Consider the following 72,089-nt stretch of genomic DNA (forward strand, 5'->3'; position numbering starts at 1 on the left):
TCTGCGCTTCACCTTACACAAGGATGTAGGGGAGTGCCCAATAAAAAAAAAAAAAATAAAAAAAAATATACACTGTACGTTATACAGACTTGAGCTTATTGTTTCCATTGTCTGTAATTTACATAAAGTATCGCTCATGTTACTGTAATAATGTTTATGCAGGTCAGTGGTCAAATAAGCTTTGTTTCTAATTACGCTTGACTTTGCGCACTTCAACAGGCGTTTGTTACAGAGGTAAAGTTGACGTGTTGGTAAAACAATGGCGTCTGACGCAAGTCGTGTAAAAAAATTAAATAACGTAACGTTCTTGTCACCATGAATGTTGACTTTCTTACAGATTTATTTATTTTACCACACGGTGAAAGTAAAACCCAAATAGTAATTTCTGTTACACAATCTTCAAATGTCGTGTTTTATCACAAAGCAGGCACGGGTTTCAAATAAATCAGTCAAGAGGTTAACTCATCCTACTAGTCAAGGGGTTAAATCATCGTAGTCAAGGTGGCGCGTGAGGTACTGTAGGTAACGGGGATGAATGAAGGCGAGGTGGAGGAGGTCAGGTGCCAGGAGGGACTGGAGGTAAGGTGGAGGCAGGACCTGATGGAGGATAGACACGTGACGAGGCTCCCACAAGTCATGGGGTTCTCTCTGGCTCTCCTGGGATATCACCTGACGTACAGTACTGTATCTCATGAAGAAACAGAAAATATCCACATGTCAGCAAACCTTAAATCATATTACACCATGGCCATAACGTTAACCCAAGGCCAGCTATGTTACACCACACAGCTGTGCTTAATCCCTATATTCTCACAAAGAACTGTAAATATTGCGTCATTTTCATACGTGATGAACATCAAGCAACTGAGCTTCTTTATGACTGGACGGTGAGATACGTCAGCGTGCACTGTTCCAAGAAGAGTCCCGGCCAAGACTTAAGGGCCTGTCAGAGCATTGTTCTTTATACTAAGGATTGGAAAAGGATCTTGTTTCTCAATACTGTCGAATGGATCAATAACTGTTGGTGAACTTTGCTTTTCCTACATAACATGAAACGGGAGTTTTATACTGTAACCTGGACACGCAGACAGTACAGTGCTTAACTTTAATACGCTGGATAGCTTCAAACATAGGTTGGATGGATATATGAGCAATAGGGGTTGGGTGTAAATGGGACTGCCCAGTATGGGCCAATAGGCCCGCTGCAGTTTCCTCCATTCTTATGTTCTTGCTGCCCTTATCCTGTTTTCTTCTTTCCTTGTGGTTATCAGCATATACCTAGATCACGCGCACCTACAGTGATTTACTTGCATATAAATATAAATATAAATATATATATATATATATATATATATATATATATATATATATATATATATATATATATATACTAAAGTGTAAATACTTCACCTACTGTACAGTAGATGATATTAACGGCATGTCAGCATGACTCATGACTCAAGGTAGAACATTACAACTATAATCAAAACTCAGGCAGTGACCCAACTGAGTCCGGACGCCCTTGAGCCAAGCCGACGGCAGCCATGCCAACACGGCGGACACACCACCGTCATCTCACCATAACCTCAACACCGTCCGTCCTACAGTTCCGGGCATTCCTTTATTTCTCCAAAAACTGTAACATCTTTGCTATGTATAACTACCCAACAATTTTGCCTTTCTACCATGTTTGTCAGCCAGCTCCAGACCTTCCTCGGCAACAGTTGGTACACCTGCTAAGCATGATGGCTGCCAATTGTTACTCATTGATCTGTTTGCCTACGTTTCTAGTTCAAAACATAAGTAAATTACTTGAACAATTTGTTTCAAGGAACGACTAAACTTATGGGATGTTTGTAAACATGTGTTCAGTAACTCTAGTTTTATGTGAGGAAGCCGTGCAGGATGATAGGTGGCACAACCATCACAGTCGTCAAAGAGCATCTCACTTTACATTTCAGTACACAGTGAACACTAACACACAGAGTCTGCCACCATAATACATCATCAAGTGTCCGGAATGACAAAGGCTCCAACAATTAATAATCCTCGTAACTCAGATGTAGAATGTTACTTACTCTTTAACCACAACACAAAACAGTACAGAAATAGCATCATGATTACTCCGAGACTTTACCTTAACTATAAACGTCCAGTCAGCATCTGTTAGAAACTAAAATCAGAGTAGAGAATGTTTTCCTAAAGACTCCATCTTAATATCTGCTTTGTGAATCTGGACCCGTTTGGTGACCCGCTTCACTTCAACAAAGGTTGGCAAACAGATCCCCTCTCTCTCCCCTTGTTGATATACTGCTTGGAACCTAACAGTATTCAACTGCTGATAAAATAATTGAAAACTGTGAATCAACAAGAATTACCGCCTGCCTATTTGTACTGATATCAATAGTACAGCAACACAACTCTGTGATTATAAAAAAAAATCACACGTTATCTCCCCCCCCCCCCCCGCCTGGAGGTGTGAAGAGCTCTTCGCTGTCTCAATCAAGGTAACGTACTTAGTAGTGTCCAAGGTAGCATCGAAATTACAGAGGCTATATCGTAGTCCGAGATACACCCTCACTCAGCCAGGACCAGAAGAGAGAGTGGCAGGAGGTGCAAAGCCTCTCAAAGAGGATAATCGTTTTATTTCACACCTAAGATGTGGCTCAGGTAGTGTGTCACATGAGGAGTAGAGCAGAGGTGTGTGGAGGCTGCAGGGAACACCTTATAGAGCAGTGCACCTGTGGCACCGTTTGCTACTGTGACATAAGAACATAAGAAAATAAGGAGTCTGCAATAGGCCGGTTGGCTTGTACATGGCAGCTCCTGTCGAGAGTTACTACCACTATCTATCGTCGATGAATCTATCTAGCCTCCTTTTAAAACTTTCCAGCGTTCCAGCACTTACTACAAAGTTGCTAAGCTTGTCCCACTCGTCCACCACCCTGTTTGTGAACCAGTTCCTTCCTATCTCCCTCCTAAACCTAAACTTATCCAACTTAAATCCGTTGCTACGAGTCCTATCCTGCTCGGATATTATAAGAACTTTCTCTATATCTCCTTTATTGATTCCTTTCACCCCCTTGAATACTTCTATCATATCTCCCCGCACTCTTCGTCTTTCTAGGGAATGCAAGTTTAGTTTCTTTAATCTATCTTGATGGGGAAGGTTTCCAAGTCCCGGAATAATTTTCATTCTTCGCTGCACCGAGTCCAGTGATTTGATATCCAGTCATCAGGGGCTAGCGGGCCTCTCTCTATTCCTGTACCCGAGTCCAAATTCATCAAAGGTTCTACTCGTTGGTGTTTCTCCCGCGACGGTGTATAATATTAAATACTTACAGAAGAGTTTCAGCGTAATTTCGATGCCATTTTTGTCAATAAGTTTGCATTGCAGCTTCAAAGAGTCAGTTGCTAGCGTCCTCACAGCTTCGATTTGGAGAAAAAAATAAAAACTGTGAGAACCTGGACCCTCCAGACAGGAAACCTGAAAAAAATTCACCCCCACCTGCAGGGTTGACTCAGGTAACACGTTTGTTACCTCACGCTGGCCAGAGTCTCACCTTCCCTCTCCTAATACAGCACATTTGTTAAATTAATCAAGTAAATATAAAAAATTCCGTTTTTCGTACAATGGAAAAACACAAACAGACGCTATAATCGAGAAAATGTTAAATAAACATAACAATCATGCCGAAAATATAACATCGGAAATAATTATTCCGAAACTACAGACGAAAGACAAACATTTTCGAAGAAAAAAAAACAGGAACAAACTGCACCTACTGGAGACCCATAATTAATACTCTACAACTCAGACTGTGACTCTGCCCAGCACCAGGTGTGATGACCACTCCCTCACCTATACGCTGATGCTGAGGGCTGGCGAGGTAGAGAGCTGCAGTAGGTATCAAAAGTAAGTTCACCAGAAGATTAAGGACCCCAGCTTATTTTGCCTGAATATTAACCACTGTAACGCTCAACTAATTTAACCTACCCTAATCTGACCTAATCTCTCTAAGTAACGTTAGGGTGGTCAATCTTCTGGAGAAATAAGCGAGGATGGCGAATGTTCGGGTGATCTCAACAGTCAGGGTCAAAGGCACCCCAAAAAGTGTCACTAACTTCTAGCTTCCATAAACAAGAAATAATCTTTATGAAACTGTCAAGAGCTGAACGTGACCTCCTGCCTTCGCCTCCTTCGGGAACACCATTGACCGCCAGCAACGCAGACCTGCCACGTTTTGCCATAAACAGGTGAATTGTACTGGGAATTCCCCACACACTCATTACCCTGTCACTTTATGTAACCTGCTGACAAAACCCATGACCCTTCAGGCTTTTACGCCCTTAATGCATGAGTCATAAAGGCAAGCATGAAATTGAACTATGCATGCTTCCCAGATAGGCGCTGTAAACGCTTCTGCTCTTCACCTTGCACAGGATGTAAGGGGGTGCCCAATAAACTAGCCCCCTCAGGGGCAATCTAAAAAAAATCTCTAACTGAATGAGTCACGGCAACACAGGATAGACACAGACACAATATTCAATTATAACTAAACCTAACTCTCGCCATCATCATTATCATCAAGGCTATTACTGATATTGAATCACCAGAAAATTAACTCCCCCATCTTATTTCAACTTAAGATTAACCAAACCTAACCCGCCAGATAACGTTCGGATATTTAATCATGGGGTGAAATAAGTTGGGGGGGATAATCTTCAAGTGATCCCTAAATATTTGTCATTATTATCATTATCGCTGCTCTTACTATAAGCATAATTGTCGTTCCACCAGTTGCGCCTCAGTGCTGCCTTTGATCGAAGCAACTGCGCACTTTAGCTTACAGCGATTTCTTGTACTAGACCAATTGCCTAGTGGTAAAATCCACGAAATCAGAGATGGCAAAAAACTGACGTCACGGAGTAGGAAAGACGAATGGCGTCATAGAGTGGGAAGATCCCGGGGGTTCATTTTTTTCCTGGGATGAACAAGGACACGGCCACCACCACCAACAGCCGCCTCAAACACACAAGGGTAAACTTAAGTTAACTTGGGTGAGTTTACAGGCTGCTTGCCTGTCAGTGGAAATCTCTTGAATGTCAAATGGGTTTCAGTCCTAATAGATCCCAAATTAACCTAACCATTAAGATTAGAACCCATTTCAAATGTGGCCTATTAAGACTAGACCCCAATCCTAAAATGGTCTGGTTATATTAGGTTGGGGGTCAATTAAGAGACCCTCAGGACAGGAACCTAATCTTAAGGACTATAGGTTAGACTGAGGGGCCCACATAACCAATCACAACCCCCCTCCCCTTCCTCAACTCTCCCAGAACACCCCGCGACTGATGACTGATCCTCCCCCACCGCCAGCCACCTTCTGCCTCCCCCCCCTCAAGAACCTCAGATTGTTTCCTTGTTCTATACTGTTGATTCATCATTACTGTCAATCTCTCCAGTCAAACATTCCAGCCTATTTCCCTTGTTCATTACAGTAATCATATAACCATCTGATATACAGGACATATTTGTATATATATATATTCTGGTTACAGTTTGTTGATTAGTTTTGGTCACTGTTGTAAGGAAATATTTAACAAGTTAATTGAAGTAGGACACTAGGATAAAATGGGGGGTAAGAAAGTAATGGTAAGGGGGCAGCAAACAACACTACAGTAATCTCAATAAATATAACAAATTATAAGTATTTTACCCAAACAGTTTTAGTTGTTTGCGTTGTTATAAAATTGGTAGAACAGTACAGACTGAACCCCGTGTTGTTCATCCTGGGAAATACAGCAAGTTATCTCTCTCCGCGACACGGAAACTGGTTCATGAGGCAGCCGCGTGGAGGGGAATTACACACACACACACACACACACACACGGAAAAGTTTGAAACACATATCATAGCTTCTGTTGATTAACTTTTATGATAACAGCAACAGTAAAAACACCATCACTACTAATAAGACTAATTCATCTACTACTACTAATAATAATAACAAAATAAAAGTAATAAAACAAATAGAAAAGAAAAAAGTAATAATAATAATAATAATAAAACACGGCTGAAGAAACGAAGCGAACAAGCGCAACACAACTCAGGTGAAAGGTGAAAGCAGTTTAGTTATATCCTCGCCCAGAGATCTAACACGTGACAGTTGCGCCATCATTATTTACTTACACCTATGACCTTGACTGTACCGGTGACCTTGGCCACAGGAATTCAGGGAATGACGTGTACAGTATGTTTCTCTGCAACACATCCCTGTAAGGCAGATAATAATAATAATAATAATAATAATAATAATAATAATAATAATAATCCAATACGGTTAGAATATGGTGTCAGGGGTACAAGGGTAGTGTACTGAACATGAGACAGCAACATCTCACAAGGCTGAGCGTGACCACCACCCATTGAGGTATTCATATAAGCTCACGGCCTATAAGAATTCCTGTACGTAGGCCTATGAGGGATCCTGACAAGCTTTGATTCAGAGTTGACTAATCAAATATTCCCCATCAGTTGGTCAAGGTTGATATATGCTTATAGACGTTTCTTGGGTAAAAAAAAATCCAAGGTATTTTGGGATGTTGCTTTTGTGTAATTTTAATGTAACCATCGAGAGACAACAGGGCAAACTTTGGGAGCATCCATATGTGTGTGTGATTAGTGCCCTAGATATGAAGAAATAAAAACTGGCCTTTGTACCAGGAAAACCAGGACATGACATGACAGACGGCGGTACGTTACCTCCGGGGTGAGTAAATTCCTGGTACCATGTTACAAAACGACAGTGATGCAGATACAGGTGTCAGCAGGGAACACCTGTGTATAGCGGCCGTAAGCCAACAAAACTCCCATACTAGATTCTGTCAGTCGTTCAAATTTCCTAACAAATTCTATAGGAGTGAGAATTGAGAAATATCAGGTGAGGATGTAACTGAACTGCTGATAAGACGCCCATGGAGAGTAGAGGTCGGCTGACATGACGTCACGGATCACACCAGTATCTCGGCTAGCTAGAAATTGATTTCATATGGATAGATCACGCGGCTATGAGTGTATGTCAGGCCCTGTACGACGCCATTTTCTCAGGCCTGCTATAATAGAGTCCACATGCATCGATCACCAGGCTATGACCAAGGCGTCAACTGATCCAAGGCGTCACATGACTATGAGGCGTCTCAAGGCGTCGCGAACCCTAGACGCGATCTGTAAGAATAAGAGTAGAGTAATATAATTAGTCTATCACTGGCCGAGACTCAGTACACACATCTAGCCCCAGCAGCAGGCAAGATCCTTCGTCTCGGCACACTCTGTACACATTTATCACCGCTCGTACTGTGATCCTCTTCCCTCGTGTGGGGTCGTCTCCACTACCCTGTTTACCTCAACTCCTGTTATCATCACCCCACCACCACAAACTTCTCCATTAGGTGCGGACCGGACACACACACGCACACACATTCGCAAATGTGTGAGGGCTTAACCACTTTGTTGACCACCAATCACCATACCTATTTCGTCACGTCACTAGTTTAGGTCATGTTACAACCACTGACACTCACTGTTTATATCTCGCGGTGATGATAGTACTTATCAGTGTTTGTTTTGTGGTTCAATACACTTCCTCTACCATTGTCCACTATCAGGGTTACACGAGAATCAACGTGAACTGTGGTTGACGACTGTAATAAGCGTACTGTTCATTAAATACGAGGTCGTGTCTGTGAATATACAGTAGACAGACATACAGACAGACAGATAAATAGACAAATAGACAGACTGATAAATAGATAGGTAGAAATATAGACAAATAGATAGCCATTTCCCTATGAATTCTCTTCAAACACAAACCACAAATTCGACATCCAAACGCGACATACACAGAAAACATATTTATTCAGTAAAAATATCATACACGTTCACATTGGTTCAACATGTTCATTATCAGTGTCGGTATACAAACAATGGTAAATAGTAAGTCAATTTAACCAAGGATTGTCCAAGAAAGCTGTTAAAAGCTTATTTCCAGAGATGTAGATGGCTTCTCAACTGCGGCCAAGTCTATGTGTGTTGGTGACAAGTTGTTCGTATACAGATACTCGATTTATGTTCAGGTGATTCGTTGATCAATAAATTAATCGATTCGAAGGTTAGATTAGATCAGACTAGGCTTGATTAGGTTAGAATAAGCTAGGCATGGTTAGGCTGGGCTAGACTATGTTAGGTTGATTAGATGATCTCAATTTAGACTTGGCTATTAGGCTGAGTAAGCTAGGACTAGTTACGCTACCAAATAAACCCAGCATATGAAGTGTGTGTGATACCTCTTGGATGATGGAGCCATAATCAGCCAGTTATATCTAGTTTGAGTGACAGGGGGTATTGAGTTGCTGACTGTCTCCTCGCTCTAAGTGGTACTGGTTATGTTTATTATCTACTGGCACCAGAGGGCACCACTAATTATCTCTTGCCAATCGATGGGAACTTGGGAATATGTAGACATCACAGTGACAATTTTCGCTTATCTGGCAACACTCCAAATACACCCACTGAGTAAGGATGCAAATCATACTGGTTATTGTCTAAAAAAAAGAAGATAATATTAGCAACTAGTGTTTCAGTTGACCAGCCCTTGTGGTCCTTTTCTGCTTGCTGTTATGTCATATCCGCGGCTAAAAAGGAAATCCACACACATGCGGGTATGACATAATGTGAGTGGGTGGCCCTCGCCAGCGACTCTCCATGCTTAGGTTAGGTTAGGTTAAGATTACGTTATACTTAGTTTTATAAGGTTAGGCTAGTCAGGTTAGTCGGCGAGGTTAGGCTAGTCAGGTTAGTCGGCGAGGTTAGGCTAGTCAGGTTAGTCGGCGAGGTTAGGCTAGTCAGGTTAGTCGGCGAGGTTAGGCTCTGGTAACATCAGATATCAGAGTATGTTGGATTAGGTTCAGGTTACATTAGCCAGTTATTCCAGGTTCAGGGAATAGAATAGGTTTAGATTACGTAACAATAGGTTAGGTCAGTTTAAAGTTACGTAATATTCGGCCAGGAGAGGTATGGTTTAAGTGAAAGCAAGTTAGGTCAACTTTAGACCTTGAATTGGGCAGCAGTGTAACCCGGTCCTGACTGTGCGACTAAGAGGCCCTTTCCAGGACCCACTCTGCTCACCCCACATGGGAAGGAGGGTAGAAAAGGTGCCATAAACATAGCCTATCTAAAAAAAAAAAAACCTCACTGAGCAACAGCACCCAGTTAGGTCATCCTAATGAGGTCAAAACAACAACAGATTAAAGCAAAAATAAACTATATAACCTCTAATGGTCGCTGCGTGGATACTGGCACAAATGACGGTCCTGAAAGAAGAACCGCCCTTGTGGCAAAAAAACTGTCTAGATGCAATACCGACATTGCAGCCATTAGTGAGTCCAGGTCGACTCAGAGAACAAGAGTCCCGCTATACCTTCTTCTGGAAGGGTGAGTCTGCTGGGCAGGAGAAACCGCATTTATGGAGTTAACTTTGCCATTCGCCAATCTATCCTGAATAGACTAAATGAAATGCCTGTTGGGGTCAACGAGCACCCCATGACACTCCGAGCCCCACTGAATTATTCACGTCTTGCCTTTATCATCAGTGCATACGCCCCAACACTTGATGCAGAGGATGACGTCAAGGAGACCTTTAACGCCGACCTCGACAGAGTGCTAACCTCTATCCCTAGAGAAGATAAGGTTGTGCTCTTTGGTGACTTCAATGCCACAGTTGGCAGAGATGCTGACTTATGGCAATGAATCATAGGGAGAAATGGACTAGGCAAGTGTAATCCCAGCAGCCAACTCCTCAACAAGTGTGTTGCACACAACCTCACTATCACCAGCACCCTGTTTCGGGAGGCCAACAAGTTCAAGGGTTCTTGGCAGCACCCACGATCCAAACATTGATATCTCATTAACTACATCACTGTCAGTGAAAGAGATGAGTGGCTCAGACCACTGTGACACAGATCATCGGCTCGTCAGAGTCAAATTCTTCTTTCCAGTCGCCTTGGTGAAGCTACCTGCCCGTTTCATAGCTGGGATGATGTGTATTAAAATAATAATTTTAATGAAATAGTTGCTGAATGGAAAAATGTAGTTAAAAAATCTTTGTATTCTTATCTATTGTCTTTAAACTGTCCAGATGAGCTGAGGAACCTTCTTCAGACTTAAGCTTATTACACTCTTGCAGCAGATAAACGTCACATTAAGCTTTGATGAAATCGTATGATGTTTGATGAATTCATTTTACCTGCATAAAAAAAATAAGAAAAAAAAGATGATTAAGTATAATTCCTAAGAACCTCATTATATATTTATATCTTATCGGGGTCAAGAACAGGTCACTATAAGCCCAGATGAAAACAAAATAGTTGTGTGGCGGGGGAATGAACATTGAATAAAAAATAATAATGTGGATATAATTACAAATATAAATCTAAGAGAATTTGTTCCCGAAAAAATTATCATACCTGGACTCCGCTGCTGTGAATGAACTCAGGAAGTTTCCTCATTGATAACCATAGTTGAGGTAGTAAGAAAAATGTGAACGGTCACTTATTCTCTACTATTACCAGTGTGTGTGTGCATGTGTGTGTGTTAGAGAACACCCCTACATGAAAAGAGCAACCGCCAGCTGACTCACCGTGGCAGGTAAGAAGGTTGTAGAAGGGGGAGAAGCGGCGACGCCTTACCTATAGTCAAGGGAGAGGACAAGCTCGCCTGTATTTTAAGTACATGACTCAGGAGTGATGAGGGCAAGGTAAGACCTGTAGGCTGCTGGTACTAGGAAGACTTAAATAAATTAATCTAACCAAGAACTAGGAAGACTTGTTTGTTCTTGTGTCAGTTATAAGAATATTACTTTTACGGCACAGAAACTGCACTCTGACAGCAGTGATGGTGCGTACGGATTGTCGTTTCGTAGTGATGTAAGTATGTTAAATAGAAAATTTTCGAATTTTAATATTGCTTGACTATCATGTTCCCTGGGACGGCTGGCATGACACAAAAGAAATAAATACTAATATTAACACATGGGTTTAAGGATAAAAGTTCCCCGATTTTCAAGAACATAAAAAAGTGAAAGGTTGACAAGATTTGGCGAGAGATGCAGAGAGGAAATAAGGAAAAAGGGGACTACTGAATTCAAGATAGTTTCGGTTTGTCTAAATGAAATTTTATAAAATTCTAATGAAAACTTAAACAGTGGTATGATTTCTGGGAACTGCACTGTAGAGAGAGCAAAGTGGATATCTTTGCACCAGAACATACTATATGTTATAACTTATGTGATGCTGTGTGCCGGAGGTTGGTGGAGCCGGAGAGGTGATAGCTGACGCGCCATCAGACACCTCCGTGGGGAGCAAGACAAGAAGATAGATATTAAGAACGAAGTACAATCTCTATGTATTTCCGTCAAGATTGGCCTGGTGGGTGTGTCATTGTATCAGTTATTTAATCGCTACATTACTACTGATTTAATTATAGTCTTTGGTGTTTCAACTCACAGGATTATTATGCAATATTCACTAATACTAAGAAAACATTTGGGAATTTAGTAAATATTATTTACTTAAGATTTTACCTTTTATCAAGTTCATTTACTAAATTTATTTAAAATTCTTAATATTTGAATTACAATACTGACTTAATATTAAAAAAAATATGTATTTGTTTTATAAATCTCCAAATTCTGAGTCACAACAATAGTCAAATTTGAAAAACTACGCCCGAACAGGGACTCGAACCCTGGACCCTTAGGTTAAAAGCCTAATGCTCTACCGACTGAGCTATCCGGGCTAGGGAAACAGTTGACATATCATATCAGTTATATTATTTACCTTCGTAAATATCATAACAGTGTATACAATGATTTGCATGGGGGAGGGAAGATAATTATGATGCACTATAAAGGTCACTGTCAAGTAACCTCATGTATATTGCTTCTGTTAAACGCTACTAATTTAACAGGACGACCTACAAATGGATATAATATAAGCTTCAAATGCCTTCCATCGAATTACAGTTTCGCAGTTTGTATACCTGCACTGTTTAAGTACATACAGTAATGAACCACAATAAACTTGAATGACGATTTTAATGAATAAATGTCTAATTAATTTTAAGTCATACACATTTTCGAATCACTTTGGTATTTCTGCAATATTTCAATGTTACCATATGTCAATTTTCTATGGAATTACAACACAGTTGGTTAACAAGATATTTATGTTAGGTAACAAACAAAATACATTTTTGTCGCAGTGAGTAGGATTCGAACCTACGCGGGAAGATCCCATCTGATTTCTAGTCAGACGCCTTAACCACTCGGCCATCACTGCTCTATGATTAAAAATTAAAATTACATAACAATTGTGCTTTGGCGAAGGTAACTGTGTTATTCTTATATAGACAAATGCATTGCAGATAGATAACTCGCAATACAAGTTCATATTAGTTCAGTATGTACAGTACACAAGTTCAGCGTACATAGACAATGCAAGTATACAATGTACAGTACGTAAACAGTGCAAGTAGGCTGACTATCCTATACACTGTACATATACAGTGTAGATACACAAATAATAGTAAAAACTAAGTTGATTCAATCAAGGAAAACACAAGAAAGCCGCTGTCTCATTATTTTCTCGATTTCGCCGTCGGTGACTTATTATAAATAAGGGGTGTCCATAAATTATCAAACCTAATTTAAAAAACTCAATAACCTAAAAAATACTAAAGACAGAACACGCCGATTGGCGTTGATGTGGCTGTTGCTACCCGCGTGTGATTGTCAGTTGCACGCACAAACACTTAACAGCGACTTTTTATCAGTGGAAAGTTTTTATAAATGACGCGCAAACAATCACACGTAAAGATAAGCAGAGCATTTTATAATCCAATGCTGGGAAACTTTCTTAATACCTTATATAAAAATACCGAAGATCTGGTACTATTTTTACAATTTCTTAGGCAAAAAATTCGTGTGCACATTATCTGAAGTTAAATACCTTTTATCATATATTATGTGCTCGAAATACATTTAACTGTCATTGTTGTCAACAAGGAAGTCATCATGGTAGATACCCACCTGCAAGGTAACATTAGGGTGTTTGATCATCAATTTAGATAAGTTAGGGGGGCTAATCTTCACTTGATCCCAATCTCCTATTGCAGGATAGGGTATCCCCCCCACCTTCCACCCCTCTTAAAAAAAAGTTGGATAGGACACCTCACCCCCACCTACTTAACCTGTCCTAACACAACATACCTTGTAAATGAGGGCATATACTGTAACTACGTGTGTGTGTGTGTGTGTGTGTGTGTGTGTGTGTGTGTGTGTGTGTGTGTGTGTGTGTGTGAAGGGGGGAAGATACATTATCTCCAACAAAAATCTGATGGGAGAAAAAATGTGTTACCCCAAACCTATATGGTGTTGTGAACGTGTGTGCAGCTTCTGTTTATAATAAACACACACACACTGTGGACGCTAAGAAGTAGGTAGTCAGGGCAGATAAATGTGTGAGGTGAAATCAATCGGTACAGTCTCTTAATGTGAACAGTCCCAACTCACACCTGGGTATACAGAAGAGTAGATGGTTCTTATATAGGTCAAGCCTCACCCACCCTCACCTGCTCAGTCCCTCCTCATCCTCCTCTTCCGTGTCAAGTCTATACAATACTGCTTTTGGAGACAAATGATCGCGTGTAAAGGAAAGGAAAAAGAACCCCAGCACACCTGACTGTGCGTGTACAACAGGAGCAATCACAACATACTTGACTACAGTACAATATTCGGATCACCTGATGACTCGCCCCAGCTTTTTTTTTCCACCCGAATATTAACCAATGCTACCTGGGGGGTCAAGTTAAATAGACATTATGATGGTTTGCATTGAGGTGAAATTAGCTGGGAGGGCGAATCTTCAGGTGATCCCAATAATCTATTTTGATGTTGATATAGAAGGGAGAAATAATTAGACGGGTGAGGTGAGCATAAGGTGAAGTAGTACGCTGGGCTATTTTGGTTAGGTTGGCAGGTTGGTGTGCAGTACAACATGCACGTCCAACTCAACTCCACACTCCTAGACGGTAGACCCAGTTGGCGTGTGTTAGGAACATCTTAAGATCCCGTATATCTGGGAGTTCAAAGTCGGTACGAGATCTTTTTTTTTAGGGGGGGGGGGGTGGACCATTGACACACTACGCATGTCTTCTTTAACACACACACACACACACAGTATCGTGCCAACTTTGAACCCCTGATGTGACCCGATAAACTAAATTTTAGGATATCTTAGTCTAGCACACAGGAAATAGCAACACGGTTACTGATTCTAGAGAAGCTTATGTTTTTTTACTGGTGGTGCATTGTAATACTACTAATACTACTAATAATAATAACAAAAAGGGCTTATTCTTGAAAATTACATAAATCGACCATTGGATTACTAATCACAATGCAACTATGTCACAAAAAAGCAGTTTATTTTAATAAATATTCAGCTTGATTTTTTTCAGTCAGTAAATTCTGTTTTTATTCGTGTGACGGGCGCGCCTCAGTAATATGTAATATGTAATATGTTATTCAATGATTCTCTTGAGATAAATGTATCAGGTACTCTTAAAGTAAGCTGCGGCACTATAAAGGGTCAGCCGTATCAATATTGTTGTTCACCTTGTAGCTGTATTATTCTGGGTATATAGATTATTTCAAGTGGATCATGTTGGGGTCAAATGATAAGAGAGGAGGGGGCAAAAGAAGCCACATTGGTGACTGGCGTCCTGGATGTGGTGAGAGAGAGAAGAGGGAGTGTTAAGTGTCGGGTCCCAAATTACCACAAAACGGGAGACATGATACCGAAAGCCAGGTTGTAGACGCCAATGAGCTGAAGTATAACATATTTAAACACACACTAATTACCAAACTGCTGGGGAAAATCATGGAGTTTTTAAGTAACTACATAACAGGAACAGCCTGAGATAGAAGACTAAAGAAGCATGTTAAGCCTTCATCAAGCAGCGGAGTAATAGAGGCGATATTGATAAAGTTATGAAGAATATAGTACACACAACACATTAACATATATACTGTACATTGAGTAAAGATCGGAGCGACGAGATGGGGAGTGTCTTTGCTTATAAGACACACAGGAATTAACTAATTACATAACGAAACCAGGTTATTTGAACTTAATCCCGCTTAACGATGTTGTCATAGACTCATAGACAAGCAGCAAACATATATACAGTATATAGAATGCATGTCAATGGAAATATTTACTTTATGAATCATGTGTCAAAAAAAAAACTGAGAACGGATGTATCCAACCCGGAGCTATGGTGAAGGTTTGCTGTTGAGGATGGGGGGTAGGGGGGTGGGGGGGGCAGAGGTTGTGTAACAGGTGTGGGGATTGTGGTGTACCATACCATAAATCTCACATGTTTCACTTCATCTTATCTCCAATTATTGCGTCAGTCCATAGATGTGGAGTTGCCAAGGTTAATGTAGTCAAACATAAATAAATGAAGGACAGAGTCGTTTGTTTAATAACAGTGGCCCAACAAAAAGCGTGTTACCGAATTGTGTTTTTTTTTCAGTGCCGTAAAACAATGCGAGGAGTTAAGAATGTTTCTTTAGTGTTCATTTCTAATTTCAAAACACTGGATAAGTAATTGGAATACTAATTATAATGTAATGCAAGGGTGCCAAATAAAAAAAGTATTTGTCTCACACGCTTCTTGAAATATTCAAGATATCTTCAGTAACCAGGACGTGTCAACGCCAAAAGAGACGAAGTGGCAATAAAAACAAAATTCTGGGTGTTGCGCCAAGGTCAGGTTTCAGAGTTAACAAGTTTCATAACCACATCTCACATGACACCGAGACATTCATGCTGTCTGAATATACAATCTTAACTGCATTCATGTTTTTCATTCGTACAAGTAGGACACCGCAACATAGGCTTTGTAACTCTTGCCCGTATTCTATAGATTATAAACCATTTAAGAGATGCCCGGGGGGATGGCGTTTCTTCCTCATACGAGAAGTTCGTTCGTCAGTATATACAGTTCCACATCAAATTTCAACTCAGGACTGGTAGGGAGTAATAGACGGGTGGCGGTGAGGAGGAGGCTCTCATGTTTGATGCTCGTAAATCACGCTTCCCTCATGTGACAAAAAAAAGCTAGAACGAGGAACAGTCATCGTAAAAACATTTTTGATTCAGGACCTTGGATCCTATGTTAACAGTTAAGTCACGAAGACGCAGCAGATTAGATTATGCAAACGAATTTCAGCATTTAGAATAAGCATAGTTAATAACAAAGTATGCTTTGGACAGCCAATTTTTTTATGACAGCATTAAGCATGAAAACTTAATTTGGTGGGTCGAGCAGAAAATATAAAGTGTACCAGTGTGGACATACGGAACCCCACAACCTCGCCAACACCCATGTTCAGTATTTACAGACTTGCTTAATTAGTAACTAAATTTAACTTTACGCAAATTCAATGACAATATATTTTTTTCAGCCACGGAAATACGCCTGAGCAGAGTACACTATTTTCATATCGGATAAACACTTAAAAGGGTTCGTGTTTCATTCCATTATGACAAGCATCGGAGTTGACATGAGTCGGTGTTGTTTTAATTCTCAAGTACAGAAAAAAAAATTGTGATGGGACGAAGCAACGATGGGCGACGGTGCAGGGTTTGTTGATGTGTCTAACCCGTATACTTAACTGTCATTTCCTGCCTCTTCCTCCCTCCTCTAGCTGCTGCATCCTCACTTGTCCTCCTGTTCTATGATGCCATATTCTCCTATTCGTACAAGCTGCACACACTCTACCTAAATTCCTCCGGCTCCAGCACCGCTTCTCGCGGAGGAACAGGGCTACTAACAGAGGATTTAAACTTTCCAGTGCAAAGAATTATTTATGCATAGCGGAAGAAAGAAAAGGTCCTCCGAATGGAAGCAATGATTGGCCGAAGGTAGTTTCTAAAAAATACTAGCGTCAGTCTTTTCATGGCATGAGTCGATTTGATGTAAAACAGGATAAAATGCACTTCAAACACATTCTTTACCTTTAAAATGTTATTCTGCCCTCTTGTCTACCTCCAGAGAGCAGCTACAGCAAAGAATACTCGCGTAGAACCTTCAGAAGTTCACTGATTCAACATGAACACAAGAATATTATGGAGTTCTTAGCACAACTCGGAAATAGCAAATGAACTTGGATAGTGCAACCACACCTGACACACAAACGAACGTTACTGGCGAATATATAATCCTACTAAACGAACAATTCTTACAGATTGAGACTTACTGTCAAAAATTAGTTTTTTGTTAATACAATACCTCTAGCATTCGAAAAAACTGACAAAATTAATACCACTTAGGACCAATAAACATTTTAAACATAAATGAACCAAGCACACAAACACTTCTGACAAATTACTACTTAAAACCAATAAATGTTTTTGAAAAGTGTCCTAGCTCGAACACTTCTGACAATACATATTTTGAAAAAAAATAAGCACTCATGGTAAACAAGCAACCCTGAAAAAAATATTTCGTGCTAGTGATCGCCATTGGAAAACTATACTGTATATAGTTCTCCATCGAACAACCACTTCTTAAATTTCATACATTTTTGAGAGAACTGCGAGTCAAAATTGGAAGCCTAGTTTTTGGGGTGGGGTGGAGGTTACATGGCATTTGAGCATATAAATAAAAATTTAACATGGCTCCGAATCCCCCCAAAAAAGACGCTTAGGCGATACAATATATGAACTTATAAAGTGGTGGATGGAGTGTATGACAGCCAACTCGGAACCAATTTAGTAACCGCAAACATACAAGATTTCCGCATCTAACTTTGAATTATCAATTATCCTGCTGCTCAAGGAAAATTATTATCTCCAAATAGCTTATAGGATATTATGTTGATTTGTACGTAGTGAGACTAATGCCCGTCAAAACTATGATATAACTAGTTAGATCATGGTCCAAAATATAGAAATTAATTTCATCGTAGAGGAAATCGATGATAATCTGGATAGTATTCATTATCTCTCTATGAGAGCACAAGGTCCAAGTTCTCTAAGGTTCGCAACCTGAATTTTCCCTCAACTGTGATGTGTGAACATAGCCAATTAGCTCACCTAATCTATGATACAACCGTGACGACCTAAGTGGAGCATAAGATACAATTATTCAACCTTAGATAAAAATAAATAAAATATGCAGTACTTGGGAGAAAAAAAAAGTAAGTGGGTCTCTTGAGGTTCCGGTATACTGGATTTCCCAATACTTTACAAGTTTTATGGTCTTCCGAACCCCTAAGCCCGATAGCCTCGACGTGCTGACACAGGCAACATTATGTTGATTGATGGAGACGCAGGGTAAATTGTATGGTGAAAATGAAAGGCTACAGCAGCAAACAACCACAGAGCAACTATAAAGTACCCGTGTAAGTCACTTAATGAATGTATTCATGTCGTATGATGAAATGACGGCCAGCGACATACGGTACTATTATACGAGTAGTTGGTCATTAACACAAACATCAATATTGCTCTTTTGCCTTTAAGTCTCGTGTAATATAGCCGTGTGGTGTACGTGCATGTGTGGTGCGTGGAGGAAGCTGAACCATTGATGATTGCTCTTGGGTACACTGGGTTCACTGGATTGGAGGGGGGGGTGGTGACGTCTGCTTGCAGCCAAATTTCACCCCCCAAAATTTTGAGAATAGAAGTCAAATAATGATAAAAAGAGACGCTCGTGAGAAGAACAGCATTTATCATCCAGAAATACGAATTACCGGTGCAACTTTCCTCCTTTTAAGATGAGTCAGTGGCCAAAAAGTGTATAAACTACTGATGTAACTAAGAATATAAGCGTCACATATGCAAATAAACCAACCATGTCATGATTATATATATATATATATATATATATATATATATATATATATATATATATATATATATATATATATATATATATATATATATATAACCACACAGGAAAAGGGAAACACTGGAGCACCTTAACTTTAGTCTTTATCCAGTTGCCTCTGATCTTCTGTAAACATCGTCAGACTCAATGATAGAAACAAGTAAGCCTATCATATTGAGGCTCTGGTTTATTGCTTTTCATTGATTAATCTATATGATTTCTTTGCTTTTGAAAAACTAGGCATTTTGACTGTAAAATATCTTAGAGGAATTTTAAGTTTTGATAACTGGAAAATCATGTAGTAAAAGTCCTTCTCATCTGTTGCTCTACGTATTTTCTTAGGGAATTCATAATATTTCAGTAACACGAGAGCTGTCCCACCAACCCCCTGCAGGATAGGACTGACATAACGGTAAAGGCGGCGGCAACGTTACTTCCTCCTGGTCACTTGGGCAACGTGCCTTTAAGAGCCCTGCTGCCGCTGGTGACGTAGGCCGGGACACCCTGCACATCCTACACAACGAACGGTGGAAAAAAATTATATATCAAAGCATTTTATCTGAAGGTAATCTTGCTTCTTTCACAATGTTACAATCTATTCATCTATCGTAAAGAAACTATATTTAACTGACTTCCTCAAAGTTTTATGGAGCACAACTGTTCACTAGTACACAATATTACAATACTCGTAGACGTTTTGTTTACATTGCCTTCCACGACATTTGACTAAGCGTTTACTATCAGAAGATTAGATTAAGTTTCACATCGCCTGGCTTGTAGAGCTAAAACTGGAAATATGAAATTATAGATAAAAAGTTTATTTTCAGCCTTGCCTTGAGTCCACTTGGGCGATCATCTATGCATTATGTCATAATTAATATCCTTTAAGGATATATACAACACAAAATACATATATGTTCTTGCAGAACGTCAGAGGTACACAAAACCGTGTTTGAGCAAAAAAGTAGATTTAATTATAAAAATTTTTCCAGGGGTGCGTGTTCCCCAGCCATATATCTTGAGGCCGCCTCCCCACCCCTCCTGTTATGCACAGCTGGTTATTGAATACTGATGTAAGATAGATAATAAATTAGTCTACATCTCTCTCAGTGTTATTGGTCTGCAAGTGCAAATTTACAGAGACATGTAAAATAAATACAATATTTTGCGTCCAAGCGATACTCTTGTGCGTTAAATGGTGCTATTAATTTTTATTTTTATTTTCGGGTGGGGATTGAGGAGTACTGTCTGTACCCACGTGCAGGCACCACTATACACCAGGTCAAATCACTTCTTCAGGCGACAGATTAATTTTTTGATTCCATCCCCCCTACAATCCAGGATGTGGTCACCTCACGCTTCTAAACTTACACGAGGAACTGCTTACGTGGAATAAACTGACGCAGTTGGTAGTCTGGTGTTAAAGGGATCCTACATTATTCAGTAAACAAAAAACATGCACGGAATTTGGTAAAGGAGGGAGCACAAGGCGAGTGGCAGGAGGCTGGCGCACCCGCCAACAGGACTGTGGGTGTAGTCTACGCTGTACCACACCACACTCACTATGACGTCGATGTGTCCACTACGAGCACACGGAGATTTAACAAAATCCAGCGTGAAGGAACATAATAAAAAAAAAAAAACAATGTTGTGAGGAATAGGACAGAATTTTGAGAGGTAAGAGATAGGTCGGGTATATGTGGTGCATCATGGATCTGCATGGGAGTGCCGGTTGGCACGGTGCCAGGCTAGCCTTCCTCTCACTCCCAGTCTCAATTAAAAATAGCGAGTTAATCATATTAACATTGATCTATAAACATTATTATTCAAGTACAATTTGTGCTTTCTGAAAATATAATACATGTACTGTGATACAGACTAGAATTAAATGTGATTTAGACAATAATATCACTAAAAATGCTTAAAACTGGACCAGCATAGAATATATCAAGTGTCAGCTTCATCACACACGCAAAAAAAATGGTTTTCTAGTTGATAATATTATATAACAGTTTTAATGTAATCCATGCCTTTAAAGTTGTGAGGTCGGTAAGTGTGGGTGTATTGCACAGCATATAAGTACACCACCCAGTTTACAACTGAGAAACTTTTATCACTATTTAATTTTTTGCACGTTTTACCTGAAAATTTTCCACAAAGACACCCCTCTATGAGACACAGCCATTATTATCATTTTGTTTATAGGAAAATTTGTGTCATTACAGTGATAATCTAAGCAAATAGTTTATTTATAGTTCTGTACAATGGAAGTCAGGCAGGAAAGAGATAGAGGGTGTAGTAGTCGTTAGGAGACAGGTTTAAAGGTACGCATGATGAATATTCCTTGTGACTACAGTGTAAAAATTCACCTAAATAGTTGGCACAGAAATAAGCCCCCCTCCCCCCAAAAATAAAAACCCAGCGGAACTTTGTCTTTTAACTGAAACTATACAGGTAAGTTAACGTATCTATAGTTAAGATAGTCTCAGTGTTATTGTTGCAAATTTACACTTTATTTTTGTGTTTCAGCGAAAGTGAATCAATCAGGTGCATTCTCACATATTCAATTACATACAAGGAATTTTCATCATACGAATCTCTGTGCACCAGGACCCAGACTATTGGCTGAATTATCGATGATACAAAAGGTCAATGTGATAGTCGCAATCTCCACCCTCCCCACAACACTGACGACGCTGCTTCTGCTAACACCGTTGTCTGCTGGGGAACAAGGAAGGTCAATATGAAAGTAACATTTTGCACTGTCTGTTGGCGGTCTTGCTTCTGCTGCCTGCTATGTTATGTACATGCAGTTTTGCGTGTAAAGAATGTAAATTTTCCCAAAATAAAGGAAGGGAGTGATAAAAATACAAACAAAAACTAAGATATGAAAACAAATATTGGTAGACGTATTCCAAAGAACAATATACTGGATATGATGATAACTAGAACATAGAGAAAGAGAATACAAACATACTGCACCTATAGAAAGAGGAACACATAACAAAGGTAGATAGATATAAATTGATGAATGTGTAAAAACCAAGATAAATGAAACAATATGAAAAAGAAAGGAAAAGAATGAAAACAAACAAGTACATGAAAATAAAGCTGTCCCAGGGACAGTGTTTACTGAAAATTGCTTTAATTTTCAAGTCTTCAGTTGATCATCCGACTGTAATCTTATAAGCTTTAGAGGCAACAACTCGAAGTGTGTAATAATTTGTGGCCCTGTAGAAATGACCCCAACCAGACAATATCTTCCAGGATAACTCGTTAAGAAAATAACTGATTATCTGCACCAAAGCTCAAATAAAAAATAAATCTTTGAAATGATTGGAAGAATTTTTTTGTTTTGTTTTATACGGGAATTAGCCCACCGAGGCACAGGTCAAACGACCCACAACGGGGCCTGGGGGGCGAGAAAAAAAGAACAGAAAGAAATTGAAAATAGAGAAGAAAAAGGTTATACCACGAAGATGCCGGAAAACCAGCTTTTTAACGTGAGACAGATTGTATAAGTATGGAAACACAGAAGAAGGCAGAGCATTCCACAGTTTGGCTGTGTGAGGAAAGAAGGATGTACTTTTACGGGTTATTCTAGTGTGACCGACATCCACAGAGAAATGGAGGGCACCGCGGGCAAGTAGCAGTAATACTTACCGTCGATCCCAGAAAATTATGCGATAAGTTTCGCATTATCTTTGATATTTGTAGAGGCAATATAGTGAGGTGACTGAGACCACGTGTGGCGAGCGTTGCAGGTGGCCGGGTGTGGAGGTCGTGTTACATTCATGGTAGCCAACACAGGCACTTCTGGCTTCCCTCTTAACTGCCATAATTGACCCAGGTTACATGAGCGACTATACCTTGGGCAAGACCCCACCCACAGAAGCTCCAACTTTCCACTAGTTACTCTCACTTGTCAGCCTCGACACTAAAGACCATTAGGTCTCTCGCACACTTGTGGGAATACAAGCTGGATCTACCTCGTGGTCTCGTCCCAAACTAAAAATGCCAAAGATAATAAGTTTCGGAACGTGTCCTTAATTTTTGCACTTAACAAGATCTAACTATTTTAATTGCCTTCTCTAGAATATCATGAATATTTTCTACCCAGCTGATGTTCTGAATCTTTCTTCAACGTTGGAGATGAAAATCACATAATTCATATCTTGTGATGCACTGTTAATCTGTTCTGAGCCGTGCAGCAGCATACTTAATTTAATATCACAGGTATAAAAATGTGTATATCTAAAAATAAAACTACAAACAAAATGTAATCATTATGGTTTTTTATTTGTACAGTTAACTAAGTACAAATGCAACGTAAACGGGGGCAATATCAACTTTTAGAATCTATCAATAAAACGTAATAAATATATTTTGTAGAAATTAGTAACACGTATAAAAATAAAATCGTCTCTTTATAGAAAAAGGGAAACAATAAGATAATCTAGGAAACAAATAAACAGTGGTGATTTAGACAATGGTTAATTTAAAAGAAGAAATAAAGACGAATCACAAGTCATTCAGTGTATGGGGTCATGTGGTTTTTATTTAATTTGTTTTGGTAGTATGTACAGATAAAAACGTGTAAATTTTAAAGAATATAAAGACAGACTAATAAATTCAACTTTGCAAGCAAGTGATGTGAAATTTTAGAATCTAGAAGCAAAAACGTGTAAATTAATTATTGTATTAGATATTCGACAAATGTGTTTATGAGTGAGTGTAAGGGGTGATAGGTGTTTGTTTACCGTGTTAGCCTCGTGCTCCCTGTGTGACGTCAGGCCGGGGACCTCTGGTGAGCGAGGTGAGTGATGGGTAATATTTCCCGACATGCCCAGCCCTGCCGCCAATTTTCTAATGTCCGCCGAGAATACCACGTGAGACTGACCCAAGACAAAATACTGTGTGGACATAAGGACTTGCGGGGGTTCCACGTGGTTACTGATGCCTTTAAGAGAGTGTGTCCGCCATAAGAAACCAAAAGTTAGCCAAAATGGCGGATGTTTAGGAGTTATTATGTGAGTGCTGAGATAACTTGAACAACTGGTGTCTTAAGGGTCATATTGTACGTACTGTACTGACTGCACGTCAGCGTAATGTGCTAATATTTTGTATAGGCAACAGAGTAACTAGTTGAAGTGTATCAATCTCCTAATGACTAGAAGACTGCCAGCTGGCATGTCACAGCTGCATATAATCAAATTCTTGAGCGCGTTATATACACTTGTGCATCAAAACACTGCAGTTTATTATCCATAAACTATCTTCGTAGTGTGAGAGAAAGTGAGCGTTATGTCATTGCCCAGTAGCACCAGATGCTAGTGTTATGTATGCTTCAGGACCCCCAATGAAAATAAGCTTGTAACAGCTGCTGTACCTTGGACTTAACCTGCTTGAATCAACTGAGTGTTTACCGGTTTTAGTGTACAATACTTATACTCTCTGTGTACATGCTGAGGCATTGTTAGGGTGCGTGATAATTACACTGAATACAGTACCTATCCATCTAAATTGATAAAAGTCAAGGTTGATTTCACCTATTTTCTTGTTAAATTTCTAAAACATTCTTTAAAGGACTGATTCAATACGTGAAACTGAAATCTGATGAAGTAGTGAGAAAAAAGAGGAGTAACCTTGTGAATTTTGGGAGTTTAAGTAATTATTTGTTGAATGTACCAAAATAGGAAATGGTGGTAGTGAGATGAGACACCCAACTATTATGTCCTTGTATTTCAAAATTAAAACTTAACTATTAATTGTATTAAAAATTTTAGTGTTTTGGTTAAAGTAATCAGTTGACATAATTACAAATTACTTTGAATCATGCATGAATATGTATGTGAACAATGTTTACAGGCACTGATGTGTGAGACTATGGCATTAAATCACTTATACATAACATGAACCAAAAGTAACAATCTAATGTTCCTAAGGTATTTTTTAATTTAGTCAGGTCAAAAAAATCATCATACAAGTTCAAGTTGGTTCAGTGTGTACTTAAACAGTATAGGTATGTGCAGGTACAGTATATATATAATCCAGATACTGTACAGCTAGTGTTGATATACTGTACTAAGCATTGGTGACATTTAGTTGATTAAACCGAGGATAGTCCATAAAATTGCCATTAAGAGCTTATTTCCATTGGGGACTTTCCTGAACGATTTAATATCACCATTTACCAAGTTTTCTAAAAGACATTTTGTTTACAGTTGGCTTGGATGCCATGAACGACGGAGTTGTGACTGTGGCTCGGCACATAAAACGGGAGATGGATGACAATACTGAACATGCAAGTAAGAAACAATTCGCTTTTTATAATCACGTGCATATTAGCCATTGGCAGTACGTAGTAGAAATTTCAATGAAAATCCATTTGATTTACAGACCACCTGACCAAAACACGAGGTGATCCAACAGAAATATAGGTGTCAACTCCATCTAGTTCTTCCAATTACTGTCTTGTTTCTGCATCTTATACTCGTTCCTCTTCTCAAAGTGTCCCCTCCCAGACATGCACTATGAGGCATTATGATAAAGCTGACCGGGAAAGCTTGTAGGAATATTATTCTCACTCCTCCAAGACTTCAACATGGATCTATCCGCCTCTGCTAACAACATTTCACAAGCTCTTCATCTTCGTATGGAACCCTTTATCCCCCATTATGTACTTACAGAGAAACCAAGATCCCTGCTCTGGTTCAACCTTTCCTGCCAAAGGCCAACTGAACACAAATACGCCTCCTACAGATAAGTAAATATCACCAAGGCCAAGAAATTAAAAAAATTATACTGTACAACTAAATCATCTTCATCTCTTCTTTATGATGTACTGGGAGAGCTTATATATATTGAGTGTAAATCACTTGCCATTTATAAACTGTAAATCAACAAGCATAATAAGTGCAGACTATTTCTCTATATTTGTGAATTTTGGAGTGTAGCTGATGATGCTATGATTCATTTGTGGCCATTGTAGTGGTCCATGTAATCATACTGTAACTATATTGTACTGTACTTCTGAGGTTTTGTAAAAGCTGTTTTAGTACCTTAATTTTCCATGCTAGACCAGGTATATATTTTGTTCAAAGAATTGGTTGTTATTTTTTGTTCGGATTAAATATATTATTGGAACCTAATGAAATTTGTGATGGGTTACAAGAATTTAGCAAACAAGAATTACTTTGCATTGATTTATAATTATCTTTTACAGGTGTGGTAGTTGTAGAAGATGGAAGTGGAGCAGTTCCAGTAACGCTTGAGCTTTCCGATGGGACTCGTGCCTTAGTCCATAATGCTATATCAGAGGAACATCAAGGTATCTAATGTTTGTATTTTGTCTTTTATCATATACAGTGCAGTAGTGAAGGAAACATTAACAATGAAGTGAATGGAGCAGCAGTGAATATGGATGTTTGGATAGCGTAACAGAATATTTTTGGGATGACTGGTGCTGCTGATTAAATGTCTTTTGTTAATCCACAGTGGTAAACCAGAAACTGTCTATAAAACTGTATAGAACAAGTGAATTAAAACAAAACAATTTTGATCTTTGTTCTTGGATTAGGTACCTGATTAGATTCTAAGTTGTTTGTTTGAGATGTCTGGAATTAATGAACATGAATCTTGATACATGATTGATTTTGCTCCATTGAGAAAGTATGCAGTTTACAAATTTACTTTTCAGATGATATGGAAGGAGTTGCTATTCAGTTAGATGATGGAAGGATTGGCTACCTGTATGGTGATACACTCCTACAAGCTGTGTCAGAGGAGCATGATCCACTTCTGACCCACAAGTTCGTCTGTTGTTTTCCAAACTGTGAAAAATCATATACATCTTTAAATCATCTTAAAGTAAATAGGTTTTCCCTTCTTGTTTTTGGGTTGTAAGGGTAGGTAAGATAAATGTCAATTGTGGAGTGGTGTTAGCTGGAATAACCAACAGTATCTTCTGTGGTTCTTTCATTCCTATAAAGTAATAATACTGTATTAAGTTATAGATGTCTATTTCTAAACCAGTAAAGTTAAGGTAAGAATCATCCCTTGAATAAAGTTAATTTATAATGAGCTATAATAAAGGTACTGTAACCCTTTTAAGAGCTATTCTGACATAAGATACTGTATAATAAGTGTATTGTTTATGTGAAAGAATTAGCATTTGTTGAACTCCAAATTGTTGATTAAATTATTTTTGATTCATTAAAAAACATTTTACCAACCAGACACATCAACGAATTCACACTGGTCAGCGTCCACATGTATGTGATAGATGCCAAAAATGTTTTACCACTGGATATGCTCTCAAGTCACACCTACGCACTCATACTGGAGAGAAGCCTTACCAATGTCCAGAGGAACAATGTGGCAAGTGCTTCAAAACTTCAGGCGACCTACAGAAACATGTTCGAACACACACGGGTAAGAAAAATTTTGACTTAATATAAATGGTGTATGGGCATTTCCTGAACACCTTTTATAGGTGCTTTCATGTATGTATGTATAATTCTAAAATTGATTTTCATTTGTTTGTTCTCTTTATGCTCACACCTGCTTGGGGTATACGGTACAGGGGGGTCCCTGGGTTACGAATGGGTTCCGTTCCTGAGGATGTACGTAAGTCGGATTTGTACATAAGTTGGAACACATGCTATGTGCATACTGTACTTATAAAACAATGTTAAAAATCCCACTATATGATAGCCTAAGCCCTTATGTACAGTCAGCAAAAAAATGTTCTGCACCCCTTGGTCTGATGGCATCTGCAACGATCACTGACTGAGGCCATGTTAATTTGGTAAGGTTGGTATTTCTGGTTGTGTGATGCATTGTATAACCAGTATGATTTATTTTTTATATCACATAGTTAATACAGAGAAATTAACAGGAATCACCCGCATAAATGAGTGTTGTTCAGAATTCTTGGTCCAGTGTGTCATATTGTATAACACCATAAAGGTGCAGAAATTTTTGTTGTTGACTGTACATCTAAAATCACTTAATTTAAGACAAAAGAAGAAATAGAAAGACAAAATACAGTAAATGAAAGTAAATAATAAGTCATCAAGTAAATAAAATACAGTAGACCCTTGCCATTCATGAGGGATAGGTTCCAAGAAATGGTGCGAATTGGAAAAAACCACAAATAGCAACTTATACTACCTTAGTGCACTACTGTACACCTGTACCAAGCAACTGACCAGCCACGGCAGCAATCATCCCCTTTTAACTAATCTAATAATAAAACTTTCTTTGTCAGGGTCATCACTGACTACAGTATTGCCTTTTACATTTCTCTCCACTAGCATCACTAACACTGACACTCGGCAGTCTTTTAGGGGCCATTTCACACAGAAACACTAAAGTTTTGAGAGTACAACACAAGATGCTGCGTGGGATGACTCATTGTGCTGTGGGAAAAGGCTTGCAAGCTAGCCACCATCTGCTTATCGCGAATCGTTGAGATCGCAAACTCGCGAATGGCACGGGTCTACTGTACAGTACTGTAGATTTAAAGTTTAACCCCGTTCATATCGATGGCCCGTAAGTTGGGGACCTCCTGTACTGTACAGTATTAGGATTGGGTTGTGTGTACATTTGTTAGTGTGTTTAGTTGTTTTTGCATCTAGAATTGTAATGGGGAGTTATGTGTGAGATGTTCCTAGAGAGTGAGAAGTTTGGTAGGGGGATGGATGCAGCAATATTTTAAGAATAAGAAAATTGGGAAGTTGATTTGGAGAGTGGCAGGATTGCAAACTGTGGAAAACAGGGTAGAAATAACATTTATTTTTGCCAATCTTCCCTCTCTACTTTATCTTCTTTCAGTCACTGTCAATTTTCTCCTAATACACACATACACTTCCTGGTTCATTCACCAACATTTGTAACTTCTTTTGAGTCCCCCACAAGATTAGACCAATGGCATTTGCAACAGCAACTGATCCAACTTCCATGTGCAACCCGTATTATTATTTACCAAACTTAAACCTCTCGGCATCAATCTTGCTTTCTTCTCTTACTACCCTACAACAACCATAGCAGCCAATGTAGATAAATAGATAAGCAGTGGAGAGAATTATATGCTGTATAGAAATACTGTACAGTACTGTAACTACTGTAAATCCATTAGCCAAATTAACTGATGTATGGTTTAGCATACCTGTCTCCCTAAAATCATAATTAGGTATTACATTTATAAAGTGAACAATGCACCCCCCCCTCCCCCTCCCAAAGTCCTGGGTGGATCCTTTCGGTGAGAAAATTACTTGTACCCTTATAATGTCAACGTGAAAAGGTTAAGTAGATCTTGTTATGAGTGTAATATTATTGCAAAAATGAGATATGGGATAAGTCTATATGCTGAATAATAATTTTCTTTGATCTGTATTGCAGGAGAGCGTCCATTTACATGCATGGAGTGTGGTAAATCATTCACAACATCAAACATTAGGAAAGTACATATGCGAGTACACACTGGTAAGTAATTTGTGATGCTATATCCAGTATTACAGTGTATCATGTTTTTTAGAAGTATGATATACGTTAACATATGAATATGTTTAAAGGCATGACCAGAGGTAACAGATATACAGCTGCTATAAAGGAGGTAATAAATATTACCTATACTTTTTAAACAGGAGAAAAGCCATATGAATGCGAGTATGAAGGTTGTGGAAGGAAGTTTGCCTCTGCAACAAATTACAGGAATCATTGTAGAATTCATACTGGAGAAAAGCCATATGTGTGCTCTGTTGAGGTGAGTATTAAACTTGTAACTTTTTAAACTAGGCTGGCATAGTTTTATAATGTATATGTTGACTTGATATTTCTTTTTCATAGGCAATGACTCAATAAGTTTAATTTTCAGAACTGTGGTAAGAGGTTCACAGAATACTCTTCCCTATACAAGCATCATATGGTCCACAACCAACAGAAGAGGTATTATTGTAGTCAGTGTGGAAGGTATTATAGACAGCTCTCTACGTTAGCAGGTCATAAAGTGAGTTATGGCAGTTGTTTGACGTGTATGTGGTCATGTTATATCAGATGAAACACTTTCTACATCCAATAATAGTAAGATTCCATAATTATGTCCAAATTGGTGAATAGTTTCAACAGTTATTTCTGAGGTAACAAGAACTTTTTTTTCATGGTGTGAAAAAAGTAAGAGAATTATTATTATTCCTTGCATGAAAAAGAGAAAGAGTTCAGTTATTTAAAAGCACACGCATTCATACATATATGAGGATAAGTTATGTTCATCTCATACAATAGTCTAAATGAATTTATTAAAGCACGCACATACAGTAAGTCTTTGCTTAACGTTGTGCTTCCGTTCCTGAAAACCTCAACGTTAACGGAATCAATTTTTCCCATTAGAAATAGTTAAAATACGGGAGTTACGTTCCCCAGCCTCCTTTTGCCCCATAGAATACATTACATATACATAAATTCAATGGAATTTTTATCGAAGATAGTATATATTATACACCCAAAAAGATAAATAAACTAAATCATTTTGTATTGTACTCACTGATGGGCAGAGGTGGAGAGTGTGTGTGGTGGGTAGTGGAGAGGAAGAGGGTGGCGAGTCACTAAGACCCGGATGGTGGCTCCTCCTCCTGCTCTGACTGGGTGAGAGAGGGTGATACACTGTACAAAGTAGTCTGTGATGACATTATACCGAATCGGTGGGACGTTGTCCGAATCATGAGTATCTAGAGAGTAGTTACATTATAACAAAACAACGTTGCCGGGGGCAACGTTAAACGAGGACTTACAGTACTGTAATCTATACATATACTACTGTACATTTTTTTTTAGTACATATATTGTATGTGGAATGATTGTCCTTACTGGGTACTTCAAAGCAATTACATCAGTACTGTATTGTATTTCTTCAATAGCGGACTGTTCATAATATTCTTGAGAATGACAAAGAGCAAGTTTTGTGGATGACCCCAGACCTACACATGAACTTGTTAACAGAAGATCAAGATGGAGGTGATGTAAATTCTCAGGAAGGGGCTACAGTTGTTTCTGCTCCAAGTACATCTGCTAATACAAGGACAGTTCATATATCACCTGGAATGGTGATCAAAAAGGAGCAGGAGGTTAGGATTGAAATACTGTACAGTATGTTTATATGTGATCAGAAAAATACAAAACTTTTGTTTCAATCCAAGCCCATTTCTATTTCTTGTATGATTTGTTGCTTTTACCCCATAGTTTAAGAAAGGAAATACTGTGGTTCATGTAAAAATATGCCGAAGATTTTATGCTTATGATTAAATGTGCTCTTTGTACAGATTGTGCCAGGCACTTTACTGAACACCCAACTAACCATAGAAGAGTGTATTCGAATGCCAGGGGTAGAAGTAAGCAATCTTATAGCTGGAAACCCATCAAGTGACAATCTGTTGCCAGATGATCGAGGGTCAGCCTTGACTAATCTGGAGCTAGATGGAAGTGGGAGTGGCTCTATCTTTGTGTTTACTGATCCCTCACAACTGGCAGCACTTCAGGTAAGTGTATGTGCATTAGGAATATTCCAAGTAATATCTTCACCCCAAATAATGATCCTAGACTGTTTGGAAACTGTCTTATACAGTGTGCAGTATTAGATATATTTTGTTATGCTTTCATAGAATTAAAGTCTCTTAGTGTGAGGAGGCTTATTGATTGTTGAGCCCCACACTGCAGTACAGTACTATGAAAAAGGTAGAAATTGGATAGAAGTTAAGTCATGTATATCTTTGAAAAATTATCAATAGAAATTTCCTAAATTTATTGGGAAATTGCTTTTTGGGGCTCTTCCTACCCCTGGCTCATGAGTGTAAGCTTAAGTGTAACAAAATCTTCCAGGTTACTCCTGCTTGAGTTGTAAGTGTTAGTGAATGAGTTTGGAAGAATAATAGGGAGAGTATTCATGAAAGTGAACGATAGTAAAATTATGAAAATAAGTTGGAGGGAAACAGGTTAAAGTGGATGTGAGTTTGAATGGGGATAGAATGAAGTGAGTTATATTAAATATCTAGGATTTGGTGTAAATGAACATAATCAGAGTAGTGGAGGGAAGGCATATACCTATAATAGGTGCATTGAGAGAGAACTGTTTTAGAAGAGACAAAGATACATAGGGTATCTACAGTCATTGTTGTTATACAGTTTATATAAATGTATGTTTTTTCTGCAGCAGTTGGCAGTAGCAGGTGGAGCTGTAGGAGGAAGTGGAGATGGAAGTGTTGGAGATACTGTGGAAGTTATAAGGTTAGATGACTTTACATCAGTGGCAGAATCCACTATCACGGAAGGCTTGACGGATAGTAGGAGAATAAGACAGAGTATCTGTGAGAGCAAAGGAAAAATTATAGTAATAAAAGAAGAAAAAAACTAGACTAAAGAAAATAAATTAGCAACTACTGAACATTAAAAGGTTATTGGATCAAAAAGTTTGTAAGTGTCAGTGACCAGAGTAGCCTGACAGAGCACTTGGTAGTGTAATGGTCAGTCCTGTGGATGCCTAACAAATATAAATATGTAATAACCTATAAAACAATCGATTACAGTAGCTTCACTTTAACTCGTGACAGCAGGTGAAATATCAAGGAAAATGCTGCTATGATAAAGGATAAGTGTGTTAATGAGGCTGAAAATACTTCCCTAAATTACTAGAGCTTTAAAGAAATTAGAGTTCAGTATACAGGTATATCAAATTCTACTAAATGTAACTAAGCTTCTTAATATTTTGAGAAAGATGGTATATAAGGTGTTCATCCTTATGGTCGTCTGCAATTTTTTTAAAAAGCAGCGGCCAACCAAACCCCTCCTCCAAAAGTTCTTTATCTGATCAAAATATTGTTTTAAACTAGCTTATATGAATCATTCCTATTTCCTAATATCAGCAGTATAAAGTTACAGCCTCTTGAGGGAGAGACTTTTTCTCTTGGCCCATTTCATTATGTAAGAGTGGGTATGATATTTTACCTGCACAGGAAGATCAGTGACCTTATTTCTATAAAACCTGGTAGAGTACATTTCATCCCTCCCACCCCGTGACATGTTATGAGGTACGAGGGCATCTGCCATGGGGTAGATATATATTCTGACCTCAGTTATCACATTTAGCCCATTTCCTCAAGACTAAATACATGCTACACCACTGCTTGACCTGGGATGGCAGTCTTTGGCATCGGAGAACCTAACCCGGGTGGATGTCCATTCAGATTGTAATCACTGCCACAACTAATGAAGGGAGTTACTCTGCCTTGATCTGTATTACAGTATATCAGTATCTTAGTGAGGAACCATTACATTTACTTGTACTTTGTTTTTTGTAACTTTTATATATGCTGCGTAAATGAATCTTTTTTTATGGCTTGTACACATTCTCACTCAATATATCTGATTATCCTGCAGAATTTCCTCAATTTAATGACCAATAACCAAGAGAGAATCCTCCACTGACACCCTTCACCCATATATTCCTTTGCCTTATTTGCAGCTATAGCTTGTCCTCACAAATGGCAATAAAAAAAAATAAAAATAAAATAATATATATAATTTTCTCCCTGTGTGTCTACTAAATTTTAACTTGATCAACTACTTGCATAAAATTGTAATTTGATTTCTTTAGTACTGTACTGTAATTTACATTAGACTTGGTAAATTGGTATGGCAAGGGTGTCATTAGATGTGGCTAGTTATCATATTTCTGAAAATAATCCACTGTGGTACAATTTTATATGATTTATAATTAGGGGACAAATCAAGCAATTTCTAAAGCAGAAGCAGACTTATATAAGGTAGCCTTTCCTGTACCTAACATCTAGTTTACTTATTCCATCACGCCATGCAAGTACGTACTCTGCTGTCACCTTTGTTTATTATTCCTTTTGAGGCTGAATGGATACTTTAAAAACAACCATATGAAGTAAGAATTAAAAATTTACTCAACATTACACTTTCAGCAGTTATTCATCCTCTTACTACTTCCAGCACATGCTCAATTCCTCTTTGTAGAAACTCTTCACTGCTTCAAAAGCTTTTGTCCTTGCTCTTTATAAACTCCCTAATCACAATACTGTACTGTATACCAATTCCATCAAGTTTTATGAGTCCGCTTTATGTAAAGTGGGAGGATGCTTAAAGGATACTGATAAGTAGAAAAATATTTTGACAATAAAGACTACCTACACAATAATCTTTAATTTTTAATAATCTCATTGAGCATTGCACTCACATTGTCATCTGATCCACACAGCCACGTCTATAAATAAGTATTACTGTATTGTGTTTTTAATAATGATGCAGACAATAATATAGTCCATATCATCCTTGTGTAAACTCCGTGTTGTGACTTATAAGTACCTATTAATTATGTATACGATATTCCCTATAAAGTATTAATGTGTCCAGTGACTTGACCACTTTTCCATTCATATTCATCAGTGAATGAAAATTTTTGTGGTTAAAGAGCTTCCCTCCTTAATGAAGGAATACAGTAATTGAAATATGGTCAAGTGACATATTGGATAATTGAAATGTAAACCTGGAAAATGAAGAATTTGGATCTAAATGAACTTGCATCTATATGTTGTATTTACGAGTCTCATAATTGTATTATATTGCCTTTATTTTATTCTATATCGTACGTATTAATTTAGTATAATTAACTTAAAAACAACACCGTATATGACAGGAAATAATGGAGCCGAATTAGGGTAAAATCTATATCAGATATATGGAACTTTATCCCTTAAGTACTATACAGTATATCCTTGAACATTTTGTTTTTGTTTTCCTTTGTTATTTGTGGAATTATAAGTGAGGAAAAAATTCAAGGATTAACTTTTCCTTAATGAACAATTTAAAAATCACATCTTACTGAGGCCTGTACCAAAAATCAAGTTTTGGACCAGTTATCTTAAATTTGAATTCTATCAGTGTCAAAGAAAGAAGGAGTTTAACACAAAACCCAATCTCTATCTGTCGTATCCCTTAGCATTACCTTGTACCGTACAGTGGCCACTCTTTTTACAGTACAGTATTCATTTTAGTGATTTTTCTGTCAGAAATCAAACATGAAACATTACAATGAATATACTGTATAGAATGTGTTAATTTGAAATGCTTCACATAAGGTAATAGAGGCTAGAGTTTTTCATCTTAAACCCCATCACTACATTGCTGATTCTAGTTCCTTGTCGGGGATTGTTTCTAATCATCTTCATCTTGAAGCCCAGAGTTGATGGGAACCCTTGACTGGGTAGTTAGCGGCACTGGTTTATGTATTTCCGTCCCAACCAAATTTGTTTACAGAATTACACAAAGTATTCAATGTAAAGCAGTGCATTTGTTAGGCTTTTTGTATATGCTTACTTAGATTGTTATTATATTTTCAAGCAGTTGGCTCTTGGTCTAGTAGGGGCTTGTGTGTTATGGAAATAGCTCTAGTTGCTTTATCTCTCTCTCCTGTAGTTCTTGAATGATTTTGTGACATGAATGCAAAGTTTAACCATACTGTACTCTGAGCACTGCTCCCTACCTGAAGACACAACATTACAAACACAGATTTTGTGGAAAATGTAAAATATTTACGTGTACTCAGCACTGTACTATAATGGGTTCCAGGTTTGCAAGGATTCAGAAACAATTTACACCACAGATTATGTTATCAATTTTTTTTGCTAATGTGCACATAGGCATTCCCCAGGTTACAGAAGGGTTCCATTCCTGAAAACCTTTCTGCAATGTGAAATTCGATAAAGCGAAACCATTTTTCCCCATTGACTTCCATTGTAAGTTAAATGCTTTCCTACGGAAATTTTTTGAGGCCCAAAAAGGTGACATGAGCACATATATGTATGAAATCAGATGGTTTTAACCACATACAATGAGTCATTCATGATGTAACATGATAATAAATGAACAAAACACTCCAATTTTACTTACCAAATCGATGTTAAGTACTGCAGGAGGTGGTGCGATTGGAGTTACTGGGAGTTAAACTCCTTAAAACATCATATTTATTATTCAATGTAATTCCTTTATGGAATCTTTTATCACCATAGCTTCACTTGAACTTGATGGTCTTTTTCCTCTCATCTTGTGCATAACTTAACACAAACTGGGGAAAGAATTCAAACAGCATTGCCATTGTTGTTGTGGCTGCCATCAGCTGTTGAGGTGAGCTGCCAAGCAGCCATCTTGTAGCTATCACCAGAATCCACAGAAATAAAAATTTTAATTTTGGTGAAATTTTTAGTTCTAAATCACAGTTTTTTCTTTTGAAAATATTAATAAATTAACTATAATTCTGTAAGGGTGAAAACAGTCCTGAACACAATGCTGGGGAAAAGAATTCTATCTTGAGCAGTGCCATTGTTGTGGTGGTTGTTAGCAAATGGGGAGGCGGGCAGCCTTCCAATTGCCTTCTGGCTTTCGAAGAGAATCCACATAAAATAATTTAAAAAAATTTGGGTTAAAATTGCTGTTGTTATTATTATTTTTTTAACTTGCCCAAATTTAGTAAGGGCAAGTTTATTTTCCAAAGTACAAAATTTTGGTAATACGTACTGTAATTTCAAAATTCCGTAAGGGTGAAATTACGTAACCAGGGACTCCATAATGCGGGGGATGCCTGTACTGTACATGGAGAAGATAAATTTTTTACAGTTGTTCTCCACAAATGTTTGAAGTTTGATACAAAATGGAGTCATGAAAGAATATAATCATGCATTAATAAAGTTAATTTCAATTTGGAAATATGGGATCATGGTTGAGTACCTTGAAAACATGTATGATCTTATTAAACTTAGTAATTAAAAAATATTAATTCCTTTCAATAGAAAATAACATAATACAGTACATGTATCTACTACAGAGAAGTAAATCCAGCTAGTAATTACAAGGTGCCCTTGGGAGATAGTAGTGGTTGGTGGATTAATATCTGTTTCTAAATACTGGACATACCTGTACTGTATAAGTATTTTTCTTTTTCTTGCTAGCAGCAGTATTAAAGGCTGCATCGGGGGCTTGGAAACCACTACAATACACAGAACTAATTGAGTTGGTACAATGTAGCTTGGAAGATGAGACAAGGACAGTAGAAAGAGGTCTGTGGAGAGTGATATTGCTCCTGCTTTTCAGATGGCTGGCAAAAAGTTTTGCTTAATTTTTTGTCACCCAAGTAATTTCTCATAAGTCTAATAATCCTTGTGCAGTATTTATTTGAAATAAGGGTACACAATTAATGTGTCCAACATTTATGAGTATTTACCATTTCAGGAGCATATTGTATGGGGGACTACTATATACAGGTATAGTACAGTAACAGCAGGATGGATACTTGAACCCACTACAATATCTCAAGATTTATGGTAATAGAGTAATGCTCAAAACTGTTATTGTGTGTCAGTCCATTTTCACTTATATTTGGCATATGATTGTATGCTGAATAAATATCTATAGTTATGAATATTGTCAAATTTTTATCTGCTACAGGCCAAATTATTGAATTGATATACTGTACAGTATGTATAAAAGAAAAGAAAAAAAAAACGGATTCACTTTGCTGTTACCTAGGCACGCAATTGATTATCCATAAATTTTATGTAGAAGTCTTGCCTAACTTTTTAGCATTAAAAGTTAATATTCAAAAACTTTTATGGTCTTGCACTTTTCAATTTGACAACTTTTAGTAACCAACTTATTTCCTTATACCCTGTACTTAAATAATTATTATATATTCTGGCAACACAGCTGGACTACACTTCCCAGGCAGTGAAAATTACAGACCTTTGATTGACGATGCTCCCACTGTCACTGGTTCTTGGAACTGCTAGCTTGCCATTGGCTAAGACTTCCAGCACTAGCACTTACAGGAAGAAGAGGGTTCATTGCTGGTAGATATATATTCCCTGCCACTCAATCCCAGAAATAACAATCCCTCAGCAGTGATGTCAAAACAAAGGAAGAGTATTGGGAAGGCAGACAGATGCTTTTTTCAACATTTTTAAGAAAACTGAAACACATGAGTAGCATCACCAGTGTTATCTCATACAAATTAATAACTTATCATAGGTGTACTACTCATATGTACCAGGCCATAAGGGGGAAGAACACTGTCTTAATGGTTGAGAAACCTCTGTTGAGAGTGTAGAGTACAGTACAGTATTGTTCTTCAGAATAAAAATTTATGCTGTTCTGCAATTAAAGAGTACAGTTAACCCTCACTTTACGCGGTTAATGTAACCCGGAGGGTCCCGCGTAAAGTGAGAAACGCGTAAAGTGAATAACATAACATATGGGATTAATTGAAATGGAGTCCGGGCCGATCCCCAAACTCCACTTTTTGACGACACACAACTATGTTGTAGTAAAAATATTATCTTAACTTTATGATGGTATGCACACACAATTAATAATTAAGAGAAATATCAATAATATTAGGTTTTTTAACACTTACATTAGTAGAAAAAATGGCTGGGCACACGGGGATGGGCGGTTGGTTCCGAGGCAGAGGGCAGATTATTGGCCCTCACCTGTGTCACTTGTATCAATTGTATCACTATCCACCACAGAGGCTTGCAGGGCCTCTTTGTCAAACTCCCCAAAGTCCATATAAGTCCATATCCTCACCATAATTATCACTATCACTGACTTGGGCCGGCTGTGGTGGGTGGCGGGTGAAGAACTGGTAATGTTTTGATGACTGGGCGACCTTGTGCGCACCATGTTCGCGCAGCTTACACAACATGGCGGATGGCGGGAGGTTTGGATCCAAAAATGGCGCGGCTCGCCAGCCGCTCTCCGCGTAAAGGGGTACACGCACCGCGGAATGTGAGCATCCTGGGTTCCGGCAGGGCACCGCGTAAACGTGGAAACGCGGAATGTGGGACCGCGTAAAGTGAGGGTTAACTGTACAGTATTTATAATTTTAATCATAAATCTGTAATATGGTGGTGTTCAGTATTCAACACTTACCAATACATAACATTTGTTGATTGTGTTGAATTACATAATAATTATGAATGTAAGGTAGTCAATAGTGGTACATGTGATTATGACTTAAGATAAAGAACTACCAATGGAATGAAATGCCAATTTTTACTTCTTCCATGGAACTGATATGGAAGCTATGTAAATATACTGAACCACCGATAGTATGTCTTGTATTTATTGCCTTATACAGAACACAATGTGGTAGGTTTTTATGACACCAGGAAAATAATATGAATTGGCAAGTAGGAGTTGGTGATAATATTAAGTAATTTACAATACTACACATGTTACAATAATATTAACTTCAATAATTAAAGATGCAATAACTTATTATATATGGTACAATGTGTTTTGAATGACAAGGAAATGTTATATTTATTTGAATGATCAAATGTGAAACTATTAGTCATGTTTTATGCCTAGAGTTCTGGGAAAAGCCATAATTTAATGTAAATTGTAATCATGATAAAGTTTGATAAAGATTTGTAATGGTTTTAATTTCAATTATTATTTTTTTTTCATTTTGCTTAGCTTATTAAGATATAATGTGTAGAACCAAGACATTATGGTAATTTAAAGTTGTTAATTGATATCCTGTATTGCACCATACATAGGTTTTCATCTGCTGGAGTATATATCTGCAACCTTTGAACATGAATGAGTATACGTTTTTGAACAATGTGAATCTTCCGAGGCTTCAGATCATATATTATACGACTTGGAGTGGATGTGGTAAATAGATACCAGCGCCATGCCAATCATCAATGTTATCTTACATAGAAGGGATTGAGGAATTATTGGGGGAGACATCGCAAGATGCGAGAGGTATTGTATTATCATTGCCCTTCAAAATAAGGGTACAGTATAAATAACACTGAGATAGCTTGGTGAGCGAACTCGGTATCATGAAGGGTTAGGCGCCATGAAACAACTGGTGCCACACTGAAACTTACAACCACAAATGTCTTACTATAGGTGGACAGGGGGGTCTGTTGTCTGCAAGGGCCTTGAATTCTACTCCCATCTCTAGCTTTTGCTGATGATGCACTGGGAATTGTATAAAAGCATTTCCTCTAGCATTTTAAATTGTAGCAATGGAAAATCTAATGATACTTTTTGGGGGGGACTGTACAATTCTTAGTCTCTTTTGGATTTTACTTGAAAACTACAAGTACAGTACTGTACAGCCACTCCTCGACTCATGACCACCCGGACATACGACCACCCCAGTCATACCAAATTTTTTTCAAATTACGTATTTTCGAGTCCCGACGTTAGTGATTGCACTGTGTACTGACAAAATTTTTTTTTGTAATTCCCTTTAAAATGGCTGTCATGCTTAAAAGTGAGAGTTTTGTTGTGCTGAGAAGAAAAAGAGACCAATTTTTTATTTTCTATGTATTATCTTCGCATTTTTGACTTACGACCTGGATTTGGGTCCCTAACCCCGTCCTAACTCGAGGAGTGGCTGTACTGTATACTGATAATCATAGGTGTTCATGTTTGATAATTGTGGAGGATCCGATAAGGCTATCAAATTCAGTCTGCATGTGTACAACACTGAAAAGCTTATCCAGGACTCGTAAATCTTGAGCTTTGCACTATAATTCAGGATTATTATCTTTTCTTTGAGATTTGTATTGGGTTGTTGAAAAATTAATTAAAGTTTGAGTTATTGTTACTTATCTTAATAGTCTTTCTTTAATCAGTGGTTAGCATGACTGTGACTTACAGTTCCGAGAGTTCAACTCTGTGTATGGGGTCCTCTCTCTGCTGAATAAAATTATCTGGCAATAGCCAAATAAATTTTTAAAAGTGGCCTCTCTATAGTGAAGGGGTTACGGGTAAGTGCTTCCTTTCTGACATACTGTATATTGTACATTATACTTTCAAATAAGATTTATCACATCTTCAATACAGTAATATCTTCGTTAGCCGGAATCCCTCTTAACCGGAACTCTCTGATAGCCGGAAATGAAATTTCCCTGGAAAATCGTTCCTGAAGCTGGAACTTTCCGGAAAATTCCAGCTTTAGGAACGATTTTCCAAGGGGCACATTTTCTGGAAAATTATGAGAACATTTTCCCAGTACCCGGAAAATTCCGGGGATGTTTTTTTTTTGTTCCGGGTTTGAGAGATGAAAATCAGGCGCATTTTCTGGCAATTTAGAGAATAATTTTCCAGTACCTGGATATTTCCAGGGATGGGGGATATTTTTCCAGTTTTGAGAGGTGATGCAATGGGCAATTTCTGGAACATCTGAGAACATTTTTCCGTTACCCCAAAAATTCTGGGGAGGAGGGGTTTTTTCCCAGCTTTGAGCGATGATGTAATGCACAATTTCTGGAACTTCCACGAACATTTTCCGTTACCTGTAAAGTTCCGGGGTTGAAGGATTTTTTTCTGGCTTTGAGAGAGTCGTCTCTACCCAAAAATCTCTCATTCCCGGAAGTGCTCTGCACCAATTGTTCCAGCTAATGGAGATATCACACTACATTGTGTATTTGCATTTTGTAATAAAACTTCTACTTTGCTACATCAACAGACTGGCAAACATGTCTTGACCAATTTCAAGCTAAGTACAGTACAGTACTGTACTTGGCAAAATATTTTGTACAACTTTTATACCACTATTGATGAATTTTATTATTCAACAAACTAAATTTTCTTTTACTAAAAGTATTTTCACTGGTAATTCAATTTTGAACCAATATTTTAGACCACAATAATATTAAAACCTGCCCATTGCAATGAAGATAAAGTCTCAAAAATAAGTATCCCTCGTCAGGGACTACACTCACAAAGACTTGGTTTCAAATACAGCATGCCCGGATAATTCGTGGTCCTCTATGATTTGCGGATGACATCCTGGATGTACCCAAGAATGTCTGCGGGTAGTTTTAAAGCTGCCGGCATTTTCATGGCTGGTACAGGGAGTGCGCGAGTTTTGTGGCGTCCTGCATGGTGTCTCTCTTGTCCCGGGAGGCTGGCCCACACGCAACCCCTCTCCCTCCGCCTCAGCCCGGGATAAACAATTGTCTGTCTTGCATGTGCTACTCTGCTCTAGTAACAACTGCCCTCAACCACCTTCATCCAGCTGTAGGAAGGTGCTCAAACAAGTGAAGAGAGAAAAGAAGGTCATGAACCTAGTGGGGAAGATATAACTGCTAGACAAACTTAGGAGTGGCCAAAGCTTTGCCACGTGTGGCCGGGAGAATGGCATCAACGAATCAACTGGCAGTTACATTAAGAAGAGAAGGAAATACTACAGGGCATTTCAACAGTGACAGTGCAAAAAGGTAAGATTGGCTGGGAGTGAACACATTGACTGGTTGATTGCGAGTTGTTAATAATTTTTATAATGGTTGGGACTGGGCTGTTCTTATAGCATGTTTGTATGTGTGTCTACACACACACACACACACACATATACAGAACTGTACAGGTAAAAGAAATAATTGTCCTAAGGGCAAACACAAAAGGAATATACATTTCTTTGTACACAAGTAAAAATGGTAAAAATGTAACCCCCGGTCAGAAAATTTTATTCGCAGATTTGTCTATTTGCGGCCATTTTGAGAACCTAACCCCCGCGAACTTGAAGGGCCTACTATATTTTTACATTGATCATTTTACTTAAAAGTTGGCACATTTGTGTATGGTGATGTGCTATAATATTCCGGGTGCATTTTTTTTTCTTTTAACCCTTACGCCCTGGGCTAGGGTGCCACCAGCCATACCCCCAACGCCGGTTAAACGAGAAAAATCTACTTTTCCCAAAATAATTTTTAACCTTTATAAATGATAAAACAATAAAAAATACATAAGAAAACTATACATTGTCCCTCTACATTCTTCCGTGGCGCCTCAGTAACGAGACAAATAAGGGGAAAGATTTTTTTTACATTGAACGCTCGCTGACACTACGCACTTAGGGGTAATTTTTCCGCTTGCTTTTGTGTCCGAGTTGGCCAATAATGTATTTATTTACTGATCATAATACTTATTTCCTATAAATAATTCATTTAGACTATTTTATTTGCATTACTCTTCATAAGAAGTTCTCAGCAACACACACACAGTCAGTCATCAGGCTTTATGTCTGGGAGTGCACGATCATACAAATAATTATCGGAATAATAATTCCACAATTAAATACATTTATAACATAATCATAGCATTATTTTCCACCAATACTACACTACAATACAACTACACTACTTTTTGCAATATTACTTTGATACATGATAAAATGGACAACCAATGAGAAAGAAACAAACAAAAGTAGGTACAGTAATTACGTTCAGGAAGCTTCCCCGTGGACGAGGTGTGGCGTGACAGGCAAATAGTCACACGGGAACCTGATAACCCATGCTGGGCATTTAAACAGTGGCGGGAAAAGACGCGCGTTCTGGAACGTCACTCGGGGTGAGCCAGTCGGATGTTCTGGAATGCCACCTGGGGCCTAAGGGTTAATTACTGTAACCTGGAAGAGCATTTTTTACATACAGTGAGAGAATGAAGGATCTTCCTGGGGTTTAGATGAATACATTGCAGAATGGTTAAGCAATTCAACACATGCATGTGTGGAGCCTATAAACAGTTGGCTGGCCTGTGGAACGACTGTGTTAGATAGTCAGGTTTCATTATATTTTGGCCAAAGCTCAAAAAATACTTAATTCTCTCAATGTATAATACTTCATCAATTTCAAATAAAATTTGACACATATACAATGCACCCAAAAATCATTACACATCCCCTATGCATGTGCAGGGAAATATTGAATAGCATCTGACCATCCATCCAGTCTTTAATCCTTACCAAGATTGCCAGGAAGATTACTGTATAAAAAAAAATTCACCTTACAACAAAAGCTTGTAAGGTTCTTTATATTCATCTTTGGGTTAACAGATTAATTTTTAATTGTTTGATTGATCTTTGCATCAATGGGGACAAACAGATCTAGCTACAGGACGTACCAAGGAGCACAAAGATTTTTACCATCAGTATTCATCCTTCCCAAGTTTGTTTCCAAGATACTGTATATAAAAAATATGTATCCAGCAGAAAACAAGTAAGTTTTGTAGGTTATGGTGTATGTGTTGTTGGTTGACTTGATTAGCTTTTTAAAGTTAACAGATTATTTTTTGCATTACAGTACAGGTAGTTATTTTCTTAAAGTAGAATTTTTTAGTATGACCTGATGGCCTATTGCTAAGCTGCTCTTGTGAATATGGTATGCCAACCATGCTGTTGGGTTCGGACCTAAAAGGATCTTCATATTGATGGTTAGGAAATAATCCTACAGCTCTTCTGGGTATTGAGACTACTTTCTCATCCCCCAAAAATTTCCGGGTACTGTACAGTACTGGGAAAAATTTTCAGAGTTTAAACTATGCACATTGCACGCAGATACTATTGCACATCCCCAGACTGATTATTTCAATAAAAGATCCTTAAACAAAATATTTCAACATGATGGGAATTCAATTCTTTTATGGAAAAAAAAGTTAAGAAATGTTAATACAGTGGTCCCTCAGTTAACGAACACAATTCGTTTCAGAAGGTTGTTCGTTAACCGAAACCATTGTTTCAATGGGATTTTGGGTAGTTGGTTCCAGCTCACCGAAAATTACATACAAAGTAAAAATAAATGCAGTAAAGTACACTTACTTTGAGGTGTGTATGTAGAAGGCTCCTGGTTGATGATGATGGGAATTAGAAGTAGGGGTGGAGGAGAAGGGAGAAGAGAAGGAAGTGGGGGTGGAAGAGAAATCACCCCATGCTTCCTGCCGTCATTTCACACATAAAATTTTAAGTTCACTAGGTGTAATTCGAGATTATTTTCTCTAAATCAACACTGCACTGCACTATATATTGTCAATATGTAAAATAAATTTCAAAATGACCAATAATTGTACTGTGAAAACGTAAAAATAGTTTATGTTCAAGAGAGTCTCAAGCAAGATGTTACCTCTACTGACCAGAGATACAAACTGACGCCTGTTTGGTGCGTTGAGTGGCTGTTTGGCGCACTAGAAACTAGTTTCCTGTACTTCAATTATGTTAAATAATTGTTAAAATGACTAAAAATTTTAATATAAAACTTGGAAAATTATTGAATAGTATAGGTACAACCTTCTTGATATTTACTCAAATGGGAACAAATTTAAGCCCTAGAACCGATTACTGTATTGGCGGACTAATATTCCAGCTGGTGAGCAAGCGAAAACATGTTGAGAGGAATTTATAAGGAATTCGTTAACCAAATTTTTTCGTGAACCGAATTGAATATTCTTATGGAACGTAATTCGTTAACCGAAATTTCGTTAACTGAGGCGTTCGGTAACCGAGGGACCACTGTACTGTACCGTACTGGAGTCTATAAAATGAGCTCTAATTAAGTTAGAAACACCATTTTTTTTATATAAAATAATCCTGAAGTTTATCTAAAAGTTAGTTAAAATACATACACAAATAAAAATCTATACAATACGGGCATGCAAAGCGTGAATGGACCTGTGTGTCACAATCAAGACTGAAATTTTCCACCCTGTACTGGGAAGTTTTTCCCGAGTCTAAACTATGCATCTCGCAGACAGGCACAAGAGCTGTATTTATTTACACAAACACCACTGCAGTAATGTACAATATATTGCATATAAACAAAATAATGTGTACTACTACTATACTGTACCAAAAACTTCTTGAATGCTATAAGCACTATGCAATATGAAAAATGAACAAAGAATCTAAAACCATTCTGAGAAGACAAGCCCCCATTCTGCTCATTCTCACATCCATTGAACCTAGGTGTTTGAGAAGTTTTTGTTGAGAGTGTACATACAGTTACTGAACTCACCAGCAAATCCTGTTGTCTTGAGCCTACAGTAGGCTTACACTGTCCACTGCTGAATATACATTAACTGTAATCACTTTTCATGTCTTAGCATTTGTGATGGAGGTGGGGTAGGGAATTAGCGGGTCTCATGTTACTAACCTGACCTGATGCAATGTCAGGCCACCCATTATAAATACTGTAAAGCTTCTCTCATTTGCAGTATTAAGGGATTAGTGAGTCTCATGACCTGAAAATGTCTTGAATAAAGATGAAAGCTAAGGTGCTCCAGTGTTTCTCTTTTCCTCTACATATGGTACTGTACTTTCACACTGTACTCTTGGGAAACAAAAGTACTTGTACCAATGAAACCTGTACGTCAGTATACAAGTATTTTGGCATTGATGAGACATGGTTAAAAGCAAGGTATAAAGATATACAAGCTATGCTGACCGAGTGAAGAAAACAAGTCCACCCATGTGCATGACGTCACATGGTGATTAGACTACTGTACTTACCCAGGTCAAGTTAAATTTAAAGTATTTCCAATTTCTATTACTTTGTCTTCATGTTACAGATATATACATCTTTTCTCTTAGCTCTATCTGTTATAATACCGCACCTGAGATGAACTGTACTGTACACACATACAGACACAGTAAGTACACTGTTCATTATTATTATTATTATTAGTGGTGGTGGTATTAGTGTTATCATTATGATTACTCAGTCAATAGGGTACAAACTTCAAGATACGTTACATATACAGTACTTAATTATAATATACTCAACTGTGTGTTCTATTATAAGTGTTCACTACACAACTATATAACAGTAACACATGTCACCACTATCACAGTAATGTAAAATAAAGTATAACACCATAAAATAAAATACAGTGATACCCCGATTTACGCTGTCAATTGAACCCATGGGGTACCGCGTAAAACGAAAACCGCGTAAATGGAATAATAGAACATATGGGATTAATTACAATAGAGACTGGCCCGACCCCTAAACTCCACTTTTTCAGACACAATACCTACGTTGTAGTAAAAATAACATCTTAATTTTATGATGGTATGCACACACAATTAATAATTAAGAGAAATATCAATAATATTAGGTTTTTTAACACTTACATTAGAAGAAAAGATGACTGGGCACACGGGGATGGAGGGTTGGTTCCGAGGCAGAGGGCAGATTATTGGCCCTCACCTGTATCACTTGTATCACTATCCACCACAGAGGCTTGCAGGGCCTCTTTGTCAATCCCCTCAAAGTCCATATGAGTCCATATCCACACTATCACTGACTTGGGCCGGCTGTGGTGGGTGGCGGGTGAAGAACTCGGTAATGTTTTGATGACTGGGTGACCTTGTGAGCATCCTGCCCGCGTATATGAGTAGATGCACCGCATAAAATGAAATTCCGGTTCTGGCGAGGTAACGCGTAAATGTAGAATCGCATAAAGCGAAACCGCGTAAATCGGGGTATTACTGTATATACAGTATATACAATAAGTCCTTGTATAACGTTGGCCCGCTTAACGTCGTTTCGGTACTACGTCACCAATCTTTAGATTATACATAATTTTTTTCACATTGATTTTAGTGGGTTAAACTGGCCAAGTACGATCTTCGTCGTGGAGGGGTCAAAAATAGTTACCATAATTTAATACGGTTCACCATAACATTAGTAGTATTACATCTTAAAATAAGACAGAACTACAGAAAAATATGAGTGTGGCTTCGTCCTACCAATTTCCCACATACAAATCAAAGCTGGCTGGGGGGGGGTTGAGGTGTTGCTGTTAGACGTCAAGCTCGCCCCCATACCTACGCATTAGCATACCTTGTAAAGTATATCTTTATTCCTTGGTTCAAAGTACTGTACAGTACAGTAGTTCACCAAAAAAAAAAGGGTCCAGTACTATCAGTACTGTGTGGGCTATCAAGGATAGACCAAACTGATGCCTGGGTATATTACACTGAAATACATGCCTACAAATTTCATTGATTGCAAAGCTGATGAACATTGAATAATGCAGAAGAATGAGACAAGAGAATTATTATCAGTTTTTCAGGAAAAGGAGGTGGTGTAAACACAGTACAGTAACTGATGGTCTCACAGAAAAACCATTTACAATTTAGGTATTTGGATGGCCTGACCTGAGGATGGAAAATGTGAAGCAGAGATCAACTGGAGGATTGGCAAAGCTAACCATGCATACATAAAGGTGGTGTTGAAGATGAGAAAAGAAATAAAGCAGTTGTGTGGTGTGCACCTCTTTATATATCAAAGATACAGACACTAAATAATGATGACAATTATTGGCTTATAAGTTTGAAATATGGGTTCAGAGAAGGGAATAGAATGATTTTAGGACAAATATAAATGTTTTAAAGGCAGCTGAAGAAAGATCTAATGAAAGTGACCATGAAAAACATATAAACATTCAGCAAGGAATATTTTTCATGGAGGGGGGATTTACAAAATGTGTAAATGAAGGGAGGAATGGAAGGACCAAGACTTGGGATGAGGGAAAGATATGATATTTTTGTTATTTTCCTTTTTTGAGCCTTTCCCTGTTATAATGCATGATGGCCAGAAACAGTAGCAAACACAAAGACTCTCCCTTCATTCTTGTTGCTGCAACTGAAGTACAATTCTGCTATGGTATAGCTCTTCAACAAGGTCCTAAATATTTATTGGTTTAACTTTGTCATATCACACAATCTCACATCACTTATACAGATATACAGTATATAAATGGGAAGCAGTTGATATGAAAGGCTGAAAGAAATGAATATGAAGAGCTGCTGCAAGAGAGGACCAATGACAACAACAGACTGTAAATGAAGAAATTGGTACAGGTATTTTGTTGAGTTGAAGAAAAAACAAAAAAAGTGGAAAATTAATGATTTCTCCCTAAGGGAGGAACCATTTAATATGCTGTAGTGATACGATTCTTTTTGGAAAAGTGTGAAATAAAAACAAATGCAGTGTAATAATTATATAAAATTATTCCTCTACAGATCCAAGTGTTTGCACGGACTTCCTTTGTTATGAAGATATTTAATCATAACTGATGTCTGATACATGAATGATCATACAGTTTACAGTGCAATATTAACATCTAAAAAGATACCCAGTAATACTGAAATATTGTTCTATCCAAAGCTACTATAAGTATGGATACAAGGACAAATAATAAAGAAGATGCTATCCATATAATTAAGTGAGTAGGAGTCACAGTGACAAAGTAGGCAACACTAGCAGAACCTGAGTTTGATACAAACATTTAGATGGAATAGAGTTGAGTTCTCACAGCCTCAATGTACACACAACTGGTTACCCTGCCTTTCTAAACTGCTTCATCTAAGTACATAATACAATTTTCTTCTTCACTCATATAAACAAACATTTAGAAATTACCTGAACATTAATTGATACTATATCTCTTTACATACTACTAGGTTTTAATGCCAATACATTATCATAGTATTCTAAATTTTCAATCAATAATTTTTTTTTTACCAAGTTCTATTTACACGAAATCTGTGACATGTTTCATTTCTCAGTAATAATTAATAGTCACAATACTGTACTATATACAATATTATTACTACCTGTATGATATTTTTTTTAGAGAAAAGTAACCTCTTTGCTTTCCAAATTTCAGTAACAATTTAAGTAATTTAATTATGCCCACCCGTCTCCATGAAATATGTGACATACTTCATTAAGTGGTAAGTTATCAATACTTATAAGACACAGCAGTAACACAGTTACAAGAGGCAAATGGAGTAGCAATTTTGATAATAAAGTTTTACATGCAAGGGATGAAAGGGCATGCAAAGGTGAATGCCAATTACTTATTTGTATGAACGGTATACTGATGGTTTCACTAGATGTTAAACCTCTCATTCTGATTTTTTATAATATCAGCTGGGGTATGTTTCAAGTAGACTATATAATAGCCATACCAAATTGTTTAATTCTACATTATTTGAAAGATGTTCAATTTCTAGTTTTCATAACTTAAAAGAGCAAATATGTTTGATGAATTAGTTATTTAAAGAAGATTCTGCGAGCACCAACTTGCTTTAAATTTGAGAAATACAAATGGTAGAATGGGAATGGAGAAATAATAAAAAAAATAAATACTATACATCATTTCATCTTCTCACACAGTCTTCCACCTCTACAATCAAAACAAACAAATACAGTATTACAATTAATAAATACCTGTACTGTACTGAACTTAACACAGAAAGAAAAGGAAAGGGAAAAAGAGCATTCCTCCAAACTGAATGATAAATATAATCAATCTAAGACAAAAATGAAATCATAGACTCTCTCAAGTAATAACATGGCTAATACTAAAGGAATCCATGTCCCCATCACTTAACAAGACCCTTGAACACCAATATAAAATAAGAGATGGTGCCAGGATTTATGTACATCAAACCAAGAACCATTTCTCTCTCTCTCACACACAACTCAGCTAAACAATGCATCATAATTTTCCTGAGGAAGAAGAAACCTCCAAGAGAACCCAAAGAGACTTATACAATGGGAAATGGAGTCAGGGTTTACACAGATGTCCTCTAGATGAAGAGACAATGTACCCATTTCCTATTCTAACCTTAAAGTAATGGGTCTAGGTCACCTCACCCATGTGAACACAATTGGTGACACAATACATCTTTGGTACAAAAATGGTGACTGTAGGTACACTAGTTTCAATTATACTGCATTCATAATCTATGACTCAAACAAAGAAAGACATTGTCTATTACTGTACTACATCTCCACTGCAAGCAGGAGAAAATTAAATACAGTACAGTATCTAGTGTTCATTAATGACAGTGCTTTTCTGAACAGATTTGTGTAATATCTCACCATGTTTACAAGACTGAGACCCAGGAAACCGCTCGACAAAGACAGCCGAAACTGGCAGAGTCTGAAAGAACTAGAAGAGTGTGCACATCTGGTGTGATGCCATGAATTGTAGTCTTCAGCATTGTGTGAGAACTTTTGCTCCTAATTCTCCTTCTTAAAGTTTACGCTACAACAGGAGGATTTAAGTTCAGTAATCAATGGTTTAGTCCCAGCCATTATTGTTGAGGGGTGTCCTAGGTTTCAATCCTAGGTCAAAAAAATGGGAATTCAGGGTCAATTCTCCATTTATCTATTTACTGAATAACTATAGGCAGAGTTAATATATCTTTAAATAGTGTGATAAAATCTCTTCACATTCATCCAAATTTTTACCTGTCTGAAATCCCATATACACAGGTACAGTATAGACTTTATTCTCTCCCTCAAATATTCTCCTGAAACACACCTTCAAATTTATTTTCATATATTATCCTTTCCAATAAACAGTATCATGCCAGAAGACTTAACACTTTCCCCTGAACTATAGTATGACGACCTCAGAAATCCGGAAATGTTAGGACCATGAAGTTGCCAGATACCTGTAACACACAAACACTACTGACCTTTTGAGATATCAAGATGTTTCCCATTACAGAATCCTAGATGAAAGTAGATATACCACTAGCTCACCTAATTCAGTACTGTACCTATTATTGTCCAATAAGTGGCTGAAGATCTAGATACACACGCTTCATACCATTGTCAAGATTACAGTAGAGTACAGTACTCGTAACAAAGATTAGTGTGACCTATTGAGGGTGAAGGTTGGCATACACAACTATACTACCTTTTAAAATATTTGTAGTCCAATAGTGAAAATTTTATGAATAAATCTTCACTGTATCTGAAGTACATACATAATGAGTCTTAGATATTAATCCGAAGCTCTTCCAAGACATTTAGATGTACCGGTAGTAGCGTATAGCTCACAAATTAAAAGAACAAGCACTGCCACACATGAACTCAACTGACTACTGTTCCCAACAAGAGCACAGTCTATGGGATGTTAAAAAAAATGCAATATTGGTTTTAGCTTTTAATTATCTTTCAAAGGTGAAAATTTTCTATGATTTGGAAAATTGTTTTCCGGATTTCTGAGGTTATACTTATAGTGTATCCCCAAAATTCCTTGGAAATTTTATTTAATTTATTTTTTAACATCCTTCATTACTCCCACCACTCGTCAATATATTAATTTCTTCAAACGAGTATACAGGTATATTTTTTTTCTTTACATTTTTCAATTACCTACTGCCAATAGTTGTAAGAGGATGGTTCAAGCAGAATCTTACTGGAAGAAAATGGGGAAGAATTTAGCCATTAAGGGCATGATATTTTATTCAACATTAAAATAATAACTAACAGTGGTAACAAAATCTATATGTGAAAATGTTTCATTGAAACAAGGTATTGGATACAATTCCTTCTTCATTCATGGGACAAAAGAAAAAAGTATTCAAAGTTTTCCGTTTAAAAAAGAAAAGAAAAAAAAGACTACTGTGCACATAATATTGCTACTGTACTACTTATACTACTGAATGAACTCTCAACATAGCTAACTTTGTGTAGTCCTCATTAAAAAAAAAAATGGTTCTCACATCAGTCATGGAAGTATGGATAAAATTACAATCATGCTTAATGAGTTTCTGATAAAATTATCACTGTATTAATACAATACATATTTTTTGGGTGGTATAAATAAACTTAATAAATAGAACACTTCACAGATACTGAACAATTCAAAAATTACATTCAAAATGAATGTCTTAAAAGTTGCATAAAATTTCTTGTACAGTGCTTGGAAATTTGTACACAGTGGCTGTGAAGTGCAGAAGACTAACATCTTCATAACTGCTGTTTACTGGATAAAATGCACTGTGTAAGCATTTCACACTTGCCATTTCTCATATTCAAAGCAGGATGGCACATGAAAAATCTCCTCCAAAACAATTCTGCCACTAACCACCCCCACACAACATTATGTACATATATTCAACTATTATTCACTATGCTTTAGTTTCTGTAAGAGAAAACTACCATCTGTTCGCATGAGAAAATGGCACTTCAGTATTAACCATAAAAGGAAAAAAGTTGCTTCAATAAGTAAATGTAAGGAGTAAAGTAGAAATATGGAAACAAGAAAACAAAACAGTTATATAGGGAGAAACAGTAAGAGCTAACGAATTAATTATATATATATAGTATATATACAGTTCGAGTACAAAACCTGCATTAATGTTTGGTACAAAACTTCTTCCAAGTCGAACCTTTTATATAATTGACCTTTCTTTCTGGAAAATGTTATGTTCTACTGTGTTTCATAATAAAAAGCAGTTTTAAGAGTATCTTCACAGCTGGTTTTGAGATATGTGACAGACCACCAAAATTACTGTTATGTTATTACAAAATGTACTAGCTTTGAAAAATAATGTATGGTGCTTTAAAAGCTTTTCACACAGTAAACTATTTTGCTGTTCAAATATGAAAAAAATTATATGCTGCATAACTAATCTATCTATTTCCAGGTACTAGACCAAACGGCCTCGGCTGCTCATGAGAGCACTACTCTGGGAGGCATTAAGGGACATCCCCCACTCCCACTAATGGTGTATAAATTTTTTGGGTCACATTCATACAAAAGTGCCACTTGGTGGTCTGCCATTTTCACATTCTATAATTTCCTTCAATATTTTAGACTTTTTATGTTTCAAAATCTTCCATTGTTTGTACTTTTTACATTCCTTTTCATGCTTCTATATTTCTACTTCTTAAAATAGTACAGGTATACCTACTGAAGCAACTGTATTTATTATTGCAAATTTTTATTTCTCTATGCAAATATGTGGTGATTGCTTTACTTACAGTACATGTCAGCCAAAACAAGAAAGAATTCTTCAGCAAATGCTGGTGTTGGATCTTCAACACTTGAAGGTGTGGGGAACATGGTTAACAATTGAAATATCAGGCAAAATGTTTACATGCACCAATCTATTTTTAAATACAATCTGCAAGGGAAGCAATTTCTTTATATATATATATATATGGATATATATATATATATATGTATATATATATATATATATATATATATATATATATATATATATATATATATATATATATATATATATATATATATATATATATATATATATATATATATATATATATAATATATATATACATATATATATATATATATATATATATATACACTGTATGTCATACTATGGCAATGTATATGTTCTTTATTATCCTTTGTCATCATATCATTGATTAGTGAAAAAAAATTATTGTTTTCTTATTTCCTGGGAAAGAAGGAAATCTGAGGGACCATTATTTAAACTGATTTCATCCTTAAAATCTGTAATCATTACTCTTTGATATACAAAATCAATACTTAAAATGTAGGGAATTATTTGAATTCATATATTAGAGAAAATCATAAAAAAAACACAAGTCTTTGGACTGTTTGTTTACCAATGATATGACTCATAGAAGCCATAAGTACAAATTTTAACAGGTACTTCTTATGAGGACAATGTCATATATATCACCAATGAAAGATGTTTCATTTTTTCTTAACACATGTACCAGCAAGAGAAGGTATGAAGACATCACAATAAGGAATACCTGATACATGTCCTCCTGATTAGAAGCTGAATATCCGGATGAAAAGAATGCATGCAAAATGAATAAATTACAATGACCCCCTAAAATCCTAACACCTTGTAAAAATTAACCAACAAATAAATAAATACATAAAAAATTATACATATAGCCAACATTCTTTACACTTCTCACATTTGTAGGCGGCACAGTTTAAGCAAGATGGTGAGCCAAGTCCTAAGCCATGACTTATAATGGAACGCCTAACTCTGTGCAACTCTTGATGAACTACATCCTACCCACCCTGTCTGACCTCGGGCATAAACCTGGGTCTCACGGCTTATAAATGCAGAGTCTTGACCCTGTCCCAGGAAACCCTTTCTGTGAAAAATTACTTGTTCATAAATGCAGAGAAAAATATATAACCTACATATAAACTGGAAACAAATTTGTTCCTATTGTCACCTATTATTCTCTTTACATTAACTACTGACCCTTGCAAAAGTTATGAAAAACCCATATTTCTTACACTTCTAAATTTAATTTTGATCTGAAAAAATGACATGCTTGAGAGTACAGTCTAGTATATGTATGGAGGATTACTTTGGTTTAGAATAATATTCTGTACAGATATAAAGACAACGTGCAACTGTAAGTAGTTGAGTTAAAGAAGAAGTTGGTCATGTGGTACTTTCAGTTCCCTCACTGTTTCACTATAAAAGTAGAAACAATTATATTAATTGATGTTCTCACAAGGAAAAGTGCTGTGAGTAACCTCCTCATGAAACACATAAGTACTCTTGCCTGTTGCTTTCACATTTCCATTTTAATTTGAATGTATAAACTTCAGAGAAAATGGGAGGACAGTTGACATTGGTAACATATTTCTTGGGGAGAGAATAATAGTAACTTACCTACAAACCCATCTTTTACTATAAGAGAATTATTGTTTCTTAACTTATGGTCATTTACAAAAATAATGTTGCTACTCCACAGTAATTCTCTCCCATTAGATGTCAGCTACGGTGATTATTCTGTACCACAAACACTATTGGGTTATTTGCTTCTAAACACCTAGCTGAATCTTGAGACAATTTTTGTGACAGCTAAAGGGATACAAGCTGGTAGTTCTCATTCTCAAAATCATTCAAGTGATACTCTCCTGACAATTGTGCGGGTTGTCCCATTATGGATATTCCTTGTATTTTTTTAATATTTATAGTTAAAATGTATACTATAATGAAAATTATGCAGAACGTCTCACCATGTAGAGTTATTACATTACCTTTAAACATTACATAAGCACTACTGAGAGGAGTTCCTTTGTAAGTTGGTGCAGTTGACTGACTGCTGGGAGGTACCTGTAGGTTAACTTCACAACTCCAGTCAAAGTGTATTTTCAAAAACCTTCTCTCAGTTTTCATAATCCCTGTGGTAGGCATGCTAAGTCTCTTAACAAGAAAACTATTCCTCATGCATAAGTTTTCTCCCAAGTATTTTCCACACAAATTCTGTTTTATATCTATTTATTCCTTTTTACCTTTATCGTCTTTCACTCTCTCCCCACCAATGGTTTTTATTATTGCTTTAACTGCCGGAGCATAAAAAGGCCATAGAGCAAAGAACAAATGTCCAGAGAAGTACAGAGAACTGTAGAATTTCCACCACCTGAAAAATATGTAAACTTTAATAGATATACTCATAAGACATATAACATGGTTGTACCCTAAAGGTATTTTTCATGTAAATTTAACCTATAACAATACAATTAGTGGTAAGTCCACCTGTATTAATTATAATCTACAGCATACAAGATCGCAAAACATTTACATATATGTATAACATGAATGGAACTCAGAATATACAGTACTGTACAAGTAGCTGAAGTGAATTCTTATGGATGAGTTCTTTATATTATATGTCCTTTTTAACTGTGTGTTCCCTTACTGCTGCATAAAAATTTTTTTAGATGCAAATCATTCCACTGCCGACAAGAAATTATTAATACTGTGTGTTAATAATCCCTACTTACCTGTGGAGCTTGAGCAAAACAAAAGGTCCTAAACAGTAGCCCATGAAGACTACCACGTACAGTTTTAGGACAACAAATTTGAAGTATTTCAAGGGACCGGCATTGAGTAATGAAACCAGACGTGGATACTGGTTCACATAATTGACAATCTGGAAAATAAAATACAACAATGAAGACAATAATACCCATCCCATCTTCATATCATCAAAATTGTATCTTACAGTACACTATATACAGTATACAGTGGAGTTGCGACAATTTGTGGGTTAGGTACCAGAAGACAATTGTGAATTATCAAATCTCGAATTATAGTTTAAGTGATTTAAATGGACATAATTTGTTAGGTTCCAGAAGCCAAAAATATGCATAAGCTGTTCCAAAATTGCTATAATAAACACTAAATATCATACATAATACATAAAAAAATTCAGCAACACATAAATACTGTGCAAAAATAGTTCTATATAACATAAAAAGCTCCTTCCCTCCTCATAATTATCCTCTGGGTTATGCCTGGCTGGTCAAATGGGGTGTTGGTGGTACAGTGGTAACGCGTATAACTCTCACCGATATGTCAAGGGTTCGAACCACGGCCCAGACACACGTGAGAAGGGTGTTATCCAGTGTGACCCTCGCTACGGTATGCATATAGCATGTGTTCCAACTTATGTACAAATCCGACTTATGAACGTCCTCAGGAACAGCACCTGTTCGTGACCCGGAATCCTCCTGTACTGTATTTTTATTAATTTTTTATAATTTTCATCGTTTTTATACATTTGGTACATTCGCCGTAAGATACGGACTATCGGCTTTTCGGACAAGTGGTCCCCCCCCTTTAGTCTGGATCTTCGAGGGTTTACTGTATTTCTATCAACCCTTAAGAATTTTATCTCTCATTAGTATCATAAGAAAGTCTTAGTAACACTACAGTCACTGGTGACTCTGTATGTCTGGTTTATCCAAGTTGAAAGGAAAAACTACACATGATACCAAGGAGACACACAGTGATGGAAGACCTGAATGAACATACAAGTACCAATAATAAGAGTAAAGGAGAAATCTACTGTACTATAATAGTAGAGAAACTGAGACTAAAGTATGGATGCTTGGCAAAAAGTGTGATAATTGAACTGCTAGTCAGAAAAGTATAAATGGTAGAGTGTACAGAGTAAGACCAATAAGAGGTTTGGATGGAGGCCTAATTGATCATGGGTTGATAGTGTACAATATAGAATTAACGTATTGTACTGTTCAGTCTCTCCTCAACTTACGACAACCCAGACATATGACAGGCATGGTCGTATAAAATATTTTTCACATTACGTATTTTCGAGTCCCGATGTTAGTGATCGCGCTGTGTACTGACAAAATTTTCGTTTGTAATTCCCTTTAAAATGGCTGGCATGCGTATAAGTGAGAGTTCTCGTGGTGCTGAGAAGAAAAAGAGACACCCATTTTAGAATTTCTATGTATTATTTTCGCTTTTTCGACTTACGACCTGGTCGTCGGGACGGAACCCCGTCGTAAGTTGAGGAGAGACTGTATGAGTAATTGGAAGAAGAAGTGTAAATAAAAAGCCAAGGAGAAGGAAAATTCAAAAGAAATATCCATAAATACTCACATCTCTTTCAAAGTTCATAACAACAAATTCCATGAAGAAGCAGGCATAATACCCGGAGTGAAGACCATGCCATACGGCGAGGAACACCAGAGCCGAGGTTTGAGAGATATAACGGTTATTCAGGAACCGCAACCTCTTGTAGACGTATCTTAAGAGAAGGAGTGAAACAAAATACATCAAGTGGTTATTCTGACTGATGAAGCAATTTTTTTTTAGACATTTAAGCTTAGAAATGAATAGCTGTTGGCTAATGTATATATGTGTATATATATATATATATATATATATATATATACACACACACACACACCGTACTGTATGTAAGAAAATAAAGGTTAAATTCCTTTAGTTTGTTATATAAACATTTCTAAATAAAGTAATATTATCAACAATTGCCATATTTACTACAGTACTATTAGCAACTATTATCTTCAACCAACACAAAGAAAGAAATTAATTTTACAAACAAGACACACTATCTACAGTATATATCTGTATATTCAAAGACATAAGACAAATTAATCCTAAACAACAATATCAATTCATCCATGATTTAATCTTTTTGCCGACCTGCAACATACATTAACAGAAAATTCAGTCACATTTTTCCATCACCAAAGAGCATAAAGAGTCTAGTATATAAAAATCCATGAACATAATTTTGATTTATATAAGGTTTTCCATAGAGATAAAAAGTGCATGGAAGCAAGCAAGCTGAGGAGTTAGCACCTACTTACTGGGCTACCCAAGCATTTGTATTAGTGTTGAAGGAAGCAATCATGTGACCAAAAGTGGTGGCTCCCTCATACAGTCCAATCTTGACATTAGCACAGCCGTTCCATAGGCAGTTGCCATTTGCATCCTTACCAGAGTACGAGAGGCCTACAAGGGTGGAAGGGAGGGATCCAGTTACTTGGGTATAAGCGGATGCTGGGGAAATTAATAGCTGCACTGGACCAAATATATTTGTATGGATGAACGTTAAATTGTGATTTTCTCATGTATGAAATCACAACCGAGAATATGCTGAGCACAATGACTGAAATAAATTATTTAGTAATGAAATTAAGGAGTTGCAGGGAGAAGGGAGAGAAAGAAGAATAAGGAGTTACAGGGAAGGAATTAATAAACTTTTAAGGAACAGAATGAAGAGGAAAAAATGAAAAAGAATTGAAAACTACAAGAGAGCGGATCAGTATACTAGATATGAGTACAGTACAGCACATCAGTTGACAAAAATCTGTCGCAATATGTCACTCGAATTTCTATGGAACATTGTTTTCCCTGGTTCTCATCTTCATTATGAAACTACGCTTTCCATGTACCAAGTCCATTGCTGAAGTTGTGTGTGTGTGTATATATATATATATATATATATATATATATATATATATATATATATATATATATATATATATATATATATATATATATATATATATATATATATATATATATATATATATATATATATATATATATATATATATATATATATATATATCAATAAAAAATACATGTCACCAATAATGAAAACAATGCAAAAGACATTAAAAAAAAAAAAATCTTTACCATTAAACTAGGAAAGAAATTTAATGGCACTATGTGTGCATAAAGCTTCTTTTGAACCATGAAGACAGATTTGTGAAATCGGCCCAAATTCTAAGAGCCCCTAAAGTTCTGAGATACATTTTAAACAAAACACAAAGCATTTCTTATAAGGAAGAGAAATCTGGCATTCATGATCAAATCTTTTCTTTTGTACACAAGATCAATGATTCTGTATATCTGATATCAAGGAGGAGACGGAAAACAATTTGTCTGTTGGAATTTCTCAGGGTTACATCATGTGAAATTGATGAATTTTATAATCAGTTTCCCACTGACTACGCACATGGGGTTTCTACAGTGATACACTTCCCTGGCAGTTCCAATTAACAATAGCCATCTAAAAAGTGGGAGGTGGTGGTAATAACAGTACTCTAAAGACTAGGAAGAAATTCACCCCAGAGATGAGTTCCCAGGTGCACAGAGGGCAAGGTCTGTAACCCCTAATGCCTCTGTACTGTTTAATTTTCAGTGTTATCCCTCACCCCCAAGAAGAAACATGAGCCTTCAATATCAAGAGCCCCTAAGACAATGAATGTCTTGTCAACATGTCCTGTTGGAATAGGACCTCACTAGTTCACAAGATAACCAAGCTGCATAATCTGGTTCTCTGTAACTCCCCTTAAGGTGTGTTTTGTGACTCTTCTCTCATACACACACAAAAAAAGATAAATAAATAAATCTAAAAATAAAAATTGAAAATAAAACAGCCTGGTTAGTACAACTGTGGTCCCAGGCTTCAGTTTTCACACAAGTTGACTTGCTGACATACACATCCACTCTTGGATGAACCAATTAAATGTAAACAAACCTTATAAAATGATGCTGTGGGAAAATTTCTGTCTTAACCTAGATGACCACACCTACAACTGCAGTAAACCTTACTTAGCTACTCCTCAAAGCATCATTAAGTTGAGACACAATACTTAGCTCAACATTAGTATACAGAGCATGGTATGTCTGTTCTCTGAGGTAAGCAGCTGGGGACTAAATCCAGAATGGACTGGTTAATAGAAATGACTGACTATTTAAGAAGCCAATCTCCATTTTCAACATGACGACTGATGAGGGATGGCCATTTGTCAGATCAGCCCCTGGCTGCTAGGTAGGGCATAGTTTACTGTCCAAAGCCCTCTAAAATGCAATAACCATTAAATAAAACCAATTGGCAAGAGCGTGAAGCTAGATAATTTTAATTAACATAATATATAACATCATTGTATAATACAAATGGGCTGGAGAGGATGTAATTGATTAATATTACTTAAGCTTATTGCAGATGCCAAATAACTGAAAAGCATTAAGAATGATGTACTGAGTTTATATACCTTAATGTCATTTCTGGCATGTGTGTATTGAACAAAAATATTAACCTATATCATAAATTAATATATTCATTAGTACAAATGTCCTGCAGGGGATAATAGTGTTTGAATATTACAAAAGCTGTGTCATTATGCTGTGTGATTAGAATGAGCTATTTAAATATATAATGCCTCACCAGGTGTGTTTGAAATAGTAAACCCATGTTATTCGCGGGGGTTAGGTTCCAAGGAATGGCATGAATAGGCAAAACTGCGGATAGCAACTTATACTACCTTAGTGCACTACCTTATACCTATACCAAACAACCAACCAGCTGCGACAACACTCATCCCCTCTAATTTGTCTAATAATTCAACTTTCGTTGTCAGGGTCATCACTGACTTCTGCCTTTTATGTTTCACATCACTCGCACTGACACTAGGCAGTCTTTTAAGGGCCATTTTCACACAGAAACACTAATGTTTTGAGAGAACAACATGAGATGCTGCAGGAAAAGGCTCGCAAGCTAGTCACCATAGCCACCATTTGCTTACCGCGAATCATCAAAATTGCGAATCACAAGCCCATGAATGGCAAAGGTCTACTATATTTATAAAAACATCATATTAATATTTCTGTTTAATGCAAAGGTTCTGGATATCTAATCATGAGTACAAGTACTGAACAGTACACTGTACTGCATTTTCTCAGTTAAGACATGCATATCAGCTTGTAGCATAGTAAACACAGTTATACAGATAAGAAATATATATACAGTAATACCCCGTTTTACGCGGTACCCCGCCAGAACCGGAATTCCCACTTTACGTGGTGCATCTACTCATATACTCGGGAAACGGCGTGGGCAGGGTGCGCACAAGGTCGCCCAGTCATCAAAACATTACCGAGTTCTTCACCCGCCACCCACCACAGCCGGCCCAAGTCAGTGATAGTGATGGTGAGGATATGGACTTATATGAACTTTGAGGGGTTTGACAAAGCGGCCCTGCAAGCCTCTGTGGTGGATAGTGATACAAGTGATACAGTTGAGGGCCAATAATCTGCCCTCTGCCTTGGAACCAACCCTCCATCCCCGTGTGCCCAGCCACCTTTTCTACCAATGTAAGTGTTAAAAAACCTAATATTATTGATACCGGTATTTCTTTTAATTATTAATTGTGTGTGCATACCATCATAAAATTAAGATGTTATTTTTACTACAACATAGGTATTGTGTCTGAAAAAGTGATTGTCAGTTCAAAACTGATAATATGTTACATAAATTTATTTGTCTGTGGCCCAAGGTTAAAAATGCTTTGAAAACCTTTGATCTAGATGTATGATAGTTATTTTGTGGGTCCCTTATTTTTGGCCTGACCTGACTAGTCACGTCACCCCCCTTCTCTTAAGCTCCTCTACGTGTGTGTTGGTGTGGAGATTAGTGGATGACATCCTTATGACCTGACCTCATGTTTTTAAGGTCACCCTGTATATTTAAGCCTCTCTGTCCATGTAATCCAGTTGCCTCTGAAGATGTCTTGAATAAAGACGAAAGCTAAGGTACTCCGTTGTTTCCATTTTCCCGTGTGATTTTATCAAGATATATATATATATATATATATATATATATATATATATATATATATATATATATATATATATATATATATATATATATATATATATATATATATATATATATATATATATATATATATATATATATATATATATATATATATATAGCAGCCTTGGTGGGAACCATCTAACCTGCCCAGCTGAGAGTTGACTCATGGACCAACGGGCAAAGACACACATTATGGGATCAAGTATTGTACAACTTAACCAGGACAAACCTAACCAAACACTGGACAAATAAAGTTCTTAACAGTAACAAAGAATGAACCAACCACTCAAATGGCTAATAAGCTGGTAAGTGGCAAAATCATAGAGTATAAATAAACAAACAAGTAAAAATAATTCAAATGGACAGAAAATGGGAAAGTATTATTTTACAGTACAGTACTGTACTGTACTACTATTATTGATAATATCTTATATACAGTACTACAGCAAAAGTTCTATTACAGTACTACTGTTTAGTAAAGAATCCCGACACGATACACACCTCTCCTCTCTTTGTTCATCTGGTGAGTGCAAAACTTCAACAAACAGATGAGTTTAACGATCATTATATTTCCTCTGTATTTTGTAGTCATAGCCTACTTGTTTATGATAACGAAGCAAACTGGACTCTTAAGGTCAAATTATTACTTAAATTTTAACTACCACTACAACTATTACAGCTACTACTACAATTCAATTCCTTTTATCCTTATTCATCGGGACCAATGCTGGTTCAGATACCTGAACACGCCTACAAGAACATGCAATAACTTAACCTATGGTACCAAACAAAACAATTTAAATGCACAAACATATGCAAATATTAAACCGATGGTACCACATGAACACATCTGCCAAATGACTTTGGCTGCATTTGGATTGTTGGACTAAATCAGAATTTTTACCAAATGGGACCAAAGTTCAGATACTTGGAAGATTCAGATACAGAAGTTGAAATTGGAATAAAAGGAATTGCACAATACTACACACATGGCTGCTACATTTTACTACTGTACTACCACTACTATTACTTGCTGCTCCCCGACTTATGACTTTAGTTCCTTTTAGTTTCCCGAGAATTAATTATGGCAACATCAGTGTCTGTCTCGTAATGTTTATCATAATCCGAACACAGTAAGATGCATACAAAACATAATAAACAACAATAGCTTAGAATTGACTTAAGATAATACATACACACACATAATTTAAATAACCATAAAATTAACCAATATTCTGACACTATCATATTAACCTTTCTGCTATAACCAATATAAACATGATATTGTAACAGTCTGTGGATTAAAGTGTAAGAAAAAAGATTTACACTGGTGTGAGTAATGAGCAGAAGAGGGAATTAAAATGAAGTGTTAAAAAAAAGAGAGAGAGAGAGAGAGAGAGAGAATTTACCTGGACGGACAAGATTGCTTAGATCACACTTGTTTTATGCAAAATGTTGTTGAAAATATAGAGGAAACATAACAAGGAGGAGTACAACACGGTGGGGTATAACAAGGTGGGGGTATAACAAGGTGGGGGTATAACAAGGTGGGGGTATAACAAGGTGGGGTATAACAAGGTGGGGGTATAACAAGGTGGGGTATAACAAGGTGGGGTATAACAAGGTGGGGGTATAACAAGGTGGGGTATAACAAGGTGGGGTATAACAAGGTGGGGTATAACAAGATGAGGTATACAGCAAGAGAAAATATTAGAGCAAAACATATATTTTAGCAGAAAGCATTTATATTATCATACCTTTAAGGAAATGCAGTAAACAACAATACAAATAATGAGAAATGAACGTCAAAAAATTACAGGAGTGAGTGGTAAAGGTTAAATGTGGCTAGGAGTAGGTGTGTCATATCGTCATTGTTCATATGTCAATGTTGGTCTGAGAGGACTGGTAACTGTGCAAAACTAAGAGCTAATAAATAGGAGTGGATTTATTGGGGGGTGTCATTGCCTGCTTAACGTAAGAATGCTCAAGTGGCACTTATCAAGTAAACCTCATACAAAGATAGACTTCTTTGAATAGAATTTTTTTAGGCAACAGAAAATTACCTCAAAAGATATTCCCCTTACAAAAAAAAATGAGAACAAAGAGCAGCAAGCAATTCAAAGAATAGTCAATCATGCAAAAGCCATTCCTATCCAGCCTCCACGAATGACCTCTTACTACATTCTGAGGACCATAAAAACATATTAACCTTGACTAGTCCAACTGCAAAACACCAAAACCAAGATGGAGCTTTAGTCCTCGTATAACTTTTTCATCCACTTGTACCACAAGAAAACATAAAATCTAGTGTTAACCAGAGGAGTTACTTACATATACAGTAATAATTCTTTTCTGATAAACTAAATCTTAAATGACAGTACTGTACAGTACAAATATACATCCCAAAATAGAAAAATAGTAATTAATACAATTAATCAAAATATGAGATTCAACCACTAAGAGGACTGTAAAGCTGTACTACTCCCCATCTCAACCAATTTAGTCTTCCGTCAGTATTAAATCAAAACCGGGCCCACCAAAATGGTAGAGCAGGGATCATCAGCTGACTTACTGCGCTACCCAGGCATTGGTGTTTGTATTGAAGGACTGAATGAGATGGCCAAATTGGGTTGACCCCTCCCAGAGAAGGACATTGACGTTTCTACAGCCATCCCACCGCATACCTCCAGCCGAGTCCCGGCCATTGAAAGCCAGTCCTAGGACCAGTAAGACTGTTTTAGAGTGAGACTAGTAGAAAATAAAAATAAATAAAAGAAAATAAATAAAAAAAAAGGGGGGGGGGGAGAATGTAAAATCAAAATTAAAAAGTACACAATTAAATACTGTAGTTAAATAAAGAAAGCACTAAAAACAGCTATCTGTTAAAAATAGACCTTGATGCTGCTAAAAAATAATAATAATAGAGTTCTTTTTATAGACTATGTAATAAAAAGTCATCCACCTTTTATAAAATTAAACAGATATATCCTTCAAGTATGTAAGGAGGTGCAGTTATACACCGTATATATGATTACCCAGATCTTGGTTTTCCTCCTAAGTCATTTACTGTACATCTCTGAACCTTTACTCCAACCCCATCTAAGTGGGGTGGAACACACACACACTAAACCTCATACAGAAAAAATAAATAAATAAAATACACCAATGAATATAGGTAAACAAAATGAATAGATAATATATTGTGTCTGAAGGCCATGAGAGCTCTCCTTTGTCCATGAATATATAAGTTAACCAAAAATTTAAAACAAAAACAGTAAGTGCTAAAATATCAAGTCACTGTGATCTAATCTTAATATGATACTGAACTGTAATTACTCCTCAAGATGCAGATAAAGTTTCATGGCATAAAAAGAGTGACGTGCAAAGATAATCCAAACACACAAGCCAGGTCAAAATGTTTTGATAATGTAGGTCACAGTGAGTAACCTTTGATGTGATGTTAGAATAATCAAGAAAACTCAGAAGCTTATGGAACACCATGGAACTTTGGTCAATGGCATTTGAGAAATGTCAGTTTGTATGCACATGTGTACAGTACAGGCAGCCTGGCAAGAATTATATAATTTGTCCCTTCCACATTTATGGTGGGTTATAAACATCATTACCTAAAAGAAGTAAAGGCAAAAATTTAAATATTCGGTATAATCAGAATAAAAAATTAAGAAAAAAATATTCAAAAATAAAATGAAAACAAAGTTATATCTAGTAATAGCATGCATTACTGTTATCAGTGTTACAAGCTTATATATACACTGTACAGTACACAAGTTCTATTAAATATCCACTCAAGAGCTATTCACTATAAAGGTGTCAATAGAGTGAATGCAAACATGCAACAAGTATGATTGTTTTATCTTAAGCTACAGAGAAAAAAATCATTGCAAGAATAGATCAAAATGTACATTATAACACTTGGGCTGATTCAGACATGGATATAGACATGCTAAAGTACTGTTATGTGATGTTATAAGAATATATTGGTGTTCAGTCAAATTTAATCTCTGTAGTCTTTAAATCTATGATCACAAGAAAATGAACATTGCATTAATCAGAATCTCAGATAGTGTAAAAGCAAAAAATTTAGATTTTCAGAACAATCTTAATGTGGGACAATAAGATAACAGGATTAGTAGTAGTGTAAATGAATAAGAAGATATGCACATAAGATAAAGAAAACTTGTGAAGTAAGAAAGATTAGGTCCTGCCTGTCTAGTCTAGAGTGATAAGGAAAATGATGGTTAACAGTACCCTGTATATATACTGCAAGAAACAGAAAATACAGAAATAGTTAAAACTCTATCTGTTCCTAAAAAAAATAAGGATTGAGCTCAGAAATCTCATTTTATGGTCAAGGGGAAAGAGTCGAGTAACTTGTGAGAAATACAGCCAGATCACCACCTGGCAGGACCTCCTGTGTTTAGGGGTTATCTGCAATCTGAGGCAAGTTCACTGTCTTGTCAGAACTATGTAAATGCTGCATACTTTCGCTACTTGGCCTTTGAAAACAAGGTTTATGTTGCAACCTCTGACCTTTTCTCAGTGGTTGGTCCAAGAGCCAGCATACTGAGTGGTCAACATGACAAGGAGCTTACTGCAATAAAATTTATTCCCATTCCCTCCCTTTTAAGATACAGTACTTGCAATGGTAAGGCATGAACGACTGCAAGGTCAATACCAAGGTGTCAGTTAGGAGGCCTATCATCCTAAACTTCTGATAATGGCTTCTGCATTTTCAGGAGCTGCCTGGCAGGAGACATCATAGCTAAAAATTCCAATGTCATAGTGCTGGTGTGAATATATTCTCCTACTTCCTTTGGGAAATTATCATAGGCATAAATAACCATGAAGGGAATATCACTTACCACAACCATAAAGAGAAACGCTAGCTAAAAGGCGATTATGAAAGATCTCAAAGACAAAGGCAGTTACACGGGAAAATATGAAATCAAAACAACTCGCAGTACTCAATAACTTTAACAATTGCAAACACAGGAAATCTTTATTCGAATCAGATAGATAGAAGCTTTTTTGCATAATACTGCAAAGTAAAATCTATGATTAAAAATTCCACGAAGAGAACAAAAAAACCAAGTACAGTAATACACGTTATCAACTTACAGGCATGGGAAACTGTAAATGCTGAAATTCATAAACTTAATGACAGAATTTTAAGCCAAGTGATCCAGCAAGGGCTTCATCCGAAGAATCATTCGACTCACTGGCTCCAAGCAACCAACAAGCCAGGGGCTGAGTTTATTTTATTCTCCTTGGTTCAATGGCACCAAATTATTTATGCAGCCTTTCCATTGATCTGACAAAACAGTGTTCCTACCTTACAATGCACGGCCTTTAGACAATGCAGGTTATGCCAGAAATTCCTTCTGGTGGTTTTTCTCACATCACTTGACAAATGATCTATATGCTATTAAAGATTGCAATACCCTGTATGCTGTAATAAAAAAGGGGGGACAGGGGATAAGGGAAGAAATACAAGACTTTTTTCAATCTTCTAGGCATTTTCACACTACAGCATATTGGAAAACAGTCAGATCCCAAACACGGACTCTCCCTTCATTATTTTACTACTGTAACAGAAGTGTACTTTCATGATACTCCCCTCCCACAGCAGGGTCTCAAGATATCTAAATGATATACCTTTCACTTCACACAAATTAACATCAACCACCAGAAGATTGTCCATCCCCAGACACCAATTAATGCCATTCACTCGAGTCATTTACAATCCCTGATGCTTCCTAAGTTCCTCCCTTCACTTCTCTTTGCCTCCTTACCATCCACCTCTGAATTAAACACGCTTTTTACCCATCTTTCACTTTCCATTCTCTAAACATATTCATACCACCTTACTAAACTTCACACCTCTTCCTCATGAGGTATGAAAGGCAACAAAACAAACCATATAACAGAATTTGAAACTGATTTAGAAAAGTCCAAATGACTACAGTACATGAAATTGAACACTGTATCTGAAATTAATGTTTTCAGAGTCTTGCACAATTAACCAAAGAATCAGTGACTAAAGAAGCAAAAGCAAGAAATGAGAAAAACTATACCAGTGTATTAAAAAAAAACTCAGTACAGGGGTATGTAAAGTTGTCACGAAGAATAACGCATGGCACATTCTACCAGCTGTATAATATTCCTTCATTACAGTAACTACTGTGGCATACATATTCCATTACCAGGTGTTCTCACTCATTCGTTAATGCAGTGAGAATTTTTTCTTCAAACTAACTCTCCAAATTCCACATCTAAACATTCTGGAACACGAACAAACCAATGCTGAATATATGTATGTCCACTGCTTGTAGAACTAGAGATTTTAAAACAACTTGCTAAGGTCTCCCACAAAAAAAAAGAGGAAAAAAATCCCTTTTATAAGAAAAATAAAAGAGGAACCAAAAGTTTTCTGAAGTTAAGTTGTAAGCTTTTAAATGTAGGGACAACTTCCCTTTTGTTCTGTTTCACTTGGAAGAATGAAATCCCCAGGACCAAATACCTCCCGACCCCACAACTCAAAGAATAAAAAAAATTAGCTAGGCTACATTTCTCACCATTTCAAGATGGAGCAAAAGCCCCTGTGACAATGGAAATCTTTCTCTATTTGCAGCAGAAGGGAAAAAACCTCACAATAAGAAGAAAAACACCTAAAGAATGAAAGTTTTCAGGACTTAACCTACCAACTTTCCATAGTTCTATGTCTAAAACCCGGACTATGCATCAATCTTGACTTTTTGCTCAAGTAATCAACTCGGCAATTAATACCTACCAGTAAGTGTGTCTCCTGATAGATAAATGATGCACAGGATTCTTTTATGTGAAGACCTTCCAAGTGACTTTCAAGCTTAAATTTAGTCTCTAACCTGTTAGTATCTCTTACCCAAACCTGGGCAAAACTTCCCAAACTACTAAAAATAATAACATGCCTTGAAGAATAATAGATCACTTCCTTACCCGGTATAGTGCAGGTGACCTGAAGGGTCTTAGCCATCTGAAACTGATGTCAAGACAAATCTCATTCAACCATCCAGGTTAGATTAACACCTTTTGAGAACTTTGGCACATGAAACAGCCTGAAGACGACTTAATCAACCTATATTTCCCTTGGTATAAATAAACATTGAAGCCATCTATCACATTATGCAATATAATTCATAAGGGTACCTCGGTTAACTGGCTAGACTCATGGAGGTTGATATATCACTTCTAATGAGAATGCACACCATTGCACAATCCAATTTATCTGAGCCAACTGCAGACCCTCTCAAATGTTTCACAAATAATTAAACTATATAAATATGCAAAATTCTCCCAGGAAAATTGATCATGACATTTAACTTGCAAACAAGCTGCCCAATCATGGTTATTCTGCATCCATAAGCCAGTTCGTATCATGATTAACCATCATTACCAAGTCGCAAACCACACCATGTAGTTAGAGGTAGGTGTGTATGAGGTACTGTACTGGTAAATGGCCCAGGCCAAGGTTGGCCACCCCTACAAATACGCTAACTCTGGCTCAAAAGAGCAGTAAAAAACAAACTTACCTTATGGATTAGTTAATATAAACCCTAATAATAGTTTTACTTGCATGAACACACCTACAATTGCCTTACTTCCTGTCAAATATTTATCCCTGATGTGTCATAAAGGGGCTCAACACTTTGATTTTGAAGTAAATAAGTAACCATAGGAGAGCCGGTCTACTGTATATCCACTTTCACTGACACAAAGCTAAGAACTTAATTCCAGAATGGCAGAAAAACATTGAAATAAAATACAGTATTCAACAGAAGCCTTGGTGCTTAGTGTAATGATTAACAGACATGACTCTGTTAAGACCTCCTGACTCACAAGGCACTTATTACACCTTATCTCCCCAAATTGAAGAAGAGGATTGGAGGGTGCTTGATTAGCAGGCCAACCCTGGTTAGCATTATAGGTGATGGAAGGGAAACCTTAACTGCTTGTGTTATGTTAGCTCCCTGGCTTATGAGTTCTGTTAGAAAACTTTTGAAAATATTAAAAATAATAGCAAAGTGAAGCTGGATTATAAAAACTGTACAATAATCATAAGTGACTTGTTAACACATTAACCTTATTATCATAAAATTTTCATATCATTCTTAACTTCACTGTTTTCTTGTAACATTATCTGAACCTTTTTTTTATCATTTAAATTTCTAAAAGACATGTCCTAAGTTTTCTGAAATTGTTGGTCTATTTCTACTAACAGAGACAAAGCAGTGCTTCAAAATATTTTTAAATTCAAAATGCTTACTAATGCTCTAATTTTTTTCATCTACAGCATTAATATTTTCATTACTGTATCTAGTACTTGAACTGACCTTAATCCAAAAGCTGAAAGCCTCACTAAGCCACACAAATCTAATGACATGCATGTCCTTGATGGAGAAATCATTTCAAAAGAATACACTCATCATAACTAGATAAAGCTTTCTAAGTGATATGTGAAAAACAAAATGGACTAAAAAAATGTAAACACCAGTAAACTTTAGAGAAGTGAGCAAAGGTCACTACTTATGAATACCGATTCTAATCAATTTAATGAATTTCTCAAATATGGTAATATCACCAAACTAAAACAAATAATAATGTCATAGAGTTAATGAATTTTTTGTGAAAGGACACTTTGGACATATGGAAAATGTATACAATTCATATAAAATTACCCAAAACCATCTGGATGTCTGGTAACCCACTACAAATAGTTAATACAATAAGTTATATAAACATCCAGTCCAAATCCTTATATTGTTACAGAGAGACACTAAATACTGAAAAAAGATAACTTACTGTACCTCAAGCATAATGATATATACATAAATATACAATACTTATGTACAGTAACTAGTTTGGAATAATTTATCTATTGCAGAATACAGTAATTTATCTATTGCAAAAGTTACTATCAAAAGACTCACCTGACATAATGCATACCCCTTCAGCAATTAACCAACATGAGATGTATTTGTACAGAGTTATTTTTGCCCAGAGTCCAACCATCATGTGACGCTGCCACAAAGACAGATCCTAAAAACAAAAAAAGGTTACAATATTATACAGTATAAAAATGGAGTGATTTTGTGGAATGGCTCTCACAGGACACACACAGACACAATGAAAAAGTTTTTCCGTAATATTGAAACACGATATTGCTTAAAAAACATTTACAAATATGATTATAATCTCAATATACACATTACTGCACTTATAAATGTGTGATTAAGGAATTCTTAGTAATAAATACAGTAAATATTGAAAGGTAAAAAATTACAGAGCGAGACCGTCTTACATAATATTCTTCCGAGTTGATAAATGCATCAGGTATATAGCTGATTCCCACTTGATAGACTGCTAGGTAGAAGAGTCCTAAGCCACCACGAAGTAGTCCAGGTATC

At 36.8% G+C, this 72,089-nt stretch overlaps 2 protein-coding genes and 2 non-coding genes across 6 annotated transcripts in view; 1 reads left to right on the forward strand and 3 right to left on the reverse strand.

Annotated features, from left to right (window-relative positions):
- Nucleotides 1-11,781: 11,781 nt before the first annotated feature.
- On the reverse strand, nt 11,782-11,854 carry Trnak-uuu. Its single transcript has one exon. It is a non-coding gene; the product is annotated as a tRNA-Lys (tRNA).
- Nucleotides 11,855-12,314: 460 nt separating this feature from the next.
- On the reverse strand, nt 12,315-12,396 carry Trnas-aga. Its single transcript has one exon. It is a non-coding gene; the product is annotated as a tRNA-Ser (tRNA).
- Nucleotides 12,397-23,793: 11,397 nt separating this feature from the next.
- LOC121866436 (zinc finger protein 143-like) lies at nt 23,794-35,967 on the forward strand. Its single transcript, XM_042366103.1, has 11 exons — nt 23,794-23,834; nt 25,243-25,326; nt 26,244-26,348; nt 26,718-26,887; nt 27,256-27,451; nt 29,423-29,506; nt 29,668-29,786; nt 29,898-30,029; nt 30,937-31,143; nt 31,339-31,554; nt 32,226-35,967. Exons 2-11 carry the CDS (start codon nt 25,257-25,259, stop codon nt 32,424-32,426), a joined length of 1,500 nt encoding a protein of 499 aa, XP_042222037.1. The 5' UTR covers nt 23,794-23,834; nt 25,243-25,256; the 3' UTR covers nt 32,427-35,967.
- Nucleotides 35,968-48,874: 12,907 nt separating this feature from the next.
- The window catches only part of LOC121866437 (lysophospholipid acyltransferase 5-like), a 30,946-nt gene continuing 7,731 nt past the window's right edge, over nt 48,875-72,089 (reverse strand). Inside the window, exons 6-12 of one of the 3 annotated variants that reach the window (XR_006088978.1) lie at nt 71,984-72,089; nt 71,613-71,721; nt 58,823-58,967; nt 58,086-58,233; nt 56,462-56,610; nt 55,715-56,097; nt 48,875-52,111 (exon numbers count right to left, since the gene is read on the reverse strand). The exon at nt 71,984-72,089 is cut by the window's right edge and continues 35 nt beyond it. Coding sequence is in view for 2 of the 3 variants with exons in the window: in XM_042366105.1 (XP_042222039.1) it covers nt 55,956-56,097; nt 56,462-56,610; nt 58,086-58,233; nt 58,823-58,967; nt 71,613-71,721; nt 71,984-72,089 (799 nt within the window). In the remaining variant the exon portion in view is untranslated. Of the gene's footprint in view, nt 52,112-54,077; nt 56,098-56,461; nt 56,611-58,085; nt 58,234-58,822; nt 58,968-65,197; nt 65,343-71,612; nt 71,722-71,983 lie in introns of those variants that run through there. The other 2 variants (XM_042366105.1, XM_042366104.1) reach the window with 2 other exon arrangements.

This window comes from Homarus americanus, unplaced genomic scaffold, assembly GCF_018991925.1.
Source record: "Homarus americanus isolate GMGI-L3 unplaced genomic scaffold, GMGI_Hamer_2.0 scaffold16430, whole genome shotgun sequence".
NCBI classification, from domain to species: Eukaryota; Metazoa; Arthropoda; class Malacostraca; order Decapoda; family Nephropidae; genus Homarus; species Homarus americanus.

Coding starts and splice junctions, on each gene's coding strand:
- LOC121866436 (XM_042366103.1), top strand. CDS start 25,257: ATGAACGACGGAGTTGTGACTGTGGCTCGGCACATAAAACGGGAGATG. Junction 25,327..26,243: donor TGACAATACTGAACATGCAA/GTAAGAAACAAT, acceptor TATCTTTTACAG/GTGTGGTAGTTGTAGAAGAT. Junction 30,030..30,936: donor CTACGTTAGCAGGTCATAAA/GTGAGTTATGGC, acceptor TTTCTTCAATAG/CGGACTGTTCATAATATTCT.